Here is a 72,089-nt window from a genome sequence, read left to right on the forward strand (position 1 = left end):
CTTTTTTGCAAATTAAAACACAATGTCTGCCATATTTTAATGCAAAAGTAGTTGAGGAGACAACTTCATGCATGTATATGCCCATGTAAGGGTAAGGTTGAAGTATACATGCATCAGCGGTTTATGGTCTTTCAAGAGAGTCAAGAATGAGTTTAATAAAAATATGTATGTTGAAGAATATTTGTAAATTGAGAAGCGAAATGGTTCAACGCGGACGCATTGTTGAAGCTGAGTCATAGGAAAAAAGGTGGATGATTTTCCAAGCAAATCCAAAGTAATATTTTTTAAAATAGTACAGCCACGAATGTAGTGCATGGTTTTTAATGAGCTCAGCCAGCTAAAATAAGTCGACATTACGAAACACAATCTTTAGACTTTCAATGAAATTTTAGATCAACTAAGCCGTCTCAAGTTTTTTCTTTGTCTAAGATTGTGTAATGGCTAGAAGATATACTTGCATTTCAAGTAGCCAGTTTTGAGAACAATTTGTTATAAAATTACATTTGATCTGATTACAAAAAGATTACGTAAGAACTTCCATACTACGTCAAGTTGGTGCAAGTTTTCAAGATCGAGTTGAATAACAAGTCTCATGGTCAGCCTTAAGAATGTGGTTTAGTTTTTGCTGCACTCGGATAGGAAACAACGTATACGAGTATCTCTATTATGTATACTAAAACTGTGGCAGTTCGATGTGTCACAAAGGATCATCAGGCTTGGCAATAAGGTACAGAGAAAAAATATCTACACGATTATTCAGAAATAACTAAAGGGGATTAGTAGGTGCTGGTGCTAGAGTGTCGATCTACAAAGCTGAATGTCTGAAGCTGGAGTTTCGTTTAAAGCAATCATTAATTCAAACCTCTAACCCTGGTTTCTGATGAATAGGCAGGCAGACTTGGCTCTTGTTATAGTAAAGATATCACTTTATTTTTAATTTTTCTAAACATACACATTTGTTTTTTGTATTAGCAGCTTGAAACTTGTTGTAGAAATAAAAAAATGAAAATCCGATTTCAATTGACATTCAAGATGTGCATTTCCCTCAACTTAACATAAAGTTTTTGTAATCATCAATTACTGTAAACCAAATTTGAGTAATAAAAAGGAAAAGTTGTCGATACAAACCAATAATACCACAGTTGCTGTACAGTCATTAAATTAAAAAGTTAAGTGGGGCTTTTTTCCTGTTTCATAGACTTAAAGGGGTAGTTTGAAAAAATCTTGGAATGTATTGGGCAATTAAAATGTATTTTACACATTGTATAATGTAAAAGCCAAGTAACCTAAACATTTTCAGTATGAATTATTTATATTCTGAGGGCATATGCTGTGTATCAATGATATAACGTTGATTTGAAAAAAAACATGGTTGGTTAGATAGATCAGTATTGTAACACGCCATTTTGATGAGCTGTGAAACATAATACAGTAATACTTCAACTTACGAGTGCTCCAACGTACGAGAAACTTGAGATACGAGCCAGCTTTTAAGCAAGTTTTAGCACTAACATACGAGCTATGTTTGAGATACGATCACGTGAGTCAGTTGCCAAGTATGCCGGAGGTGTTTTATGAGAACAGCATCACTCTGTATTTTTCAACTGCTCAGGTTATACTTCTGTACCGTGTTGTTTGTGTGGGGTTTTCAGTGCAGAATTATGTAAATTAAAAGTACTCTGCGTTGACCAAACGTTTGCCAGTAAAATAAAAGATAATGCAAAAAAAAAGCAAACGATAACAGTTGATGTTAAATGGAAAATTATTGAAAAATATGCGAAATATGTATGCGTGATTGAGTTAGCTCAGCAATATGACAGAAATACATCCACAATTATCAAACAGGATTATCAAAGGATTATATTCAGGGCATTTAGTTCACAAAAGGACCAACCATAGTTTTTAAACGGCGCAGCGATCTTCACGACCGCTGATGGAGAGACTGCTCAGGCATTGGATAAAAGATAAGCAATTGGCCGGTGACAGCGCAACTGAAATGATGCTATGTGAAAAGGCCGGTGCGATCTATCAAAACTATAAAAATAGACATTCGGACAAGTTGAGTAGTGGTCGTGCATTAACCTTTTGTGACGACACCTGTGTTTGTCCTAATCGCAACATATTGAAAGGGCGACAAAGGCAAACATCCTTAAATAGGTTTGTTTTAAAACGGCCGGCTAGTCGCGAAAGCGAAACAAAGGAAAAATTAACTAACCAGCGAGAAACTTCAAACTACGAACACCGAAGAAATTTTAATTACGTTAAGTTAAAAATAAAAGTTTGCTTTTATGTTTGCCTCTAAGTTTGTCTTTTAAGACAATGATAAAATCCAAATTTATCAAAGTCAACTGTTGTAATGAAGGATAACTTATATCTCCCTCCCTGGCAAATGCTAGCGGTAGCTGCGATTGTATGTATTTAATTTTACATTTTAATTAATCACATCTCCTTGCATTAATTTTTAATTGTTGCTTTTTGAAAGCATGTGGGAAATTAGGACAATAACCAACATGTTCTTTCTGTTACAATATCTTGTTTTGAGTGTTTTATTTGCATTTTTAGAGTATGGAAACCAATCAGTTTAATGGTTCTATATATAATTAAATTGCACCAACATGCGAGTAAATTAACATACGAGCTCAGTTTTGGAACGCATTAAGCTCGTAAGTCGAAGTATGACTGTACAAGCTACTATTGATTTGAAAAGATAGAAGAGTCGTGCTTTAAAATTGACACATTATTAGACAGTTTCTGATGCCATAGATGCCATACTAAGTGATTTTGTTCAGCCAAGTTGTTCAGCCAAGTTTGCATTTGATTGAATTCTACGTTGATAGCGGGTGCAATCTTTTATAAATTGTTTTATAAATGCTTGAAGCGCAATGAATGTATCAAATAACCATGAAACAAAAAGAGCCAGAATGACAAGTTCTGTTCCTACAAACTTCTGTAGTTTCAGTTAGAGTATGATTGCTGCCATGTGGTCGACCGAACCCACTGTAGCTGACTCTTAGAACACCAAACTTACAAAATTAACCTGCATGCTACTGATTCCGCCAACTAGTGTTAGGGTAGTTGAAACTGGTAGTCCTGTATATAAGTGTGGTATTGTAGTACTGCATGTAAGTGTGGTCTTGTAGTACTGTATATAAGTGTGGTCTTGTACACATGTATGTAAGTGTGGTCTTGTACACATGTATGTAAGTGTGGTCTTGTACACATGTATATGAGTGTGGACTTGTAGTCCTGTATATAAGTGTGGTATCAGTAAACGTTGCCGAGTTTCACTGTTATAAAATCATCGCGGGGCTTTGAGTTACGCCCATCGCTAATGCATCACACTTCTTTACAAAATTATTTAAGGTGGTCACGAGTTATTTGGAATTCGGCATAGCATCATCATCGCAAAAATCTCTCCTGCAGTTCTTTACATTGAAAAAACTCATAAATGTAACTTACCGCAAGTTTTTGGTTTACCAAAAGCCTCCACATTGATAAATATTCATAAAAACCTCTGGATTCAGTCAAAAATTTATAGTTTCGCATGATCGAAATAAACTTCCTAGCTAAATAGAAACCAACCACAAGGTATATGCACAAAAGTTTTACACTATTGCTAGCTGCTTTCACGAATTATTTTATTTGCGAATGTGTTCATCCGCGAAAAAATTTAGTCCGCGAAGACGCCATGAAAAGACAATTCTCGCGAAAGTTGACTCCGCGAATAATTTCATCTTGTTGGGTATATATGTACATATATATATATATATATATATATATATATATATATATATATATATATATATATATATATATATATATATATATTTATATATGTATATATACATATGCATATGTATATATATGTAAATGTATATATATGAATGTATATATTTATATATGTATATAAAACTGTTATGCTTTGTTATGCTAGAACTCGAATTATTCTAATCCAAGGGCTTGTGCATCTAGTTTATGTCTTGATTGTCAAAAGTATATAATACCAAAACATCAATTATTACTCCAAATCCATTTTCTTATTTAAATGTTTACCACTGTATTATTTTAACAGATCATATGCCAAAAGGAAAGCAGCACATTTTAACTTCTTCTGGATCGGAGTTACCTTAATTATTTGTGGCAGCATTATTATCCTTCATCCGCAGGTGAAAGCAGTAAGACCCCGATATATTATTGCACCAGGTATGCCTCAATTGAACCCATTTGCGATCACTTTAAGCTTTGATTAAAACTGATTATCTGGCAGCTATTGTTACTTTGTTAGTTATTAGTAAAAAGGTCAAGTAAACACGTAAGTCGGTTTATGGACATTGTGGAGACACACATCAGTCTTATCATGAAGACTAAAATGTAGTAGGCTCAACTCATTTGTATTTGCAAAAATATTAATTATACTACCATTCAATTGGACAATAATTCTAATTTTGATTATTTAAACCCAGTTGCTATTACAAGACAATAAGAAATCATGAAATGGTTCTTTAAAGGTAGTAATGCGATAAATGTAAGCTTGCAAAGATTTTCTTATAATTTAATTTTAATGTATTTTTCATAGGTAAATTCTCTATACAGAATTATACTCTGCTTGAATCTACTGTCATGAGTTGTCTAAGTCATGAGCTTTAGTGGGTGTATCAAGTCAAAATTGAAAGAGTTCAGTATTCCAAAAGATGTTGTCTACAATTATGTAGGTAGGTTTTGCTTTGACAAAATATAGTAGTTTTTTCTGACAGTACCAAGGATATTTGTTTAACCTGACAACCAATAGCTATGCTGAATGTGTGATTTTTAGCATTGTGTAAAAATTGCTAAAAGATAATTGATGGAGCTTTGGCAAACATGGAAAAATTAACAAAAGGGTTGTTTTCTCATAAATATAGTCAAAAGTTTAGAAAAGAACACAACTCCATTGTAAAAATGACAAGTATTTAAAACAAACATTGAATAGCGCACACATTTGAAAAAAATTGCTAATTGCTAAAATACTATAAAATTTCCTAATCGTTCATTACGTTGAAAGGTGACATAATTACCAAAGGTACAACTACAAGTGGCAAACCGGCTCCCTTGGTAAATCCTAAAAACTCCTCTTACCAATCAGTGTGCTGGGTTGTACAGCTAGATGTATTAGCTTACACACCTTTCCTGTTAAATCTAACCAGTTGGTTTTTCGTAATTATTTTCACATTTTACAACAAACATTTGTAAGATTGCTGTAAGATTTATCGTGTAAGATTGCAAGTGTCAGTTATTCTCCACTATCTTATATTTACATACATTTACATATATAGTAGATATTTAAATTCTCTTATCTCCACTACTTAATAACGTTGGATTTGCCACTGTTCGTGATAGTGGGTCATGTTCATTTCCTTCAGCAGCCGAGTTACTAATTTTTTTCCAGCTACGAGTAGGCCTACTGTAACTTACTATTACAGAACCTTCACGAGTACTCCGAGCGTTGTGATATGCTATTGTGAAAAGAGAGCAGCTGCTATCGACTTACTGTCACCCTGCATCAGCCATGACCAGCTATACGTCGCCTGCTCAAAAGTAGGCACACGCCGAAAACTGTTTCTTAATATGTCCGACAGAAAAACAAAAAATGTTGTCTATCAGCATGTGTTGCGTTGAACTAAGGGAGAGAGAGAGGGAGAGAAAGAGAGAGAGAGGGAGAGCGAGGAGGGGAGGGGGGGAGAGAGAGGGGGGAGAGGGAGAGAAGGAGAGGGGGGGGGGGAGAGAGAGAGAGGGAGAGAGAAAGAGGGAGAGAGAGAGGGAGAGAGGGGAGGGAGAGACGGAGAGGAGAGAGAGAGGGGGGAGAGGGAGGGGGAGAGAGAGAGGGGAGAGAGAGAGAGGGAGAGAGAGGGGAGAGACGGAGAGAGGGAGAGAGAGGGGGAAGAGGGAGGGAGAGAGGGGAGAGACGGAGAGAGGGGAAAGAGGGAGAGAAGGAGAGAGAGAGGGAGAGCGAGGAGGAGAGAGGGGGGAGAGAGAGAGGGAGAGAGAGAGAGAGAGGAGAGAGAGGGAGAAGGAGAGAGGGGAAAGAGGGAGAGATGGAGATGTAACTGTATATTTGGAGTTGTTTTACAGTATGAAAGACAACTCTCAATAAACCTTATGCTGCGCGTGAATCTATTTCTGTAGACGGGTAATGCAACTAGTATACATATATATGGTTACAACACAAAACCATATAATTCTGTAGCTAGCTCTCTTTGCAAGACTTGAAATGACTCAACTTGGGAGCACCTGGATATCAACCTTAAAGGTTGACTTGCAACAAAATTCACGTTACAGTTATTTGATACGAAAAGATTCACCATGTCTTACTCTGTTGTGCTGTATGTACAAAATATGTGGAAATGTGATTACAAGCTCTTAAAAGCTCAAAAACGAAAAAAAAATCGCAGCCACACGAGACCGCCATAGTTTGAATTCCCTTTCCAAAATGGCTCAAATGTAACGTAGTTGTGGTAGATAGTTTCTGTTTACACTTTCATGCAACCTTATTCGTCAAAATATTTTCAAAAATATACTTCACGCATTCAATAAAACCATGTCTATTGTTCTTATGAGTTTGTTTTATCATCGTTGTAATGCTGTCACTTTTAGCAGTGATAACTTATAACTTACCGTAAAAATTCGTTTAATTTTATAGCCTTAGCTCGAAGGAGTACACATCATTGTCTGATAATCATGACGAGCCTGTTGGTCACTTGTGATAATCAAAAAATGCTGCAGAAATATATTTGTGAAGTATTGGGTCACATGATCAGATTACGACTTGCTAATTAGACTAAACCGAAACAAAACTGTAAAGTAGCGAGCATCTATATTTGATATGTGGTCTTCAGTAAACCCGAAGTGTTTGTCACAAACTAGTACTACGATACGTTTATATTGAGCTTTTTATTGGCCTTTCAATTCACGTAAGAACATCATGTGACAAGACAATAACAAACTGTAAAACAAACTTGACTACGTCAGAGAAATAAAGAGATTCCAATCTACGGCGGCTTTTCGTTTTTGAGCTTTTAAGAGCTTGTAATCACTTTTCCACATATTTGGAACCTACAACACAAGTAAGACATGGTGAATCTTTTGATACCAAATAACTGTAATGTGAATTTTGTCGCAAGTCAACTGTTAAATAATACAAGATACACTTTAAAATGCTCTAAATTTGCTCTTAACTCTCAAAATTTTATTGGGGGAGGGCCCCTGAACCCGCCTTCTCTGGGAGGGCGCTTCTGCTTCCCTCCCAGACCCTCCCTGCACGGCCAAGTCGGTCCTCGGCAACTACTAACAGACAGTCTCCTGACCACTTTTTCTTTGGACAATACAGCCCTGATATATATACATATACACACATATATATATATACACACATGTCTATGTATGTATATGTATATATATACATGTATACATATATATATATATATATATATATATACATATATATACAGGTATATATATATACAGGTATATATATAGGTTGCTATATACACATAGACTACACATATACATGTATATGTATATATATATATATATATATATATATATATATATATATATACATATACACATATACATATATATATATATATATATATATATATATACATATACACATATACATATATATATATATACATGTATATATATATATATATATATATATATATATATACATATACATGTATATGTGTAGTCTATGTGTATATAGCAACCTATGCGTGCATGTATCATTTTATAAGCCTATATCATTTACTTTAAATATATATATATATATATTAACTAAAAGCAAGTGCAAAAGCATATAAAAAGAGAACTCTACACTAAAAACCTAAAAGATTATTAGTGGAGTATGAAATATTTGAAAAATTATTGCGAAAAAAGTAAACTTTTAGTATTTGCGTTACAAATTTGTTTCGTGCGAAGCACTCCTCAGACGAAATTGTACTAAAATGAAAAGCTTTACCGAATGTGCCAAAATATCAGAAATGGGCTCGCTGTATTAATCATGTAATTTAGTCATTGAACTTAAAACCCCTTTTAAGTTCAATGAATTTTTAAGTTTTTGGGGTTTTAAGTTTTTGGGGTTTTAAGTTCAATGAATTTAGTGCTAAGTGTAACCGAGAAGATAACTCCTAGCTTGTCTGCAATTAGAAGTCAATTCATTTCTTTTATTTAATGCGCTTAAGTGTGGTTTGCATATTATGAAGTATTTTTCAAGTAAACATAATTTGCATCGTTTTGTTTGTATATGGTTGTGCTTGAGCTAATATTTTCCATGTTATGTTGTATGTTGAGTTGTTTTCTTTCAACTTCCAAATGTGCTTGCTCAATTCTGTGTGGTGTTGTTTGTTTTTGTTGTTAAACGAGGCTTTATGGTTGCTGTATCTAGTTTTAAATTCGGTTGAGCAAAGTCCTATGTAGGTCGCTACGTGGTTGTTTGTATTGTTGCTTACTGTTGCTTGATATATCACATTTTTGGCTCTGCATTTTCCTTCCAAAGGGCAGTTGTTTTTTTGTCTGCAATTGCAACTTTTTTCATTGTCTTCTTTTTGTAGTGTACTGGTTTTATTAAGGGTTTTGTTGCTTCCATCAATGATTGTTTTTATGTTTGGCATTACTGAGTAGCTCAGTTTTAAGGTTTGTCTATTAAATATTGCTTGAAGTGGGTGTTTCTTTGGGAAACATGTTGTAACTATGCTGAAGAATTTTTGTCCAATATTGGTTGCAACATTGGCGCTGAATGGTGGGTTGTACCATGTGATTTTTCTTTGTCTGTTACGTTTTTTAGGTTTTTTCATGTTGGTTTCATATTGTAGTTTGCTGTTGTATCCACTCTTGTGGAGTGCTTCTTGGTATGGTTGCATTGTGCTGTTAAATTGTTGTTCATCTGATGAAAGTGCGTTTAATCGTTTGTTTATGTTGTCTGGTAAGTTTTTCAATATGGAAGGTGGATGGTTGCTTTGTTTGTGCACATATAGTATTGTGTTGCCTGGTTTTTGGAAAGGCTTGAAGCTGCCATCTTGTAGATTTAAAGTTACGTCAAGAAAGTTCACTGATCGTTTGTTCGCCTCAATAGTAATTTTCAAGTTGTTCTTATTAAATATGTTGCATATTAGTTTCTTTGTTCTCTCTATAGCTTGTGGTGTACCCTTGCAAACCGCAAGTCAGTCATCTCTGTATAGTCCAATGCTGCAAGTCAATTCTTTGGGTATTTGGGTCAGTAAGTAAGTCCCTACTAATTCACAAGTCTCCGCTCCGTTGTAGCTACCCATAGTCAAGTCAAACAATTTATTAGAGTTCTTCTTTGCCCAGGCCGTGTCGTTGTGAAATACAAGCGAACTTTTTGCATGTAGTATGATTGCCTTTTCGTCTTCTGTGATATTTGTTATGTTGCTTGCAAAATCTAATGCTTTTTTTAATAGTGCCTCTGTTATTGAAGAGTAAAATTCACAAACGTCAAAAGTAATAAATGCTTGCTGTTGCTTTTCCTTTATTTCTCTAAACCAATTCAGTACATCACCCGTACTTTGCCATAATTTTACATTAGTTTCTCTTGTCACTTTTTTGTTGATACCTGTGAGCAGAGTTTTGCTTATTTTTCCTATTTCAGATTTTGTTGGATTGATTAGTCTACACGTGGGGTGGTTTGTGAAGTTATCTTTGTGGTCTTTTAACGTTATGAATGGCTGTTTCTCTGCTATTGTCTCAATTCTTTTCTCAAGTCCTAATTTGTGCGCTATTTCTTTGTCTTTTGATGTAATTTGGTTTACTGCTGTCTTGTCAGCTTTTTTGTAGGTTTTAGTCACATTATTTTGCAACATTTTGCTGTATTCATCATTTTCAAGTCTGTAAAAATTGGTTGTTTTGTCAGCTTTGACAAGTATTTTATTGTTTGCTTGTATTGTCTTAGTGTCTTGAAGTAGTTTTCGTTGAAGTTCATTGTTGTATGGCTTGAATTTGATGTTTTGTATCATTTCTGTTATCTTACTTTCAAAATCTGACATTTCTTTTATAAAAGATGGCAGTTGCTTTGTTTTGAATCCATAGGTTTCTTTTTGTTCTGATTGCTGATTTGGGTTTAAGAAAAAATGTGCTTTCCATCTCATTCGGTGAGTTAACTTCTCGGTCATTTCTATTAATCTTTGTAGGTAATTTGATTTTTTTGGTATTGGTATATTTTTCATAGAGTAACCAAAATATATATATAAGTAACCAGAGTAGAGTAACCAGTAGAGTAACCATATATATATATATATATATATATATATATATATATATATATATATATATATATATATATATATATATATATGTCAATACCGTATTTGTCAATAGGTGATCACGTCAGCCTCTTGCAGTTATTTCAAGTTAATATATACAGTATATATACTCAGTTTTGTTAGAATTCCATTTATTTTAATTCTCGGGCTTGTACATCTAGTTTGTGTCTTGATTGTCAAAAATATATAATACCAAAGCCATCATTTATTACTCCAAACCCACTTTTCTTATTTCAATATTTACCACCGTATTATTTTAACAGATCATATGTCAAAATGAAAGCAACACACTTTAACTTCTGCTGGATTGGAGTTGCCTTAATTGTTTATGGCAGCATTTGTATCTTTCGTCCGCAGGTGAAAGCAGTAAGACCAAAATATATCATCGCACCAGGTATGCTATAATTGAACTCTTTTGAGGTCACTTTACGCTTAGGATGCTATGAGTACTATAAAGTCTTTGTTTAGAAGTAGCATTTTGGCACCTCGCAACAGGAAGTAACTTTGTTATAGCTCCCAATGACGTCTCAAATTAAACTGTTTCACACTTGAAAAAGTCGATAGTATATTAAGGCAACAAGTTGTACGACTAGCAACATCTAACTATAGTACCAGTAGTACTAGAACTTACCCCAGCTCAATTTCAGAGTTAGTTTATGTTTTCTTTGTTTAAACTAATATATAAAACAGCTGCAGTAGTTTCAAATCAAAGCAGCTAGATAAAGAAACAAACTTTTGGTTAATCAAGAAACTATAACGGTGTTAATGTTAACAAAATTTTGGTGTCGGTACTTATTAAAACTAGTTATCTGGCAGCTATTGTTATTTTGTTAGTTATTATTAAAAAAGACAATAAACACGTAAGTCGGTCTATGTACACGATGGAGTCACTCATCACTCTTATTCTTATCATAAAGACTAGAAATATGATAGTTCAAACTCGCTTGTGACAAGAATAATAACAATACTACCATTTGATCGAACACTACTTTAAATTTGATTTATTGATATCGAGTTTCTATTGCAAAACAATAAAAAACCATAAAATGATTCTTTAAAGGTATTCTTGTGATAGAAGCACAATGGTAAATAACAAACTTGTCAATTTATATTAAGCTTAAAAATATTTTCTTATAATTTAATTTTATTATATTTTATAAGTAATTTTTTTTTGCAGATCGTACTCTGACTGCCTAATGCTAGCAGAAGTTATTTTTCAAAAATTTTAGTCATGAGTTTTGGTAGATAGGGCAGTTCCAAATTAAAAGGAATTCATTATGCCAAAAACGTGTCAACAATAATTGTATTAGTAGTTTTTGCTATGACAAAATGAAGAAGTTTTTTTCTAATAGCTCTAAAGATGTTTGCGTAACCTGAGAGTCAAAAAATGTGCTAAATATCTAGTTTATTAGCATTGTGTAAAAAATTCTTAAAAATACTTGCTGGAGCTTTTGCAAATATGAACAAGTTAACAAGAGAGTTGTTTTTTTATGAATATAGTCCAAAGTTTAGTAGAGAAAACAACTTTATTGTAAAAATGACAATTATTTAAAACAAACAGATTTAATAGCACACACACTTGAAAAATAAAGCTGGAAAGCTATAAAGATTCTCAATTGTTTGTTATGTTTAAAGATTACTTAGTTACCGAAGGTAGAACTACAAATGGCAACCCGGCCCCTTTGGTAAACCCTATAGAAACCTCTTACCAATCTGTGTGTTGGAACACCCAAGTGACAGATGAAGAATGCAAAGTACTTCAGGTGACAGAAAAAGAGGAAACACTGACATTTCCACATCAGGTTGTGTCTGGAGTTCCAGGAAGTGGGAATGATTGGATTTTGTGGTTGGGATCCATCACTCGTAAGTTTAGTGAAACACAAACATTGATAAATGTGACTAATAAATGGGAATGACAAAGTGATTGCTTGTCTGTAACAGCATGTAACGAAAAATTGATGATATATTGTTTCCTCACCCCAGATACCCCGTATGGGTGGTAAATTCTGCTCTAACTCGGGTCTCCTACCAGAGACCTGGGAGTTTGAGCACTCGCCTCAAGATCTTAGCTGTTCCCAATAGCGCACTTTTCTGCAACTCACCTGAGTTGATTGTTGTTGGTATTTGGGCAAGCCACATTTTATGCGCCGGTGTTATTGCGCCCAGTGCCCCAATGACTACTGGGATTACAGTTGTTCTTACATTCCAGCATTTTTCAATTTCTTCTCCAAGAGGGAGATATTTCTCTACCTTTTCTTTTTCTTTGCTGACTATATTGTAGTCATTGGGTACTGCTATATCTATTATAGTAGCCCTCTTGTTCTCCTTGTCTACCACCACAATATCTGGTTGGTTTGCTAGGACATACTAGCAAACCATATATATATATATATATATATATATATATATATATATATATATATATATATATATATATATATATATATATATACAGATAATGGTTGAGACTTCACTGATATAGTGCTCAAAGTTGTCCACCGAGCCTGTATAAGTACAAAGATGGAAAAAGTTTTTAGCAACAGTTTATGACTAAAAGTTTCATACTGCATGCAGTAATCATCAGATGCTAATGTGAAGTGCTTGTGTATAATACTTGGCCAAATCAAGTAAAAAAGCCTAACTATTAAATTGGTTAATTGGTGAGCTTAGCTTTAGATAAGTAAAATTTGGTGACGTGTCTACAGGATGTTACTATATCACTTTTCTGATTCAGGGTAGCCATGTGAGGTTGGAAAATTATAAAATACTTCTCAGTGAAGCATAGATTGCACTTAGAAACAGTGCATTCTATGTGTGTGTTCTTAGTGTATTCTTGGTTCTGTGTTTGTGTCATGCAATTTTTTATCTGACGATTGGTGTAAACTTAACATCATTTTGCATCATGAAACTTTAAGTAATAAACTGTTGCTAAAAACTTTTTCCATCTTTGTACTTATACAGGCTCGGTGGACAACTTTGAGCACTATATCAGTGAAGTCTCAACCATTATCTGTATATATATATATATAGTGTATATATAGTGTATATATATATATATATATAGTGTATATATATATATATAGTATATATATATATATATATATATAGTATATATATATATATATAGTATATATATATATTAGAGTTGCCCCGATTTTGGTATCGGAATCGGTATCGGTGCCGATATGAGTGTCAAGTATCTGAATCGGTATCGGCCGATCTTTTCTTAAAAAATCTGAACCTTCCGATACTGTTATATTGCTGGGGGAGCAATAAAGCACTCACCGTGAACTCCTGATCACAAGAGGCCGTCAGCTTGATCTCCAGTCACTATATAGCGATGGGGGTCACGTGTCTCCTAGACGTCTAAGCCGTAGCCTAATAGCCATCTAAGCCGTAGCTTCCAGTAGCTATAACTTCTAGTAGTCTATTTAGCCTGTGGTTCTTTATTCCTGAACGTGTTACAATATGAATATATAACATGCCCTTTTTTTTCAAGACTACACCGCTTAATCTAAAATCCAAATACGAACTCTAATTCCAATATACTCAAACTTGCCCAAGTGCAACCACTGTTAGCAGAACACATAATCTCTCAAGAGGAGCGTTAAATTCAATGAAGCAGGGTTATCAAGCCAAGCAGGTTAGATAATCACAAAAGCTTCAAATCATAGTTACCGTTTCGAAGATGAGTTAAATATCTCTCTACTCACCCAATATTCTGTTTACTTACTCGTCTTTCTTCAGTCATCAGTTATCGCAAATTTAACAGTTTTAATCGCACCCCAATCCATCTCAATCTAACTCATCTCCATTTAGCAAATCGCCTTCCTCCATACTGGCAGTATCCCCATACCAATCGGCCTTCTCATGTTCCTCCTCCATTGCCTCCAGGTTATCTGAAACTTTTGGCTCAGAACCAGCAAGCTGGTCGTCATTGCCACTCTGAACTTTTGGCTCAGAACCAGCAAGCTGGTCGTCATTGCCACTCTGAACTTTTGGCTCAGAACCAGCAAGCTGGTCGTCGTTGCCACTATGAACTTTTGGCTCAGAACCAGCAAGCTGGTCGTCATTGCCACTCTTTTCGGAACTTTCAGGTTGGACCTCCTCTTTGGGTTCCTCAACCTTACTCTCCTCACAACTAGCATCTCTACTAGGGACTACTCTCACAACGGAGGTTTCAGGTTGGATCTCCTCTTTGGATTCCTCAACCTTACTCTCCTTACTAGTAGTCGTTACGGAACTCGCGCTCCTTGCACCCCTCCTCTGAGCCCTCTTTTGCTTTACAGCAGCCAAGTGCAACAGAGCCTCTCTATACTCCTTCTCACTCTCAATCTCCTCCTCCAACTCTCTCTCGTCCTTCTCTATAGCAGACAATGCGCGCTTGTACTGCTCCTCTACTTGTCTCCTCCTATGCAAGAGCATAGCTTTCCTCTGCTCGATGGCAGCCTCGGTCGAAACAGACTCCGACTCCATCTCTTCTACAAAACTATCCATCTTAGCAACAAAGGGTAAACTTGAACTAGGCTTCTTCAACTTAGAATCCGGTCCCCTATTGTTACTCTCCTCTACCCTACGCTTAATACCCGCTGCAATATCTCTATAGGAAGACCCACCAAGAGTACATCCTTCAAGTCCATGGTCTAACTTCCCACAAAATCTACACAATGTCTTCTTGCAATCTACCGCAAAATGTCCTTGACCTTTACAATTATAACAAATAAATCCAGGACACTGAGCAGCATAATGGTCTCTAAAGCTTTTGCAGACAACACACTTAATGTTACCTGGCTTACCGTACACTTCTTTCTTACCTTCGCTCTGGTTCTTACCCGACTCACACCCCTTCTGCTTACTAAACACCGTGTTACCTTCTGAATCCCTCGTCACCTTCACACCTCCACCCCTGTTTCTACCTGCACCGCCGCTCTCGGCACCACCACCTCCCGGCGAATCGCCAGCACTCTTCATAAGTGATAGAGAAGTAAGATTGGTCTGATATCAATCTGAAACTATAAACAAGGTCATTTATAATATTCCATACCATATTTCTTAGGTGGTTTACTAACTCGACCTAAGCTAGTGACAACAGGTTCTTTACTAAGAGGCACAAATTTACTTCTAGAATTTCTTCTAGGCAAATCATTACTATTTCCTGGAACGAGTCTATTCTCAACAACAGAGGTTTCCTCCTCGTGTTCACTGATACCAGGAGTTTCCTCCACGTGCTCAGCCACACCAGGAGTTTCCGCCCCTTGTTCAAGGATCTCTAAATCAGGGATCATGTTCTCCTGACTTTCAGATAAACCGTTGGCATTTTTTACTATTTCAGAGTTGCCCTCTTTTGAGGAGTAGCTATCCAAGGAAAGACAATTTTCCTCAGAAGAGTCAGACGATGTGTTCTCGTCATCAGAATTCAACAAAAACAAATGTTTTCTATTTCTGCGTATTTCACTCATGCCTACATTGACCCAGTAACTTTCAGGGGATTTATCCTTTCTCAAAACTATACCTCTTGAACCTACATCTGTAGGAGCTTTTACATAAACCATTTGGCCAGGTTTTAACTCGTCTAACTTTGAAACTCTATACTTTTTATCCCACCGTTTCTTAATTTTCTTTTTACGTCTAATTTCATTTTCTTCAAATAGTTCATAGTCTACATCACTTTCATAAGGGAAGCCCAAGTTTGATCTAATAGCTCGACCAAAAATCAGATCACTTGGCGTATATCCTGAAGCCAAAGGTGTAGTCCTATACGCAGACAAAGCCACATCTTTATCTCGGCTTTTCTCCCATAATCCTTTTACAATTTTTACGGCGCTTTCTGCTAAACCATTAGAACAAGGATACCAGGGGCTACTAGTAGTTAGAATAAAGCCCATTTTCTCTCCAAAGTTTCTAAATTCTTTACTAGCATAACAAGTTCCATTATCAGACCTGATAACATTGGGTATACCAAATCGAGAAAACAGATACTTGAGCACTCGAATTATCTCTCTTGCAGTTTGAGATTCTATATGCAGACATTCTATCCACTTCGAATAATAGTCTATAGCTATCAGATAATATTCGTTATCAAACACAAGTATATCTGAACCTATCACCTCCCATGGTTTAGAAGGCATTTCTGCTTCATACATGGGCTGGTGTTTAACTTGACCATGCATAATGCAAACATTACATCTACTTATATAATCTGCAATCTCCTTACTATAACCAGGCCACCAAAAATGACGCTGGGCTCGTCTGCGACATTTCGTTATGCCTTGATGACCTTCATGACAAATTTCCAAATACTGCAGTCTTAATGACTTGGGAATATACAGCCTAGAGTCATATAACAATATATTATTATAAATACTTAATCTCTCTCTAGATCCATATAAACCTATCAGTTCTTTACTAGAACCATCCATTTCAGATGGCCAACCAGAATATAAATACTCTATACACTTGAGAGCATCTGAATCTTTACTAACCTCTTCTCTTAGTTTCTCTTCTTTAACGTCCCCATATGCAGAAGAGGAAACTATCGAGTTAACATAAGCTTCTACCTTATTACAAACAGCTTTACTTACCTCATCACAAACAGCACCACTGTTCGGACGGCTAAGCAAATCAGCAATGAACATATCTTTCCCAGGAGTGTGGAAAATATCATAATCATATCTCATTAGTCTTAACTTAAAACGTTGTACTCTTACAGGTAGTTTAGACAAATCCTTTTCACCTAAAATCGCAATTAAAGGCTTATGGTCCGTCTCTATTTCAAATTTTCTACCAACTAAATAGTAATCAAACTTCTCACATGCCCATGTCGTAGCTAAAGCTTCCTTTTCGACCATGGCATATCTACCTTCAGTTTCAGTCATTTTTCTAGAAGCGTATTCTACAGGTTGCCACGCACCTTCCTCGTTATACTGCAGCAAAACTGCACCTAGTGCATTTTTACTAGCATCAGCAGAAACTCTATGTTTAGCATTTATCTCAAAAGTACATAATACTGGACTATTAGAAATTTCTTTCTTGACAGTTTCAAAAGCTTCTTGTTGGTCAGGACCCCAATACCATTCCGATTTACTACCCGTTACTCCATAAATCGCAGTACATAAACCAGCTAACCTTTTATTAAACTTCATCAAATAATTAACCATTCCGGTAAATCTCCTGGCCTCCTTTTTGCTCCTCGGAGGCTTCATTTCAACTATAGCTTTTATCTTACCTGGGTCTGGTTTAATACCAGCACTGCTAACCAAATGTCCTAAAAACTTCACCTCGGTACATCCAAATTCACATTTTTCTTTCCTCAAAGTCATCCCAGACTTCTCAATTCTATTTAAAACTTTATGTAAACGTTGCCAATGTTCGGTTACAGTTTTACCGTAAACTAAAATGTCGTCCATCAAACACACAATTCCGTCTAAGCCTTTCAATATCTTTTCCATTTCCCTCTGAAAAAATTCAGGGGCTGAAGATATCCCAAAAGGCATTCTCTTAAAGCAAAATCTACCCAATGGGGTTACAAAAGTTGTCAATTCTTTGCATTTCTTATCAAGTCTAACTTGCCAAAATCCAGAGTTAGCATCAAGTTTGGAAAACATAACTCCTTTTGCCAGTTTACTCAACATGTCTGATATCCTAGGTAAAGGATATACTTCCCTTCTAACACATTTATTCAAATTGGTCAAATCTACACACATTATAATCTTACCACCTTGTTTTGGAGCGATGGTAAGACCAGAACACCAATCAGTTGCTTTTTCTATAGGTTCTATAACCTTACTTTCCAACATTTTATCAATTTCTTTTTTAGCTTTTTCACGCAAGCCTGCTGCAATAGGCCTAGGCGCGTACAATCTAACGGGTTCAGCATTCCTATTTATGTCAATACTAAAAATACCAGGCATTGTTCCTAGTCCCTCGAATGTCTTAGGAAATTCCTTCAAAGGGTCAAACTCATTAGCACACAAAGCATTAATAACTGCTAACAAATTCAACTTCTTAATCTCGGGCATACCTAAAAGATTTCTTCTAGAACCTTCAAGTATGTAAACAGAAGTATCAATAGCTCTGTAAGTACTTTTAATAGCTACATCAGCTACTCCTAAAACATTCAATCTATTTCTATCAGCTCTATTCAAAATTTGCTCGGGTTCTTTTAAATTCAAACCAAGCTTTCTACTAGCTTTCTCAGTCATAGTGGACACATCAGCTCCTGTGTCAAAAGTAAATTCCATATCCTTACCATTTACAGATAAATTTCTGACAAATTTCTCGTCTAGTCAGTTGCTATTACTAGACTCAGAAAACCTTACTCTGGGAGTAGGACTTCTTCTACCTTCACTACTTCCACTACTTTCGTACCTATCTCTCCTTTGACTCCTACGTACCTTGCAGTCCTTAATTGTGTGCCCTTTGGTAGCACAAAAAAAGCATCTTACCTCTGGACAAAATCTGATTTCATGTCCCCTTACCCCACAACCATAGCATTTATCTGCCCCTGGAGATGGATACCGTCTAGAATTTTTGCTAGATCTATCATCATATCTCCTCGGGGAATACCTGTCTCTACTTCTCCTACGCCATTCAAGTGGTCTCTCTCTAACAGAATCCCTAGATGAACTACTATAGTCTCTAGAGCTTCTAACTTTACTATAGTCTTTATCGTATTTACTTGACTTCCTATCCTTACCATACCCTCTAGATTTATATTTGTCTCTAGAAGATACTCTATTCATTTCTTTCTCATTATCTGAATCAGAGTCAAATTTAAACTGACTATCTTTGTCCTCTGATTTGTTTTCTACTGCGTCTACTTCCAATTTCACATTAAAATTGCCTGCTTTGACGGTTTCCATAGTTCTTTCTGAATCTCTAGCTATTTTTTTAGCTCTCAAGATACCTGAAAACTTAGTCCAATTCAAGTCATTTTGTTGCATCAGCTGGGATCGAAGAGAAGATTCTCTCAACCCATTAACTGCAATAGCTAAAGCAAATTCTTGTCTCAAAGCATCATGTTCAGTTCCAAAAGTCATTTTTCTACTTAAATCTTCAATTCGTAATAAATAGTCATTTTCATTTTCTCCTATAGCCTGACTAGCAGTTACAAACTTCATTGTTTTAACATAAACAGTTTCTTCAGATTCGTAAACAGTTTTCAAAAGTTCCATGGCACCCTCGTATGTAGAAGTTGCACTTTTTTGATCAAAACCTAAAGATGTCAAAGCTGCTCTACCTGCCTTACCCACGGCATTCAACAAAGATACTAATTTCATTCTACCTCTAAATACATCAACAGTTTCTTCCTCGCCATCTATTGTAACTTTTTCTTCCCCTAATCTCAGTGTGATCATTTCAACGCTTAGATCAAACTCATTTAACCAATTTTTCCATGATCCACCAACATCGTCGCTATTAATTACTAGTTTCGGAAAGTCATTAAAATTCAAATTTCTAGCCATATTCAAAAATAGCTTAAACTTACCTCCGAACACCCTTCGAAACCTCTATAACAATGTAATCACCACTCACCTTGTATAGTGTCTCCCACTTATCACAGAAAATACACCACGGAAAATCACTAACCACTGTATCACCACTATCGATGGCCGATATCACCAGTTATTCACCACTACACCACAATATAATAACGTATCACCGATCACAATTCTCCCCGAACAATCCTGCCTACGACGCCATGTTATATTGCTGGGGGAGCGATAAAGCACTCACCGTGAACTCCTGATCACAAGAGGCCGTCAGCTTGATCTCCAGTCACTATATAGCGATGGGGGTCACGTGTCTCCTAGACGTCTAAGCCGTAGCCTAATAGCCGTCTAAGCCGTAGCTTCCAGTAGCTATAACTTCTAGTAGTCTATTTAGCCTGTGGTTCTTTATTCCTGAACGTGTTACAATATGAATATATAACAGATACTTTTTACAGATCAACCATTTAGCAGAAAACTGTATTTTAGCCTGCTATACTAATAAAAAATCATCAGCTGTAAGCTTCTTACTTTTACTTAATGAATTTCAGGCCTGCCACACAATTTATTTCATGTCTATAGCCTGATCAACACAGCAAAGGAAACTTTTTAGCCAGAACGTAAACAAAAAGTGTGGTATTTCCCAATTACAGCGATAGGTTTTATTGCAAGCAATCACGAACAAGATAACAAAAGTGGGAAACAAGAACGCAGTGTAATATTTCTATTTACTAGCATTACGAAAGTAATTTTAACAGTCGACGCATAAAGTTATCCATCACTCTCTTGATCCTGACGATACAATGGATCGTTTGTATTGTACAAAAAACGGTAACCCCAGTGGCGTATCGGTATGTAGCCTGTCCTCCAACATCTGTTGCAAGGGAATCCCCCTTCAGAACGCTCGGCTACATTGATAATGATGGAAGAAAAGAGACGTCTTACTGAGATAATTGAATCACTAACGGTTTTTAAAAGAAACATTGATTTGCTCTAAACTTGTACAGACACAGCAGTTCATCCAACAATAGAAGAGGGACTTCGTTATTACAGATAGAACTGTACCACTAACAGTAATTACCTTTATTTACAAATTACAAGAAACATGGACTGTTTTGTTACTACATGCACGGTATATCAGTATGTGAATATGTATATATTTTTTTCCATAAATGCAAACAAATAAATACAATAATATTCATGTTTTCTTTGCATTATGTTTGTATTTGCATAATAAAATGAGCTACTATCTATGCAACACAAAAGATCTGAATCGGTATCTGAATCGGATTATTTTTCAATTAGGATCGGTATATCGGATCGGTATCTGAATCGGCTGGTGAATTTAGAATCGGGGCATCTCTAATATATATATATATAGTATATATATATATATATATATATATATATATATATATATATATATATATATATATATATATATATATATATAGTGTATATATATATAGTGTATATATATATACACTATATATATATATACACTATATATATATATAGTGTATATATATATAGTGTATATTATAGATATTTTATATATCTATATATATAAATCTCAAAGTATGACATCGTCGTTGTCTGTTGTTATCTGTCTGTCCTGCTATAGCTATTAAAATCTTGGTATAAAAATTAGTATAATATGTATATCATACATATCTAAATATATAATGTATACTTAGATATATAAAATATACGTACATATATACTATACATATATTACTAATGTAATATGTAGTATTACATTAGTAATACTGCCACTTGTAATATAAATATCATGTATGTTATTATGTATTCATATTATGTATTCATATTATGTATATTACATATATCTGAGTGTATATGTATACTAGCTGTACTACTCGGCATTGCTGGGTAATAAAAAAGTCTTTGGGCAAAAAATTTATTTGTGTTTAACATGTAACAATATTTGACATTTTAATTTTTAAACTACATCTCATGAGAAAATAAATGGAGTTGAAATAAATTAAAAGAAAAAATAAAAACAACTGTAAAGGTTTTTAAACTTTGTCAAACAACTGTAACTTTCAAACTTCAAAACTTGAAAAAAGTGTTTCGTTAAAATAAATTAAGAGGAAAAATAAAAATGTAAAGGTGTTTAAATGTAAATGTGAAATCATGAGCAAGTAATGGCTAAATATAGTCTGCTTTGCTACGATCACAATGAAAAATTATTTGGTATATTATATTAGTTCGTTTCAGTGTTGGCACGTAAAAATTGGCATGCCAATTTTTGCATGCTGTTGCTTGCATGAGAAAATATTGTAGGCCAAACACGTACATAGAGTGGTATAGAAGCCACTGGTAATTATTTAAAACAATCAACTCCTGGTAAAAATCATCGTCATTAAAAGTAGTAACAAAACAATATGTTAACCTTAGTAACTATAGGTACTTACAATGAATTTAACACATTTTGTGGTTATGATCAGCAAGATAATATTACATTACAATGTACTACGTGGAGAGTTCTTATCTTTAAGACAGATGTTTAACACAAACGCTGAAACTAACTCAAATTAATTTAGCTTACTTTAAGGATGTTTTAGTATGTATTTTAGCAAAACTCCAAACTAAGATTTTTTCATTTATCCATTTGCGAATTGGTTTGTACTATAACAGATAAGACTGAACTTGCCATAGCAAGCAACGTACATCTTTTAATAACGTATATAATCAGTACCCAAATCGCTAAAATTTAGGTTCGAGATAAATTAATTATTGTCGATATCGTGGGGCAGAACATATTAGCCCTAACAATAAAAGACGAAGAAGCATTGTGTTGCATATACTTAGACCCCAAAATATTTCTTAACAGAGACATCGTAACGCATTGGCGCAATGCTAAAATAATTAGCGTGTGCGTATGCTATACGGTATACGATAATGACTTACCTTATTACGCCTTGTATGGCTCAGTGGTAGAGTGCCTAGATTTTAAACTCACTGACTTTAGACTAGCTGTGATACTTGGCATTGCCCAGGCAATAAAAAAGTTTTTAGACAGAAAATCTATTTGTCTTTAACATATAACAACATTTGCCGTTTTAACTTTCAAGCTACATATCACGCGAAAAGTTGTTGTGTAGTTGAAATAAATTTAAAGAAAAAATGAAAACAACTGTAAAGGTTTTCAAACTTTGTCAAACAACTGCAACTTTCAAACTTCATATCATGAAAACAATGTTTTGTGCAGGTCAAATGAAATTAAAAAAAATGAAACAACTACAAAAGGGTTTAGATGTAAATGTGAAATAATTAACAAGTAATAGCTAAACTAAGTCTGTTTTGCTACAATTACAATAAAGATGATTCGGTAATGATACAATCCATACAAACTGAGAAAACAAAAAAAATTCTGAGTATGTTAAATTAATAATAATAATTCGTGCATAGAAGTGTGTGGGTATAAAAAAGTTACTGTTGCACCAGAATTTCAAGCTATATTCATTAAAACTTTGAATACGACAATATTGGTACTTCTCGATACTGGTACAAATGTAAAAATGAAATATAATACTGTTTTTGTTTGACCGAGCGGTGAGAGAATGTCGAGGCTTTTCCTACGGATATACTAAAATTGCATACGTGAAAAGGATTGGCCTTGACAGCGAATATAGCAATTGAACCTTACAAAAAAGCAGAAAATAGAAATTAAATTATATTAAATTACATTAATAATATAATATAATAATAATATTAATAATATTAAATTATAGAATTTCAAACAAGACATCGTTTAGCATGTGCATACGGTATGGTAGCGCCTTTGATCATTACGCCTTGTGTAGCTCAGTGGTAGAGTGCGTGGATTGAAATCTTGTGGTTGCATACTCCATGAGTTCAAATCAATCATAATGTGGAATTTAAAATTCTAAGATTTTAATAGCTATAGCTAGACATACGAAACGACAGATACACGAATACACAGACACACAAATTCTTGAAAATACGTACATAGAATATATGTATAAAACATATATCTAAGTATACATGTATATTATATATATCTAAGTGTATGTGCATATTATATATATCTAAGTATGCAGGGGGTGAACAGGAGGGTCTGAGATCTAAACCTCCGTGATACAGATTTTTTAATTCCAAGTTTGTAGTAGCTATAGTTAGAACTACATACACACCAACTTTGAGAAATAGATACATTAAGGAAGATAGTAATATTATTAATAGTAATATTGTTAGTAAATAATAATTAGTAAAAATTCAAACACACCAGTGTTTGATACTTTTATCCAAAAAATAGTTGAAAAAATCAACATGTTTTTATGATTTCAGATTACACAGGACAAACCCAATGTCGCTACGTCAAGGTTTACCCTGGGATAAACAAAAAGAGCTGCCTTTTTGAGAAGATGCATGGACCTTGGTTTAGGACCACCCCAAAAAAGGTCAATGAGTCTATCAGTAGAGCTACACTTTTGCTACGACATCCATTTGATTCTGCATTTGCTGAGTACAAGATGTAAGTAGCTGTCTAAAAGTATTTACAGGAAGTTCTGTTGGCTTGTACAGCTTTTTGAACCTTAAATACAGAAACAGAAATTTTTTTTTAAATGCATATAAGGATTAATGAGTAAACCCCAAAACTCTTGAAATATGATAGCACAAATACAATTAGGAATTCTCATGTTGCTGTGACATTTAATTTAATATTTGTAAAAATGAATGATAACTTAATTTAAATTAAGTTAAATTTATTTTAATTTAATGAATTAATTTAACTAAAAGCTAATGTAATCAACTTTAAAAATTTGCTCGTCACATAGCATGGATGTAATAGAATTTCAAGTCGTTGGATTAAATTATATTATATTGTTTTCTAACAAATTATTTTAAAATTCAAAGAATTATGATTTATAGACATCCAATTTTGTTCAACAAAAACTTGTTTACCGGTGTCTAGCCTAAATTTTAATATTTTCTGATTTACTATTCTAGGCAGGCTGTGAGCGGCTCTATCGGTGGCAGAGATTCATCAATAAAGAACTCAACAAAAGGTATTTCTCTGAGCAAGTTCATCACTCATCCAAAAAACACTACAAATTTTGGTAAGCTGAATGCGCACTAATCTTGCACATGTTACTGATATGTTTTATTACATTCTAAATGCCTGTACTATATTCACAAATATTTAAAATTTCTTTGTGTAATCTACAACGTTGAATTAGCCCATTAACTGTGCCAAAATTTGTAAAGATTCTGCCAGACACTTATAGATAGCGCAAAGAGCATAAAATTCTGTTGGATGAAGACCTGTGCCGCATAATGCTTTTCTTTTGCTATTGGTTCATTAAAGGTCACTTAAGGTCATCCAATCTGTAATTGTTGACCGTAAGTAATGAGCATAAAAATAATCACAACTTCAATAAAGATGACAGAAAGGGTCAGCCGCTCACCAGGTGTGATGGAAATATGCAGTACCATCTCCTTTTTGGTTATTATCATTAGAGTTGTGTCCTCTTGTGTTATTTTATATAGTCACACCCCTAGAGGAGGTTGGCCCTAGCCACCTCATTTGCATATCTGGTTATATTTAAGGCCGTGTTTCGGCCTAAGAAGTTGTTCAATACATGCTTTGCATTTGGACCCACACTCTTCTGTTACCTTGCGCAATAACAAAATCACACTGAGCACTTATTTACTCCAAGCCTCAGTCTACGGACTGTGCTTTGGGAGTAGAGTATAGAAACACTGTTGACCCCGGTCGACCTCAGGTCGACCTTGTCGAACGAGCATAATATCACTCAGGGGGCAATTCCCCGTATAAGGTGGTTGTAGTAGACCGGTGGTGTAAGCCGACCTAGTCGCCTCCGCGTGTTGGTCAACAGGCAACACTTACACGGCCCCTGTGGAGAGTGAATGCAGACCGGTAGAGTAAGCCGACCCAGGTCGCCTCTACGTGTTGGTCGCAGGATCCAATACACTGGTGGCAGCAGTGGGATAAGACTGCGGTAATTAGGAATTATAAGACGAATCTAGTAACCATGCCAAACAGCCGACGGAATGCTACCAGAGATCTGGCTGAGGCAGAGTTACAGCAGGTCGACCAAATTGGTCAACTGACAGAGGCTATCACTAGAGCCTTACAGATACCCAGAGGGGGAGCCAGCTTCAAGCCTCCGAAGTTCGATGGGAGTGAGGATGTGGAGCTATTCATCTCCCAGTTCAAAGAGAATGCGGAAGCAAATGAGTGGAGTGAGAAGGCCACGCTCCTCCACCTGCGGGAGACCCTGAAGGAGGGAGCCAGAGGTTGCAGTCGAGGGGACTCACCTGCCTCCATCTTCTCGGCTTTACGCATGAAGTACGGGCTCTCCCCGAGAGAGGCGAGGAGTAGACTCCACCTAAAAAGGGAACCCAAAACAAGCCTCCAAGAACATGCCACAGAGATGGAGCGTCTGGTGAAAATAGCATACGCTGACCTCCCAGAATCCTACCAGTCCAGTATGGCCATGGATGCGTTTTCTCTGACACTGGGAAATACGCCCCTCCAACGCCACTTGTTAGCGATGAAGGCACAGAGCTTGGAGGAAGCAGTGCAGGCGGGGAACGAGTTCCTGCAAATCCAGCCCACTCTTCCTCGACCTGGTGCCCGACCCCTAATAATGACGGTGGAGGAGGAAGAAGTTACCCCCGCTACAGTCGCCCCCGTCCATTCGGACCCCCCATCAGCCACCTTGAACGACGTCCTGATGGCTATAAAGGGGTTAGCAGATGGACTGAGGGAAGGAAAGCTGTTGGGACAACGAGGAGTGGACAAAAGGGGACCAAATTGTTGGGGTTGCGGCCAGGCAGGGCACACCCAACGCCGGTGCCCCCAAGCCTCCCAAGGACTACAGCCTCAAGTCACGAGGCCGGGAAACGGTTACCATCCACAGCAGTAGGGGGAAGTACTGACTGTGGATCAAATATACCCTTGCAAGAACAGTGGCAACAGCCACGACGGACTAGGCGAGGCAGGCTCCCCCCCTACTCGCCACCGGTCCCCTTGCATAACCAGTATCAACCCTTACCTGAGTGTGCAGGTCTCCCACTCTCAGAAGCCAAGGACGAAACATACGTCTGGCCAAAGCCGTCTCGGCCTTCCAAGAAGGGCCCCCAGAGGACTAGCAAAGCCAAACGGACCCACGGAGACGAGTCATGGAAGCCACATAATAGCAGCTATTTCTTGCCAGGTCGCATCGGAGGTCAGCCCGTCCAATTCTTCGTGGACACCGGATGTACCTCTAATTTGTTGGGACGACATGTCTTTGAGCGGTTACCTAAAGATGTCAAAAGCAAATTGGAGGTCCGGGAGGACTATGGACAAATGGCAGATGGTACCCGGCTGCAGTTCCACGGACTCATCACTCTTCCGGTCAGAGTCAGGAGTGTCCAGGTTACTGTGTCTCTCGTGGTGTGTGCCCTGAAGGAAGATGCCATCCTGGGCATGCCTTTCCTGGTCGACCACCACTGCGAGATGAACTTTCAGCAACCCACGCTGGTGTTAAATGGACAGAAGTTGACTTGCACTGACCGAGAGGGTTGACCTCTGACAAGCAGCGTGCAGATAATGCGAGCCACAACGCTTCCCCCTCGAACCGAGGTCCTGGTTGCCGGACGTCTCACGTCCTCCTCCTATCAGCCAGTCGGGTTAATTGAGGGAACGAAGAACGGATATATGGTGGCCGCCAGCCTACACCAACCCGGTGAGAAGGGGAGAGTGGCCATCCGTTGTATGAACCCCACCGACCATCCCGTCAGCGTGACGGCAGGAACGGTCGTGGGGCAATACACTGGGGTCGGGCCGGACGAAATAGGGGCCCCCTGGACAGCGAAGGGAGAAGCCGAGGTTTCCAAAGAAACTCCCCCTCCTGTCTCCAACGTACCTCTCCACATGCTGGACCTGCTCCGACAGGCGGCGCCACATTGCTCGTCCCCTACCGAGCACCGAAGAATGGAAGACCTTTTGACCCGTTATGCGGATGTATTCAGCCAAGGGAGTGAAGACATGGGACGTACCACCCTGGTACAACACGAGATCCCCCTCCTCCCAGAGGCACAACCCATCCGTCAACACCCGTACCGTGTAGGACACGAGAAGGAAGCCGAGATCGAACGACAGGTTTCGGCCCTGGAAAAGCAAGGCATGATTGAGCCCGCTCACGGGGCCTGGAGCTCTCCGGTGGTCTTGGTGAGGAAGAAGGACGGGGCGTGGCGATTGTGTGTAGACTATAGGAAACTTAATAGTGTCACTCGCCAGGACGCCTACCCCCTCCCCCGGATTGATGAGAGCTTGGACGCCTTGTCTGGCAGTAGGTTCTTCAGTACCTTGGACATGATGAGCGGATACTGGCAGGTACCCCTCTCCGCCGAGGCCCAGGAGCGATCGGCGTTCGCCACACGCAGTGGGTTGTGGAGGTGGAAGGTGCTTCCCTTTGGACTGACCTCCGCCCCAGCTACCTTCCAGCGGCTGATGGAACGTGTCCTCCAAGGGCTACACTGGAAAACCCTGCTGCTGTACCTCGATGACATCATCGTCATGTCAGCCGACTTCTCCAGTCATGTCACTAGGCTTGCCGAGGTGTTGGAGCGATTGAGGCAGGCCGGGCTGAAGTTAAAGCCCTCCAAATGCAGCTTGTTCCAGACCCAGGTCAAGTACCTGGGCCACATAGTCAGCAACACGGGGGTGGCTACCGACCCTGAGAAGATTCAGGCCATAAGTGGATGGGCAGCACCCCAAGACGTGACGCAGCTAAGGTCATACTTGGGTACCACTGGGTACTATCACAGATACGTGCCGGACTATGCCTCGATCGCCAAACCTCTCACCTTGTTGACCAGCGAAGGGGTCCCCTGGAAATGGGGAGAAGAGGAACAGGAAGCTTTTCTTAGGCTCAAATGGTCGCTGACCCACGCTCCAGTACTGGCATATCCCGACCCCTCCTTGCCCTACGTGCTAGATACCGATGCTAGTAACGTAGGGACTGGGGCTGTGTTATCCCAGGTCCAGCAGGGCACGGAGCGACCCATAGCCTACTATAGCAAGACCCTCTCCTCCGCCGAACGCAATTACTGCGTAACCAGAAGGGAGCTACTGGCAGTGGTACAGGCTGTCCGGCACTTCCGGCCCTACCTATATGGCAGAGAGTTTACCATCCGAACCGACCATGCCTCCTTGGTTTGGTTGCACAGGAGGAAGGAACCCTCTTGCCAGGTGGCCCGGTGGCTGGAGAGTCTGGCCGAGCACAAGTACCGAATTATCCATCGAAAAGGCGATAAACATGGGAACGCCGATGGATTGAGTCGACGACAGTGCGTCGACTGCCGGCAGTGTGCTGCTATTGAGAGGCGGGATCAAGGGCCAACGAGGTCGCAAGTATGCGACTCTCTAGTAACCCCAGGAACGAATTGGGAAACTGCTGTGCCAGTGGACCAAGTTCCGGTACAGCCGCCAAGAGGCACCGGAACATCCAGTCCCAACCCCCGCCAGTTGGATGAGGATGAATGGCCTCGACTACCTGGCAACAGACCTGTTTTAGGGCACGGCCTCCCGACTCCCACGCCAACCAGTCCCGTCCCAGTACGGCTGCCGGGCGGGGCAGGAACATCCAGAGTGTTGGACCACCCTCCCAGAAGGCCTCAGGATCCTCAGTTACAAGCCGTCAAGGTAACTGGCGAAACCAACATTTTTGATGGAACTGGTGAAAGTGTAGTCCAAAAGGGTCCAGAACAACTGACGGTTGTACAAACCCCGCTGGATGAAGTACGGGCACTACAACAGAGAGCCGCTACCGACCTAGGGGTCATTTACCAGGCCGTCAGGAACCGGAGAGGAGTGGAAGAGGCCGTGCTACGAGTGGGCAGCCCCGAGCTGCAGCGATTGGCCCGGATGTTTCACCAGCTCCAGCTCGACGAGTCGGGCGTGTTGACCCTCCATCTCACCCAGAATGGGCGAGAAAAGGTGGTGGTGGTATGCCCGAAAACATTGAGACAGGAAATCCTGTGGAAAGTCCACGAGCAAACACACTGCGGTGTGGAGAAGACCTTGAAACGCGTCCAATTGGACTGGTATTGGCCGGGTATGGCCGGAGATATCCGGAGAGCAGTCCTCTCTTGCGAAGTTTGCCAGAGGGCCAAAACAGGAAAGGGGCGGACCTCCGGGAATAGACAACGGCTGTACGCCGGGAGGCCGTGGCAACGCCTAGCCGTAGACTTGGTGGGACCCCTGCCTCCGACCCCTCGAGGAAATAGTTGGGTGTTGGTGCTCACTGATCACTTCACTAGGTGGTCAGATGCTTTAGCCATCCCCGACGCTACAGCCCCAACGGTAGCCCAGATCCTAGACGAGAGGATATTTAGTTACTTCGGGCTACCCGAGATCATCCATACCGACCAGGGGAGCCAATTCGAGTCCTCATTATTCCAGGAGCTATGCGACTTGTGGGGAGTCGATAAATCTCGGACCACCCCGTACCACCCCGAAGGGAATGGGGTGGTTGAGAGAAACAATCGTGTGTTGGGTGACTCCCTACGAGCTCTCTTGCTGGGCAGAGGACAGGAAGATTGGGACCAACTACTGCCACAAATCATGCGGACGCTGCGAGGGTTACCACACTCCGCCACTAAAGAAACACCCAACTATTTGATGTTGGGTCGGGAACTACGTCTTCCTGACCAGTTGCTGTATGGGAATAGACTAGAATCATTCGCAAGCATACATGAGTATGTGCAGACTGTCCACGACCGATTGATACAAGCCCATACTCTCCTCCGAGATAGGCAAAAAGAAATTGTGTCAACTGACGTGAGAGAGCCTCCGTTATTCAATGAGGGTGACCTCGTGTGGTTGCTAAGCAAGCGGCGGAGAAGAGGGGAAAACCCGAAGCTAGCGGCCAAGTACTTGGGGCCCTATCGCGTGTTAAGGAGTCACGAAAACCACACTTATGAGATAGAGAAGTATGGACAGCGATCTATCCAAGCAGAGGGAAGGTTACGACTCTGTCGCCCCAGTCCGGTGCAACAAGGACGAGCCCCGGTTGAGGTCGAGCCTGCTCGCCGTCCCAACATGAGGGGCCGACCCAGAAGGCAAATCGCACGAGGAAACGATAACCCAGAAGTAGTTATTCCAGAGTTGCCCCTGCCTAGCCAACTAACGGAGTTGCGACTACCTCAGTCGCCAGGAAGGTCAGAAGCACTTCGATTTCCCAGGGGAGATCCCTTGGTTCCCCCAGGGGAACACAATCCTACCTCGATGATTGACCCCGACCCTGGCGGCGAGTTGATACCCGAGGAGGAAAGAGCCACGGAAAATACGGGAGCCCAGGCTAGTGATACCGGGGCTGGAGATGCACCACGGCCCCAACGAATCAGGAGGCCTCCCGCGTACTTGGCCGATTACGACACTAGCACCGTCCAATCGGGAGAAGCCCTCGGAGTTCAAGGTCAGAAGGCGGCCATTTTGGGTCCCAGACAGAACGCGCTCATTACTTGTTACCAACTCGAGGCGCACACACCTATATCTTTTCTCAACATGGAAGTCACTAAGGAAACCGTAAAGAAGGCTGCACCGATCATCGGAGCTTTACCCCTGTGGCCCGAAGTAAAGATCATGCCACTGGAGCTCCACCCGGCGCCGGGTAAAACCCTGGACGACTCAGAAACGGATCCTTTAGATAATCACGTTCCACACTCCCCACTACCGACCAAATGGATCGCGGCGGAGACAGCTAAAACGATCTCGAAACTATGTCGAGAGAAAGGTACTAACTGTCCATTGTGCCAACAACTACTCTCTACCCCTCGACGGCGCAGAATCCACATCGCCCAACATTTTACACGCTTCTTCTGCAAATGTGGGAGGAACTCCACATCTCGAGATACTATTGCAAAACATCAGGCTCGGATCAAGGATGCCGAAGTACGGAAGGCGCACGGTGGAAAGGGAGTTACTATATACGAGGTCGACCGAGATAGCTACCCGGCCTGGAGCAAAAAGGTACAATTAAATAATCCTCCGGCCTTTGAAAAGCCTACACCCTACGGGCCGATTAAAACCAAGCCACCTACGCGAAGAGGACCCCAGGCACCTCTCCCCTCTCCCCCGAAGAAGAAGTGGTACAGTCCGCCCAAGCTGGAACGACCGGTCCCAGCTCCTAGAAGATTGACGACAATAGGCAGCATCCAGAGCCGGCTGGGGGACGTACGACCCCGGGTCACAGTGGACGCTTTGCGAGAGGAGGCCTCCAACCTCCGACGGGCGGCTCGTCGCCTGGAGGACCTGGCAAATCGCATGTCGACCTCCTAGATGACACGGTCGACCTGATTTATCAGTATTTCCCTTGGTATTTAGTAATTGCGATCTCTCATATTATTATACTCCCTTTTCTTTGTTTGTTTTGTTGTAGCTAGTTGGTGTGTCCCTATATTCTTGTATTTTTTTTCTTTTCTTGTGATTTTTATATATAGCCGGTAGTCGTCTATAGGGGCGGCGTGTGTGATGGAAATATGCAGTACCATCTCCTTTTTGGTTATTATCATTAGAGTTGTGTCCTCTTGTGTTATTTTATATAGTCACACCCCTAGAGGAGGTTGGCCCTAGCCACCTCATTTGCATATCTGGTTATATTTAAGGCCGTGTTTCGGCCTAAGAAGTTGTTCAATACATGCTTTGCATTTGGACCCACACTCTTCTGTTACCTTGCGCAATAACAAAATCACACTGAGCACTTATTTACTCCAAGCCTCAGTCTACGGACTGTGCTTTGGGAGTAGAGTATAGAAACACTGTTGACCCCGGTCGACCTCAGGTCGACCTTGTCGAACGAGCATAATATCACTCAGGGGGCAATTCCCCGTATAAGGTGGTTGTAGTAGACCGGTGGTGTAAGCCGACCTAGTCGCCTCCGCGTGTTGGTCAACAGGCAACACTTACACGGCCCCTGTGGAGAGTGAATGCAGACCGGTAGAGTAAGCCGACCCAGGTCGCCTCTACGTGTTGGTCGCAGGATCCAATACACAGGTCCGTATTCCCTAGGGCGGCTTTTAGTAATTTTAGTAATTTTCGGCGGCTATGTACTAAGAATTGCGATCTAAGCTCATCCACTTGGAATTTCCAATTTGGAAATTCCAAGAACTATTGGAAATTCCAAGAACGGTTGGAAATTCCGCCAACTAATCTATTAGCTACTAGCGTTCTATATTGTCTCCGTGGTGATCTCGCCAAATGAGTGAGTGAGTCTTTGTTAAGACGTCCAAACTGAACTTTATTGCTTATAGTGGGAGTGAAAAGAAGACTCCCAAATTTGCCCTTTCACTAATTTTCAGGCTCACTAATCTAATATTGATTTTCCCTGCCACTAATGCAGTGAGTGAGAGATCCTTTTCTGTATTGAAGGGAACCAATACATTGACAAGGAACACTATGGAGCAGGCTCCGTTAAATAACCTTCTAATATTACACATATAGAAAGATGTTGAAACAGATACAGAATCAGTTGTGAAAGATTTCTGTCATGGACACATTGACAGAACTAGAGCTATTGCAATAAAGAAGTGATAGCTCTTGTTCTGTCAATGACCTTTACAGGAATCTGTAGTATCACGAGTTTTATATTTTTCGTTGAATAAAGAAAAAGTTTTGCCTACTATGAACCATAAAGAATATATTTATGTAGATTTTGATGCTTATAGTTGATTGCATTTAGGCACACTTTGAGGTTTGTTGATGCTCAAAGGTTGACTTGCAACAAAATTCACATTACAGTTATTTGGTATCAAAAGATTTACCATGTCTTACTCTGTTGTGTTGTAGGTGCCAAATATGTGGAAATGTGATTACAAGCTCTTAAAAACTCAAAACCGAACAGTTAATCGCAGCCAATTGAGACAGCCGTAGTTTGGATTCTCTTTCCAAAACGGCTCAAATGGGACGTAGTTGTGAGAGATGCAACTTTATTCGTCAAAATATTTTCACAAATATACTTTACGCATTCAACAAAACCATGTCTATTGTTCTTACGCGTCTGTTTTATCGTCATTGTAATGCTGTCACTTTTAGAAGTGATATCTTATAACTTACCGTAAAAAACCATTTAATTTTTTAATCTTACCTCAAAGGAGTACATATCATTGTCTGATAATCATGACGAGCCTGTTGGTCACCTGTGATAATCAAAAATTGCTGCAAAAACTATTTGCGAAGTATTAGGTCACACGACCAGATTACGACTTGCTGATTAGACCAGGCCGAAACAAAACTTTAAAGTAGCAAGCATCTATATTTGATACGGATCTTTGGTAAAACCCAAAGTGTTTGTCATGAACTAGTGCTACGATAAGCTTTATATTGAGCTTTTTATTGGCCTTTCAATTCACGTGAAAGCATACGTGACAAGACAATAACCAAATTTCATGGCTGCGTCATCGAAATAAAGAGATTCCAATCTACGGCGTCTTTTCGTTTTTGAGCTTTTAAGAGCTTGTTATAGCATTTCCACATATTTGGCACTTACAACACAACAGAGTAAGACATGGTGAATCTTTTGATACCAAATAACTGTAATGGGAATTTTGTTGCAAGCCAACCTTTAAAAGGTCTAGAGCTCCGGGGCGCTGCCCCGAACCCCGTTGGGGACTTACACCGCCCCCAAACCACAAGTGCTCATAACTAGTTGCCTAACATTTGCAGCTCCAACTTGCAACCAGGGAATACAGGCCTGCTGCTCACTTAAAGATAAACTTACCCAAAATTAGTAAATTTTATCAGAGAATATGTATCGCTATTTTTTATTATTTGCGATTGTTTTTGATATTTGAAATGATCTTATTCAAGGGATGTTTCAGTATTAAAATCGATAAAAGTTAATCATGATTAAACGGCTTAGATCAAGCAAAGTGTGATTATGGTGTCTATAATTGCATATATACTGACAGAATAGAGACGTGTAACACTTCAACTTGAACTCACTAGCCGATATCAACCATAACAACGATAACCACTAGTGACATCAGTTCACATGTATATTTTCCTTTCAAGTATTTTAATCATGATGAAGTTCTATCAATTTTAATCTTGAAACATTCTGGCGATCCGATCACCTCAAACATCAAAAACAATTGCTAATGATAAAAGAAGTACCCATACTTTCTGACAGAATCGACTAAACTTTTGTGTAAGTTCATTTTTAAGGCTTGCTCTGCTGCCATAGCTCTATAGTGCAACACTGAAGTGAAAAAAGCTTCCAATTTTAAGTTACTTTTTTTTACCTTTTGTTATAATGCTTTTTGCAATTCATATCCGCATGATATTTTTTCAATTTGCTGACATGTTTTATTGCCAACTACATGCTTGTACCGAGTTGGCAATGACTAAAATTTAGTGTTGGAATACAAGAAAAATTTGATAACTATTTTCTGTTCAAAACTGTTCAAGTTTGAAGATTATGATATCTATAATTGCATATATACAGACAAAATAAAGACTTGTAACACTTCTACTTCAACACAATACAATAACAATAGCCGATATCAACCATAGCAACGATAGCAACTAGTGACATCCTTTCACATGTACTTTTCTTCCAAATACTGTAATCATGATCAAGTTTTGTCGATCGTAATTTTGAAACATCCTGGCAGTCATCAAAAAAAATTGCACATGATGAAAAATTACTCACACTTTCTCTGATAGAATCAACTAAGCTTTTGTGTAAGTTCATTTTTAAGGCTTGCTCTGCTGCCATAGCTCTATAGTGCAACACTGAAGTGAAAACAGCTTCCAATTTTGAATTGCTTTTAGTGTTTGTTATAAATTGTTTTGCATTTTTGTTGTTGTATGTGTATTCGTTTATTCGCTGTTTGGATTGTTCAGCTATGGCTATTATTTTAGCATTGTGCCCACGCTTTACGATGTCCCTGTTTTTAGAAACTCCAAAAATGTTGGGTAAAAAATATTTTGGGACTAAAGTGTATGCAACACGATGTTTCTTCGTCTTTTTTTCGTTAAAGCTAATTTATTCTGTCCCACAATATCGACAAAAAATCATTTACGAACTTAAAATTTAGCGATTTGTGTACTGATTATATATCTTATTAAAAGATATACGTCGCTGAACTTGCCATGGGGAGTTATCCGTATCCGATATCAAATATATCCAATATTCGTTATAATTAAAACGATTCGTGAAATTTCTGTTAAAAGTTTGAAGTTTACTAAAATACAGACTAAAACTTCCTTCAAGTATGCATTTAGTTAACTAAATTCGTTTAAGTTAGTTTCAGCGTTTATGTTATACATCTGTCTTGAAGGTAAGAACTCTGCGTGTAGTTAGCCATAGTACACTGTAATGTTACATTTTCTTGCAGATCATAACCATGAACTGCACTAAAGTTATTGTAGGTAACTAGTTACTAAAGTTAATATATTGTTTTCTTACTATTTTTTAATGATTATGATTTTTACCAGGAGGTGATTGCATTAGATAATGGGTTTCGATAATGGGTTTCTATGGGTTTCTATACCACTCTATGTACGTCTATAGCCCACAATGTTTTTGCATGCCAACACTGGCATGCGAAAGTTGGTATGCCAATTTTTGCATGCCAACACTGAAATGAACTGAAATCATATAATTAAATACCAAATAATTTTTTATTGTAATCGCTGTGAATTAGACTATATTAAGTCATTACTTGCTAATGATTTCACATTTAGATTTAAATATAAAATATTGATTTGTACTTAACATATATAACAACATTTACCATTCTAACTTTCAAACTACATATCATGAGAGAAGTGTTTTCTGTAATTGAAATAAATTAGGAGAGAAAATAAAAGCAACTGTAAAATTTTCAAACTTTGTCAAGCAACTGTAACTTTCAAACTTTATATCAGGAAGAAATGATTTTGTGCAGAACAGGTTCTCCTCTTTGGAGGTATTAGACAAGGTGTAACTTCTGAGAATACATGTATTTAACAGATTATTAAAAATATGACAGAATATGGTAGTATTTTGGGGTTGAAATTTTATTAAAACAATGTCTGCCAAAAATGGTTGAATGAAAGAATAATAGGCCCCTGCTAATAATAAAGGTTAGAAACTAAATAATAATAACAGTGATAAGAAAATGAATAATGGTTAAACTTCAAACAGATATTATACTCAAATTATGTTTAAAAAATGCAAGTTGCAATAAAAATGATAACGTAACCAACTTTAAAAACATATTATAAACTTCAAAAGTTATACAAAGTTTATAAATGTAATAAGAGAATGTAAATCTACCTACATCTATATTTCTCAAAGTATGTAAATGTATGTAAATATAAGAGAGTGAGGAATAATTGATACTAATAATAAATCTTACAGATAATCTTACATTAATCTTACAAATGTTTGTTGTAAAATGTGAAAATAGTTACGAATTACTAATTGGTTAGGTTTAGAAGGAAAGATGTATAAGCTAATACACAAAGCAAGCACTGATAGGAAATTTTTTGAAACACATTTAACGAACGAAACATTCGGCTGTTGAGAAAAGGAAATAGCGCTTGTTACTATACTATATCGCTATTAAAATAAACGATAATTAACAAAATGAATAACATTTAACAAAATAAAAACAACTGTAAAAGTTTTCAAAGTTTTTCAAACAACTGTAACTTTTAAACTTCATATCACAAGGAAAAGGTTTTCAAACCACAGTAAATTTTAAAAAGTTAATAGCTTTCAGCAACATACATGTATAGCTTCTAATAACGTACAGGGGAACATATTCTAGCGGAACTGTTCTAGCGTTGCTAACCGAGTTTTTCATGATCCGAAACAATTTTTCCCCTTAAAATAAAATTATGCAGATTTTAATCCATTCCAAGATGAGAAAAACTTGGGTAAATTCGAAGATATAATTCGGTAAAGTATTTTTTTCCTAGACAACGCCGGTCAGCAAACCCAGGCAACGCCGGGTAGCACAGCTATTATATATATATACTGGCTGTGCAACCCAGCGTTGCCCAGTAATAAAAAAGTCTTTGGACCGAAAATTTACTTGTATTTAACATATAATAGCATTCACCATTTTAACTTTCAAAGTACATATAAGAAGATAAGTGTTTTGTGCAGTTAAAATAAATTCTGAAAGAAAATGAAAACAAATGTAAAGGTTTTTAAACATTGTCAAACAACTTTAATTTTACAACTTCATAACTTGAAAGCAGTGCTTCGTTGAAATAAATTTGGAGAAAAAATAAAAATGTAATGGTTTTTAAATGAAAATGTGAAATCATTAGCAAGTAATGGTTAAATATAGTCTGTTTTGCAACAATTACAATGGAAAATTATTTGATTTACAACTATATGATCTTAGTTCGTTTCAGTGTTGGCAAGCAAAAATTGGCAATTACCAAATATTGCCAATTTTCAATGTCGTAGGCTATAGACGTACATAGAGTGGTATAAAAACCCATAGTAATTATCTAATGCAATCACCCCCTGGTAAAAATAATCAAAATCATAAAAAATAGTAACAAAACATTATGCTAACCTTAGTAACCATAAGTACCTACAATGACTTTAGTGGATTTTGTGGTTATGATCTGCAAGATAATATAACATAACAATGTACTACTTGGAGAGTTCTTACCTTTGAGGCATACATGTAACATAAGCACTGGAACTAACTTACATGTAAATAAATTTAGCTTACTTAGCACATTCTTTAATGCACATCAATTATATCAGTACTTTTACTATACATTTCAGTACTTCAAAGTCTTGGCTTTTGAATGAGCCTATATTCAATACACAAATGAAATGAATATATATACACGAATAATGAAACTATAAAAAACAGGGTGTCAAAAGTATGTCCTGCAATAAAAAAAATTTGGTTCCGGTACTCAAAATGTGATGTCATGATTAGCATTTAACCTGAGGTCATCGATCCCTTTCGCTGCCATTGGGGCTGCCCTTTTTTGTGACAATCGGTGCTTTTAAACCCAGAGAGCGCTAATAATAATTTAGGATTCTAGATAATCAACAATGACTGGGGATCGCGCTAACACCCGACCAATACAAACCCATGTTCTGGGTTAATAGATTTCGGGTGGTTTTTAGAGTTTGGTTTTTTCATCCTTTCGTTCATTTTAAACATTTATAGTAATTATTATCACATTGTTTTATAGAACTTGTATCGCTTTCCAAATATGATTATGCCTCAATAAATATTCTGTTGTTGGTAAAGATAATGAAATCACATCAATTAAATTGTGACCTGCAGTGGAGTGGCCCTAGGACTATATATAAATTGCGAGATCATGCAATGCTTGAAATTAATTAACCTCAATCGCACCCTCAACATCACGACAAAAAGAGAGGGCGAGTGCATAATATCATCTGGAAAACATAGTATGGTGCTTGGAATCTGAGTTATTTATCATAGGAATAATCTGTACATGGAAAGCTAATGACACTGATTCCTTTGTCATCTTCATTGGTTCTCTGGAGTTGTCCTACCTTCGCCTGCCACCAGCGTCATTATCGCAATTGATAAATATAAGCGGTAAGCAATAAAATAAGCATTAAGAGCACACAACACCGAATATGAAAACTGTGACGTCACAATTTTCAATCCTATACCATTGAAGATTTCTGCGGTAAAGCTCTGGGAAATCCTATAAGCACCAACCAATGTCTGTCTCACCATGTCAAACAATGGCTCATTTGAAGGCCAAGATATTACAGAACTTGAATGAGCTGAAACAGTACTGATATAATTGATGTGCTTTAAGGAGGTTTTAGTACATATTTTATTTAACCTCCAACTATTAACTAAAATTTTATTATTTATCTGTTTGCGATTGGTTTTTACTATAACGAATAATTCTGAACTTGCCATGGCGAGCAACGTATATTTTTAACAACGTTTATAATCAGTATACAAATCGCTGAACATTAAGTTAAAGATAAATTATTGTTGATACCATAGGCGGAGCAAATTAGCCCTAACGAAAACAAACGAAGAAGCATCGTGTGCATATACTTGGATCACAAAATATTTTTTAACAGGGACATCATAGCGCGTGGGCGCAATGCTAAAATAAGTAGCGTGCACATACTAATAGCTGCAGCTGGACGCACACAACTACTACAGATACGAATACACATACGAAAAACATTGAGAAACATTGAGAAATACATATATATATATAGATGAACACGCATTGCCAACTCTTATTGGTAATAGGATTTATCTCCCTTGACAAACTAATGGCTGTTATAACTTCCTTATTAGTAGTGAAGATTTGTTTAGAATCATGATAGTCTGTAAACATGTGATAATATTATTAGTAGAAATGCAAGTTCAGAGTATTCTGTATACAATGATTACTTGTAGTTATATCAAATTGTAAAGATTTAGAATAGATTGCATAAATTGTTAAGTTCATCAGGTAACTTGTATGTTAGTAAGTGAGAATATAGGCTGGTCAATGTTTGCTTATCTTTTATCGCGAAAGACATGTGAGCTCTGAGCAATAAGTCTAGAGTCGCTATTTTATCTTGACATAAAACAAATAAAAACATTTTCGCTTTTTAAACGCTTTTACACTGTCAACCTTATCTCTATTACATGGTTTTGAAATTATTCTATTAGCTTTTCAAATTATGATTTGAATGAAATTTGATTAAATTTTTTAATGCACAATCTTTCAGGTTTAAAAGCTTTTCTTGAGAAGATGAGGGTGAAATGGCTACGACATGCTCAATACTGGCTGCAAGAATACCCAAAGCCAGTTCATGTGCTCATCTATACCTCTGTGAAGAGTCAAACCAGCAAAGAAATTGAAGAAATGCAACAATTCTTTGGTTATAGATTTAATGGTGTCAACTTCAGGTTTGTTTAAATTTTATAAAAAGCGTATAAATATGACTGCTTGGAAAATATACTGTGTTACTCTATGATGCAGCATTGCACTGTAACAAATATTTTTTCATAGTTCAATATTTGAGCCAAGTTACAAATTTTCTGCGGAGCATGAATCAGCATCTGAAAGATAAGTGTAATGTAAAATTATTGTAAAAATAGTTAGAATTCTGGCAAACTGTAAAATTTTTTGCTGTCAATGAAAATTTTATATTCCAGTGCTGAATGTATTTTATAAAATATTTTACAGAAGACACTGCTGCATCATGCAAAATACACTCAATCCAACCTTGAAGAGACAAAAAAGTGAAGTGGATGAATACAAGGTAAATATCTCAAGAACTAAGGCTACAGAAGCTCCCTCTGGTTATTAACGCCTGGTTAAACTGTAAATGTTGTAAGGGAGGTGATTGTTGACCAAGTATAGCTGTTTATTATTCAAGCTCTATAAGCATGAAAAGACCAAAACATTAAAGTACAACTGAATACAATCGAGCGTAATGCAGAAATGGGTTTATAAATAATACATACTCAAGCAGTTGCCCTTGAAAGTGCAAGATTGTCAAGATCTGTATCTATACACAAAGCTGCACAGAGGTAAATTGATATTACCACGCTGTTCTCAATGATGATTATGAACGTAGTTCTCAGTCTTGCAGTTCTTGGCTTTGCAGCTGGTAGTTCATATTCCTTCCTATGCGCTCTTTGTTCTTTTTCTCACAAGGTTATCTTCTCTTGTTCCACCTTCTTCCTCCTGTTGAACACTGGCTTACGGCTCCTTAAATATGAAGATGTGTGTTAGTTCATTGGCTTTCCGTGAAAGCTAACTTGTGTATTACTAGGCCGACTCCTGGATAGTTCGATGCATTTTACTATTAGGATGGCTGAGCATAGCAAGTCCATAGCAATATGTAACATGACAAATTAGCACTATACTATATAGGTATTTGTGTGTGTGCGTGCGTGTGTGCGTGTGTATGCGTGTGTATGCGTGTGAGTGTGCGTGTGTGCATGCATGTGTGTGCGTGTATGTGCATGTGTGCGCATGGGTGTGCGTGCGTGCGTTTGTGTGCGTGTGCGCGTGTGTGTGTGTATGTATGTTTGTGCATGTATTTATATATGCAATATGATAAGATATCCCTATAAGATATGTGATATGATAAGATCGTGCTCTAATATATATGCAACTAGCTGTGCTACCCGGCGTTGTTTGAGTAACAAAAAAAGTCTTCGGACATAAAATTTATTTGTATTTAATGCATAACAACTTTACCATTCTAACTTTCAAACTAAATATCATGGAGAGAAGTGTTTTGTGTAATTGAAATAAATTAAGAGAGAAAATAGAAACAACTGTAAAGGTTTTTAAACTTTGTCAAACAACTGCAACTTTCAAACTTTACATCATAAGGAAAAGGTTTTGTGCAGGTCAAAAAAATTAAAAATAAATAAAACAACTGTAAAAGTTTTTAGACAACTGTAAATTTAAAACTTCCTTACTTGAAAGAAGTGTTTCGTTGAAAAAAATCAGAAAGAAAAATAAAAATGCAATAGTGTTTAAACGTAAACATGAACTCATTAGAGAGTAAATATAGCCTATTTAGCTACGGTTACAATCAAAAGTTATTTGGTATACAATGATATGATTTCAGTTTGTTTCACTGCTGGCACTCAAAAATTTGTGCACATTGAACTAACAAAAAATAATGAAAAAATATTTTTTTAAACGAACGAAACCTTTGTTTGTATTTATTGATTGTGGAATGCAAGGTATCAAATCAGAATCCAAAGAACATAATGAAGCTGGGAAAAAGTTTTCTGAGCAGCTGGAGTAAATTAGTAGCGAACTAAATGTAGATGTAAAATAAATAGCAAGTATGTAAACTATGAAATGTCACTGCAACATATATATTTTGGTAACACATATAATCAGTGCAAAACCGCCAAATTTTGAGTTCGAGATAAATTATTAGTTTTAACAAAAAAAGACAAAGAAGTTTTGCAATTGCATATAATTAGGTTCCGAAATGTTTTTGAACAGGAGCATCGCAACTCGCGAATGCAAGGCTAAAGTAATTAGCACGCGCATGGTGTATCCGGCATCTGAAAACATATGTGATTTCTATGCCGTTCTAGCTCAGTGGTAGAGCGTCCGGATAAGAAACATGTCAATGCATTCGCCGTGAGTTCAAATCCATAAGAATGCTGAATTTCAATATCAAAATTCTAATAGCTATAGCCAGAATGCAGACATATATATATACTAAGATGTCTCTATAAATGTACAAATAATATGACAAGATAGCACTATAATATATATGTAATGTAATAAAATTATTATTATTTTAATAGATTTTTTACATACAGTAATACATATTAGTATTACTATTATTATTTGAACTGTCAGATTATTGAGACATGGTAGTGATTTTATCTGTGTTATTTCCCTGTAATGTTCAATAAATTTGTAGGAGGTTATATATGGCAATGAACAGGAGCTGCAGATACGAACAAATGACACTATTAGAAAAGTTCACGCTATGCTAGATGAAAGATTTCCAAATAAACATTATAGAGTGAGGCGTGGCTAAATATGGCGGAAGTCTAATACAAGAGCATTTTTGCTTATGTAATCCTAAGGAATTTTCTAAGAAAACCTTGGATAAACATGTATGTACACGCCTTTCTATGTGCAGAGTAAATTGTTGCAAGATGGTGAGCCATTTACAAAGTTGGTAACACTTAACTAAGTTTGTATGTAGGGCTGCCACACTTATGAGATTACGATATTTAATTGTAAGTTTGAATATTCTTCTTGATACTTCTTGATATTGTTAGCTATGACGTTTTGAAATGTAAACAAAATTGTGCATTGGTTTTCTATTATTACTGTATTACTATTACTAAGTGTGGATATTCTTTTTGATACTTCTTGATATTGTTAGATATGACGTTTGTAAATGTAAACAAAATTGTTCATTGGTTTTTTATTATTACTGTATTACTATATTAATAATATTGGTTATAATATTTCAGAATATTTCAGAATAATATTGGTTATGATATTTCTAATAATATCAGTGCATTTTACTTCTAATATTTCTTCTATTGCAGGGGGAAAGATATAAACATATAATCTTTTCCTTTCAATATTGCTGTTTGTCATGACAAAACACTTTTTTAAATAGATTTTTTAAAATCTATATACATATCACTTCTTGATATTGTTAGCTATGATGCTTTGAAATGTAAACAAAATTGTGTATTGGTTTTATATTATTACTATATTAATAATATCGGTTATTCTAATAATATCAGTGCATTTTACTTCTAATATTGGCCAATATTGCATTTCTCCTATTGCAGGGGGAGAGATATAAACATTTAATCTTTTATTTCATTATTATTGTTAGTTGTATATAATAACACCCACACCCAGTACATTACAGCTACCATTGCAGTTTTCCCTTTACACTGCAGTGCCATTTGACTGCTAATATTGCACTTCTCAACCATCAGTACCCTTTCTTTTTTCCAATATCACTTTGGTCGTGGGCTGTATGACAGGGAAATTTCTAGTTATTTTTATGTTGTTTCTTTCAAAGTATTAACAAAGAAAGCTTCAGACGTGGACAATGAGAGAATTAATTGTTATTAACTTAGACTATTCATTATTAATACAATTTTATAGACACTTTTCTACTAATCACTTGCTATTATAGTTTCGTAAAAATCAAAAAAACCGTCAAACCGGTGGTCAAATGGAGTTGCCGTTGAATTAAAGGATGACGATCTATTTTTCAACCCTTTTCTCATAGTGGTGGTCCAATAGAAATGGTGTTCAAATAGAAACGGCATTCAATTCGAGGTTTTATGGTATATATCATGCATTGCAAAGGTTTGAACTGTGTCTCATGCTTTCAAATATGGTTTTAAATATACAAGTTCCCATGGGCCTTTCAGCTGGCAGTTTGATTTCAGACTTCCCAAACTCGAGTGAATTTACGAATGTTGTAAAACATTGTTCTGGTTTGCTTGCTTCAACAGAAAAGTTGTTGAATATACACACAGCAAAGGTAGAGTTTTTCAACTGGTCTCTGGCTAGAATCAGTCAACGTTTGGCAGCTGAAACTGTCATACTGATCCTGGTTAGTAGTCAAATGGCTTACAGACTACGGCAGACGCAAGTTATACATGTAATTGCTATGAGCGATTTATGGTTTCTCAACAGAGTCAAGAATGAATTTAATAAAAGGATGTATGTTGAAGAATATATGTAAATCGAGAAGCGAAATAGTTCAACGCAGACGCGTTGTTGACACTGATTCATACAAAAAGGGTTGTGCGGTTTTCTAAGCAAATCATAAGTAACCTTTTTTAAAATAGTACAGCCAAGAATGCCCTGCATGGTTTCTGATGAGCTTAGCCAGCTAAAATAAGTCGACATTACGAAACACAAACTTTAAGACTTCTAATGAAATGATAGATCAACTAAGCCGTCTCAAATTTTTCCTTGTCTGATATTGTGTAATGGCTACAAGGGATACTTGTATTTCAAGTAGACAGTTTTGAGAACAATTTGTTTTAAAACTTATGATGATCCGATTACACATATAACGTTACTAAATTTACAAGATCAAATTAAAATTTACAGAAAGTTGTCTCACCAAGACATAAAGTTTCTCCAGTACGATCTTTACCGTAGCAAAGCTATCTAATGTTTATACAGTAGAGGCTCCTACAACGTAAACCTCCTTTGACACAAATTCCACCTTATGTGAATACCACCTACCGCTTAAAAGTGACTTCATCCTGGACAAGATGTATGACAGCTGATTAGATTTAATTACTCTACTTGTTTCTTCTTTAGAAGTCTGACTGTCAAGTTTGTCTATCTGCCCTTCTTTATTAGTGTCAGAAGATGATTTTTCCTCTTTTTTGACTTATTACCCATTGCTTTACAGAATGTTTGCAAATTTAAAAAAAGCAACAGACAGAGCACAAATGTTGCAGTCTGTTGTGATGTTGCAACACAACGCAACACAAACAACCAAAACTTACATGAACTGATGCAAGGAAAGAAAAGAAGAGAATCCATTTTTTGTTCCACGCCCTTATATACTCCCAATACTGCCTAATACCGCCCAATATACTAGCTTTACCCACCAGCTTTATCCACTAGCTTTATTCACTCACCGTAATTACCAAGACTACCTGTACTGCTTGTGAGCCAAGACCACCTGTACTGCTTTAAGCTCAGACACCAATATAGCCTGAGCATAACAAATCCCATAATACAACAGAGTACACTCGATATAAACATTAAAGTCATTATGGAGTCTATAAAATCAGTGTGTGTAATAAAGCTTTCTTTTGATGAAGACATTATGAAAGATAGTTATATTAAGATTTAACAAGAAAAAAGATAACAGGCTTAGGAATTACAGAAAACAGAGTTTAATTACTAATAAAGCGCATTTGCTATAATACTGCAAAGCTCCAATTCAGTTTTGACCAAAGAGAATAATCTCTACATAAAAGTACAATTAAATGTAATAAAGTTCGGTGTAAACAAATATTTTTTATTTTCAAATATTAAATACAGTGAACAATAAATTGTCAATGACTGAATCTTTGCGATAAACACAAAAAAGTACCTTGTTTATTTAAGTTTCAATAAAGCTGTATTTTTTATGTTTGATAGATTTAAAAAATATAAAATGTTTATTGGTTTGTAGGCTATACTGAAACCGATAAATTTGGTAGAACTTTGGTATCAAAAATTTCAGTTTTTGACATCCCAATTTTTCACTTGCATGTATGCGTAATAAATGCAATAAATAAACCGACAACAAACCTAGCTAATAGAAATACAAACATTAAGCTAATAGATTCATTTTTTTATTTGAAAAGTCAATTATAAACTTTAAAAATACTTAAACATGCAATATGCCAATTTCTCCATAGGCCCAAAGACTTACAGATATTGTAAGACACAGATTTACTTGTAGATCTGAGTACTGACTAGGTCTATTGACACTCTTTCGTTTCTTATACACTTCATTCAAAACTACTCTTTAGTAGGCATTTGAGATTCTAGTACAAAGGGGCAAATGAAATCACTAGCTACGTACAAAGAGTGTAAGAGACGGCTGGAGAACAAAGTTATGTAATGAAATGTATGTATTTACGTATTACCGTATTACCGGTAGCAATGCCTAGGTTACAGTGTTACTACTACAGCATAGCTTTACTTAAGCTAAACAGGGCGCCTACAGCAAGGGTATGTGTTAGGGCTTAAAATAATCATGCCACTATTGCACTTTTAGCAATGAGTAAGCACAATAATTTTATTTTTGTCCTATTTGTTAGCTTTTTTACAGGTTCCGTGGTGTTAAAACTTAATGTATTCTTTAGGGCAGTCAAAGGCTGCAAAGCTGTAATATTTATAGCTTAGAGAAAAAGAGAGGAGAGATTGTATCAGTGCTGAAACTGAAACGATGACTGTTTCAACGCTGACGTAAAGACACATTTTAAATACTAGTTTACTATTACTTTTTTTGAACTGAACATACTGGCTGCTTGAAAGAGTTTAGAATATTTATAGAGCTGAATGTCTGTTTGCTGTCGAAGTCAAATGTATGTATGTATGCGTGTAAGTGTGTATGTATGGGTGTATGTATGCGTGTATGTATGTATGTGTGTATGTATGCGTGTAAGTGTGTATGTATGCGTGCATGTATGTGTGTATGTATGTGTGTATGTGTGTATGTATGTGTGTATGTATGTGTGCATGTATGTGCATATGTATGTGTGTATGTATGTGTGTATGTATGTATGTGTGTGTGTATGTATGTATGTGTGTGTGTGTGTGTGTGTGTGTGTGTGTGTGTATGTATGTGTGTATGTATGCATGTTTGTGTATGTATGTGGGTATGTGTGTGCGGTTATATATATATAACCACACACATACATGTGCATATATATATATATATATATATATATATATATATATATATATATATATATATATATATATGTATATATATATGTATACATATATATATGTATACATATATATATGTATACATATATATATGTATACATATATATATATATATATATATATATGTATCTATATATATATATGTATCTATATATATATGTATCTATATATATATATATATATATATATGTCAATAAGTGGCCAGCTGTATTTGTGATACTGTCATACCGCATTTGTCAATAGGTGATCGTGTCAGTCTCTTGCAGCCATTTTAGGGTTATTTTAAGCTAATATGAGTATATACAGTATATATACTCAATTATGCTAAAATTCCATTTATTTTAATTCTCGGGCTTGTGCATCTAATTAGTGTCCTGATTGTCAAAAATATATTATACCAAAGACATCATTTATTACTCCAAATCCATTTTTCCTATTTTAATATTTACCACCGTATTATTTTAACAGATCATATGTCAAAATGAAAGCAACACACTTTAAATTCTGCTGGATCGGAGTTGCCTTAATTATTTATGGCAGCATTCGTATCTTTCGTCCGCAGGTGAAAGCAGTAAGACCAAAATATATCATCGCACCAGGTATGCTATAATTGAAAATTTTTGAGTTCACTTTACACTTAGGATGCCATGAGTACTATAAAGTCTTTGTTTAGAAGTAGCCTTTTGGCACTTTGCAACAGGAAAAAAACTGCGTTATAGCTCCCAGTGACTCATGACGTCTCAAATTAAACTGTTTCACGCTTGTAAAAGTCGATACTATATAAAGGCAACAAGTTGTACGACTAGCAACATCTAACCACAGTACCAGTAGTACTAGAACTTACCCCAACTCAATTTCAGAGTTAGTTTATGGTTTTCCTTATTTAAACTAATATATAAAACAGATGCAGTAGTTTCAAATCAAGGTAGCTAGATAAAAAAACAAACTTTTGTTTAATCAAAAAGCTATAACGGTGTTAATGTAAACAACATTTTGGTGTTGTTACTTATTAAAACTAGTTATCTGGCAGCTATTGTTATTTTGTTAGTTATTATTAAAAAGACAATAAACACGTAAGTCGGTATAGGTACATGATGGAGTCACTCATCACTTTTATCATGAAGACTAGAAATATGATAGTCCAAACCCTCTTGGGACAAAAATAATAACAATAGTACCATTCGATGAGAAAACACTTCAAATTTGATTTATTGATATCGAGTTGCTATTGCAAAACAATAAAAAATCATAAAATGATTCTTTAAAGATATTCTTGCAACAGATGCACAATGGTAAATAACAAACTTGTCAATTTATATTAAGCTTACAAATATTTTCTTATAATTTAATTTTATTATATTTTTTATAAGTAATTTTTCTATACAGATCATACCTTGACTGCCTAATGCTAGCAGAAATTATCTTTCAAAACCTTTAGTCATGAGTTTTGGTAGGTAGGGCAATTCCAAATTAAAAGGAATTCATTATGCCAAAAACGTGTCAACAATAATTGTTTTAGTAGTTTTTGCTATGACAAAATAAAGAAGTTTTTTTTCTGATAGCTCTAAAGGTGTTTGCGTAACCTGAGAGTCAACAAATGTGCTAAATGTCTAGTTTATTAGCATTGCGTAAAAAATGCTAAAAGATAAATGCTGGAACTTTTGCAAACATGAACTAGTTAACAAAAGAGTTGTTTTCTTTTGAATATAGTCCAAAGCTTAGTAGAGGAAACAACTCCGTTGTAAAAATGACAATTATTTAAAACAACAGATTTAATAGCACACACACTTGAAAAAAAAAATAAATAAAGAAAAAAAAGAAAAAAAAGCTAGAAAACTATAAAAGTTCTCAATTGTTTTTTATGTTTAAAGATTACATAGTTACAGGAGGTAAAACTACAAGTGGCAACCCGCTTCCTTGGTAAATCCTATAGAAACCTCTTACCAATCTGTGTGTTGGAACACCCAAATGACAGATGAAGAATGCAAAGTACTTCAGGAGACAGAAAAAGAGGAAACACTGACATTTCCACCTCAGGTTGTGTCTGGAGTTCCAGGAAGTGGAAATGATTGAATTTTGTGGTTGGGATCCATCAACCGTGAGTTATGTGAAACACAAATATTGATAAATGTGACTAATAAATGGGAATGACAAAGTGATTGCTTGTCTGTAACAGCATATAGTGAAAAATTGATGATTTATATATATATTATAATTATGTTATATATATCTATATAATATAACAGATATATATATTATAGAAATATTATTTATATATATATATATAAATCTCAAAGTATGACATTGCTGTTGTCTGTTGTTATCTGTCTGTCCTGCTATAGCTATTAAAATCTTGGTATAAAAATTAGTATACTATGTATATCATATATACATAGTCTAAATATGTAATGCAAACTTAGATATATGTAATATACATACATATATACTATACATATATTGCTAATGTAATATGTAGCATTACATTGGTAATATTGCCACTTGTAATATACATATTATGTATATTAATATGTATACATATTATGTATATTACATATATCTGAGTGTATATGTATACTAGCTGTACTACTTGGCGTTGCTAAGTAATAAAAAATCTTTGGGCAGAAAATTGATTTATGTTTAGCATATAACATCATTTGCCTTTCTAACTTTCAAGCTGCATATCATGAGAAAATAAATGGAGTTGAAATAAATTGAAAGAAAAAATAAAAAAACTGTAAAGGTTTTTAAACTTTGTCAAACAACTGTAACTTTCAAACTTCAAAACTTGAAAAAAGTGTTTCGTTAAAATAAATTAAGAGGAAAAATAAAAATGTAAAGGTGTTTAAATGTGAAATCATGAGCAAGTGATGGCTATATATAGTCTGCTTTGCTATGATCACAATGAAAAATTATTTGGTATATTATATTAGTTTGTTTCAGTGTTGGCATGCAAAAATTGGCATGCTAATTTTTGCATGCTATTGCTTGCGTGAGAAAATATCGTAGGCTAAACACGTACATGGAGTGGTATAGAAACCACTGGTAATTATTTAAAACAATGGTAAAAAACAACTTCTGGTAAAAATCATCATCATTAAAAGTAGTAACAAAACAATATGCTAACCTTAATAACCATAAGTACTTACAACGAATTTAGCACATCTTGAGGGTATGATCTGGAAGATAATATAAAATTGCAATGTACTAAGTAGAGATTTCTTACCTTCGAGACAGATTTTTAACAAAAACGCTGAAACTAACTCAGATTAATTTAGCTTACTTAACACATACTTCAAAAAGTTTTAGTATGTATTTTAGTAAAACTCGAAACTAAGATTTTCTCATTTAACCATTTGCGAATTGGTTTGTACTATAACAGATAAGACTGAACTCGCCATGGCAAGCAGTGTACATATTTTAATAACGCATATAATCAGTACCCAAATCGCTAAAATTTAGGTTCGAGATAAATTAATTATTGTTGATATCATGGGGCGGAACAAATTAGCCCTAATGAAAAAACAAAGATGCATCGTGTTGCATATACTTAAGATCCAAAATATTTTTTAACAGAGGCATCGTAACGCATTGGCGCAGTGCTAAAATAATTAGCGTGTGCGTACGCTATATGGTATACGATAATGACTTACCTTATTACGCCTTGTATGGCTTAGTGGTAAAGTGCCTAGATTTTAAACTCACTGACTTTAGACTAGCTGTGATACTTGGCGGTGCCTAGGTAATAAAAAAGATTTTAGACAGAAAATTGATTTGTATTTAACATATAACAACATTTGCCATTCTAACTTTCAAACTAAATATCATGTGAAAAGTCTTTTGTGAAAAATGCTTTGTGCAGGTCAAATGAAATTAAAAAAAATAAAACAACTACAAAAGGGTTTAGATGTAAATGTGAAATAATTAACAAGTAATAGCTAAATTAAGTCTGTTTTGCTACGATTACAATAAAAGATGATTCGGTAATGATTCAATTAATACAAAATGAGAAAACAAAAAAATTCTGAGTATGTTAAATTAATAATAATAATTCGTGCATAGAAGTATGTGGGTATAAAAAAGTTACTGTTGCCCCAGAATTTCAAGCTATTCATTAAAACTTTGAATACGACAATATTGGTACTTCTCGATACTAATACAAATGTAAAAATGAAACATAATACTGTTTCTGTTTGACCAAACGGTGAGAGAATGTTGAGGCTTTCCCTACGGATATAATACACTTGCGCCAGTGAAAAGGATTGGTTTTGACAGCGAATATAGCAATTGAACCTTACGAAAAACCGAAAATAAAAGTTTAAGTAAACACGAAAAAGCATTGCGTTTTATAGAATTAATAGAATTTTTAACAATACGTCATTTTGCGTGTGCATACGGTATGGTAGTGCCTTTGATCATTACGTCTTGTGTAGCTCAGTGGTAGAGCGCGTGGATTGAAATCTTGCAGTTGCATTCTCCATGAGTTTAAATCAATCATAATGCGGAATTTAACATTCTAAGATTTTAATAGCTATTATAGCTATACATTCATAACAACAGATACCCGAATACACAAACAGACACACAAATTCTTAGAAATACATACATAGAATATATGTATATTACATATATTTAAGTATACATGTAATGTATACTTAGATATATTATATATATCTAAGTAGATATGCATATTATATATATCTATGTATACAAGCTGTGCTGCTCGCCGTTGTCCAGGTATTAAAAATCAGCTTATAAACAATGAGAGGTAATGAGAGTTGCCTGCCACTTGCTATTAGCATGGCACATTGCCAATAGATAATTTGAGTAAGCTTATTAATAAAAGCTACCGCCCTCTCATGATGTTACGCCATCACTCTGCGTCGAGACTATAACGTATTTGTCCCCGAATAGTGACATATATTGTCAATTGAATCCATCAAGCTCGTGTGGCTGAATTGGTAAGGCCTTGGATGGGTGAACCAGAGGGCCTGAGATCAAAACTTTTGTGATACGGAATCTTTATTCCGAGTTTGTAGTAACTATATCTAGAACTACATACGAGTATACACACCACCTTTGAGAAATAGATAGATTAGGAATATGATAATATTATTATTAGTATTATTGTTAGTAAATAATAATTAGTAAATATTCTGTCTTTTCATACTGAATATTTTATCCAAAAAATAGTTTAAAAAAATCAACATGTTTTTATGATTTCAGATTACACAGGACAAACCCGATGTCGCTACGTCAAGTTTTACCCTGAGATAAACAAAAAAGCTGCCTTTTTGAGAAGATGCGTGGACCTTGGTTTAGGACCACCCCAAAAAAGGTCAATGAGTCTATCAGTAGAGCTACACTTTTGCTACGACATCCATTTGATTCTGCATTTGCTGAGTACAAGATGTAAGTAGCTGTCTAAAAGTATTTACAGGAAGTTCTGTTGGCTGGTACAGCTTTTTGAACCTAAAATACAGAAACAGAAAATTTTTTTTTAAATGCATTCAAGGATTAATGAGTAAACTCCAAAACTCTTGAAATATGATAGCACAAATACAATTAGGAATTCTCATGTTGCTGTGACATTTAATTTAATATTTGTAAAAATGAATGATAATATTAATTTAAATAAAAGCTAATGTAATCAACTTTAAAAATTTGCTCGTCACATAGCATGGATGTAATAGAATTTCAATTCATTGGAGTAAGTTATATTATATTGTTTTCTCACCAATTATTTTAAAGTTCAACGAATTATGATTTATAGACATCCAATTTTGTTCAACAAAACCTTTTTACTTAAGTTTACCGGTGTCTAGACAAAATTTTAACATTTTTTGATTGACTAACCTAGGCTGGCTGTGAGCGGCTCTGTCGGTGGCAGAGATTCATCAATAAAAAACTCAACGAAAGGTATCTTTCTGAGCAAGTTCATCACTCATCCAAAAAACACTACAAACTTTGGTAAGCTGAATGCGCATTAAATTTGTGCATGTTATTGATATGTTTTATTACATTCTACATGACTGTACTATATTCACAAATATTTAAAATTTATTTCTGTAAACTAAAACATTGGATTAGCCCATGAACTGCGACAAAGTTTGTCAAGATTCTGCCAGACACTTGTAGAAAGTTCAAAGAGCAAAAAATTCTATCAGATAAAGATCTGCAATACGTAATGCTTTTCTTTTGCTATTGGTTCATTCAATCACTAAAGGTCATCCAATCTGTGATTGTTGACCGTAAGTAATGAGCATAAAAATAATCACAACTTGAATAAAGATGATCCAAAAGGTCAGTCGTTCATTTAAAGATAAACCTACACAAAATCAGTAGATTTTATCAGAAAATACGTATTTTTGTATAATTTGCGGTTGTTTTTAATATTTGAAGTGATCTGATTACAAGGATGTTTCAATATTAAAATTAATTAAATTAAAATTAAAATCAATAAATTTTAATCATGATTAAAAGGCTCAGATTAAGCAAAGTGTGATTTTGATGTCTATAAGTGCATATATAAGTCTATGTAAGTCTATGTAATTGCATAAATACTGACAGAATAGAGACGCTCAATGCTTCAAATTGAACTCAATAGCCGATATCAACTATAGCAACGACAGCAACTAGTGACAGCATTTCACATGTGCTTTTCTTTCAAGTATTTTAATGATGATCAAGTTTTGTTGATTTTCATCTTGAAAAATTTTGACGATCAGATGACCTCAAACAGCAAAAACAATTGCTAATGATAAAAAAGTACCCATACTTTTTTGATAAAATCGACTAAAATTTTGTGTAAGTTCATTTTTAAAGCTTGATCTGCCAGCATAGGCCTATTTAGTGACACGGTGAAGTGAAAACAGCTTCCAATTTTGAGTAACTTTTACCTTTTGTTCTAAAATTTTTCTGCAATTTATATCTGTATGAGATTTTTTTAAATTTGTTGACATGTCTTAATGCACTCTGCATGCCTGTATCGAGGTGGCAATTATTAAAGTTTAGCGTTGGAGTACAAGACAAATTTTATAACTATTTTTTGTTCAAAACTGTTCAAGTTTACATCACCGGAGCATGCGCCCAGATAGTCCAGCAAAATCTAGTAAAAGCATGATAGAAATGAAAGTTACCGTAAAATAAAGCTGGAGTTTTTATGAATTAAAAAAAAACAGCTTGTATAATAATGGAAACAATGATATACTCAAGTATCACTTAGCACTTGTGTGGATAGGCTTTTAATTTTGGACACTTATGATGTTCTCTGACAGGAGTAGACAAATGATTAGACATTTTAGGGAGAAAAAAGGGGGCCAAAAGGAAAAAAACTGTTATTCGATTTTTTTATCATTGTAAATATCCATGTAATGCCCACAGGCGTAATGGATCATTATCTACTATGTGTACACTAGCTGTGCTACCTGGCGTTGCCCGAGTAATAAAAAAGTTTTTGGACAGAAAATTGATTTGTATTTAACATATAACAACATTTGCCAATCTAACTTTCAAACTACATATCATGAGAGAAATGTTTTGTGTAGTTGAAATAAATTAGGAGAAAAATGAAAACAACTGTAAAGGTTTTAAAACTTTGTCAAACAACTGTAACTTTCAAACTTCATATCATGAAGAAATGATTTTGTGCAGGACAAGTTCTTTTCTTTGGAGGCATTAGACACTGTCTAACTTCTGAGAATACATGTATTTAACAGATTAATAGAAAATATGACAGAATATGGTAGTATTTGTGGTTGAAATTTTATTAGAACAATGTCTGCCAAAAATGGTTGAATGAAAAATAAATATTAATGATAAAGATTGAAGGCTAACTAAGTAATAATAACAGTGATAGGAAAATGAATAATGTTTAAACTTCAAACACGATACTCAAATTGTTTGAAAAATGCAGGTTGAAAAAAAAAACGATAATGCAACAAACTGTAAAAACTTATATTATAAACTCCTAAAGTTATAAGAAGTTTATGAATGTAATTAGAGAATGTAAATATCTATCTATAAATGTAAATAAAAGAGAGCAAGGAATAACTGATACTTGTTATATTACACAATAGTGAGAGTAAATCGCGCAGATAATCTAACAGATAATCTTACTATTACAGTAATCTTAGAAACCTTTGTTTTAAAATGTGAAATTAATCACCAAATGCTAATTTGTTAGGTTTTAAAAATAAAACACAATATTCAAATTATGTTTAAAAGACGCAAATCTGAAATAATAATGATACAAACTTTAAAAAACTTATATTATAAACTTAAAAAGTTATAAGAAAGTTTGTAAACGTAATAAGGGAATGTAAATCTATATATATAAACACAAATAAAAGAGAGCAAGAAACAACTAACACTTGTAACATTACACGATAATAGGCCTAAAGTAAGTCTCACAGATAATCTAACAGCTAATCTTACTCTTACAATAATCTTCGAGACGCTTGTTATAAAATGTGAAATTAATCACAAATTACTAGTTTGTTAGGTTTGGAAGAAATGATGTGTAAGCTAATACACAGAGGGAGCACTGTAATGAGCTTTTGTGGTTAAAAAACAGAATATTCGTCTATTGAGAAAAGGAAATTGCGCAGATTAATATACTATATCGATATTAAAACAAACGTTAAATTAAAACTAAAAAATGTTCATACTGTAAAGGAATTTGCCGGCCTTTTCTTGGCACGATCTAGATTATTGCATAAAGAGAAGAGAATGCGTATGGTTTTGTTCAGTTTTTATTACAAAAGGAAATTCCACTAGCTGAGGACCGTACGGCTATCTGCTCTGCCCAACTGAGTGAGAGCGGTCCTTTTTATACAATGAACTTACCCGTTCCGGCTACCGGAACTGAGTAAAAACCGTATAACATTAGAAATAAACAGAACCGCTAATCCGTTGGCATGGTTATAATACAGCGGTAAACAAAGACATAATAGCGGTATAGTATATGGACAAATTAATAACGGTATAATAAAAGGAACAACACAGCATGCAAGATATAACATATACAAATATTTACACGAATTACGGAGCCATGGCTCGGCGTCCACTACACACTCTCCTTCATTAGAAACCTGTCTAACTAATACAAAAAGGGTGGAGCAACTAGCCGGGCCCACGTCTCAAGCTGCTTAACATGGAGTTCAAGGCGGCTAATTTCTTGATCGATCAAATGTTTGTTGTCAGTAGCTGGTGTATCCTGGTTCTGGTACTGCGGGCTGCCTTTCTGAACTGTCCCTTTTTTCCTGAAGTTATCGCTGCGTGGCCTGAACACGGCGACCAGCTTGATGCGGTCTTAATAAAGTTGCCCGACAATGTGTACTAGGTTCCCAGGTCGTCTGGTCAATGGCTAGGTCTTTGTATCCTCTCGATGTCTGATAGACCCAATCACCATACCGTTCGGGTTTTTTTTAGTACGGGACGAATGATGATTTAGATCTTCTGTAGCAGGGATGGGGTTTTCCACGGCCTGAAGAAAAATTGCTAGGTGTCCGGAGTCCAGGTTTGCATCTAACTCTCCGGTGATTTTTAGAGGGGAAGGGTTTATCTCCTCTCTATATTTGATACGAGGATGTGCTGCAGGAGGTTCAGTGTTCGAACCCTTGTTCAAGTTTTCGTCATTGGCCTGTAGAGTTGCCTTTCCCATTTCGTCGTTCAGAGTTCGAACCCTTGTTCAAGTTTTTGTCATTGGCCTGTAGAGTTGCCTTTCCCATTTCGTCGAGCTTATCTGCTGGAATCATTTGGGATGGGAACTCCAATAATTCTTCATCAGGTTGCAGGCAGTTTCTTCGTGAGGACCGAGCCCTCCTAGCCCCTTTCATACTTAGCCCTCTTCGGAGCTCAAGCATTGCCGGAGCACGGCTAGGGCTTCCTGGGCAGGCGTGATAAGGTTTTAACCGGAACTCGTGTTGAGTCAAGGTTTGGCCCTGTCTTTCCACCTCATAGGTGTGGTTAGGCCAGGCAGTCATGACTTGGTAGGAGCCCACGAACTTAGCTGGTAGTTTAGTGTTTGCTCCCCTTTGACGCCGCCTGTTTACCAACCACACCCAATCCTCATTTGCGAAGAGTAGTGGCCTACCTAGTCTCTACCTGCGCCTCCCTAAGGGCCTCATGCCCTTTTTCCAGCCTCTGCTGCCTTCGCAGCATATAGTCGCTAGCACATTGCATCTCTGTGAGAGGAGGGTGACATTCCAACTGATTAGGCAAACGCAGCTCCCTGCCAAACATCATTAAATTGGGCGTCTCGCCTGTCACTGTGGAAGAGGGGGGTTGCCCCGGTACGCTCACATGAGCTGAGGCAGAAACTCATCCCATTCCTCCTGGCCTCGTTTTAACATCATGGACTGCAGAGAGTCGCCCAGGCCTTGATTGTTCCTCTCCACAATCTCATTTGCTTGGTGGTGGTAGGGAGTAGTCAGTGTCTTGCTCACCTTGCAGAGCTGGCAGAGCTCCTCCATAAGTTGGCTTTCAAGTTGAGCACCTTGGTCTGTATAGATTTGCTCTGGAAGCCCCAGGTAGCAGAACACTCTTTCATTGAGGGCATTGGCCACCACTGGAACCGTGGCCTCTGGAATAGCAATGGCATCCTGCCAACGGGTAAAGTGGTCCCAGAGCACTAGGATCCACTTATTGCTCTTCAGGGTGGTGGGGAAGGGGCCTACCAGGTCAACGGCAACCTTCTGCCAGGGTCGGCCAGCGTATAACCGCTGCCGGCTTCCTGCAGGCTTAGTTCTTCTGTGTTTGGTGGCCTAGCACACCTCACAGCTTTGTACTAACCTGTGAACAGCAGCTGTCAGTCCGAGCCAGTACCAAGTAAGCTGGAGGCGGCTTACCATCCTCCCCACTCCAGAATGGGTCATGGCATGTGTCTGCCAGTTAACTGGCTTTCCCATAGCTGGAAGGCACATGACAAACCACCAAGTTTGACCATGAGGGAATACTCTAGCTTCTAGCACGCCTTCCTGCTTGATTCTCAGGGATTCCTTCCTGCGATGCAGAACCCTGAGCTCCTGGCTCCACTACTTCAACTGTTCCGAGGCACTTTGGTGTGGTTCCGAAGTGCTCAGTTCATTATGGCTACAGCACTCTTGCCCTCGCTCTGCAGTCGAGCCAACTGGTTAGTTTGCTGAACCGATGCCTTGGGTCCTAGGTTTGCCTTGACCGACCTCGAGTCGGCCCATGCCCCTGTGGGAGCAGGGTGCCAGCCATATAACCGGTCATCTTGCGTGCAGTCCTGGTGACCTCTGCCCAGCTCTTATGTGGTTCCTGGTAGTGACTAGTAGTGCCTCGGGTCATTGCCCGCTCAATGTCAGGAAATCCCTGGATGGCCTGACCGGTATCGGGTTGACTTTGGCTGTTTCAGTGGAAACAGGGGGTTGCACCCATTGACTAGTCGCCTCGCGCGCGAGTCTGGCAATCCCTGACAGAGCATGGTTTCTCCCGATCACCCTAGCCTCTTCCTGGTTTTTTTGGTCCAACTCGAGCTGAGTTGGACTCCCATCACGGTACTCTATCTGGTCACACTGTCGACAATCTTTACAGGTCTGTATGCTTAAGCCAACAGCGCTGCCGTGCTTTAATCCTGCCCGGTGTTCCAGCTGGTATTTGAACTCAGCTAGCACCTTCAGCCAACGCGCCACCTGGTGGGAGGGCTCCTTCTTGTGGCAGAGCCATTGCAAAGAGGCATGGTCCGTGCGAAGCCAAAATTCCTGTCTGTATAAGTATGAGCAAAAGTGTTTTACCGCTTTGACCACTGCCAACAGCTCTCTACATGTCACACAGTAATTTGGCTCCGAGGGAGTGAGTGTTTTGCTATATTAAGCAATCACTCGTTCCTGGTCGCATTGCTGCTGTAACAGCACAGCTCCTACTCCGCACCAGCTGGCATCCATGTCCAGGATAAAGGTATTCCCCGGATCCGGATACCCCAGCACAGGCACTGTGGTAAGACTGTGGCGCAGAGTGTCAAATGCTGCCTGCTCCTCACCTGTCTATTGCCACGGCTCCTTCTTCTCCACCAGCCGGTGGAAAGGTTTCGCAATGGTGGCAAACCTTGGGATGTACTGCTGGTAGTACCTGACAGTACCCAAGAACCCTTGCAGTTCCCAGACTCCATGCGGGATTGGCCACCACTCCACCACCTCCACCTTGGCTGGGTCTGTGGCAACCCTTTCGCTCCTTACTATGTGGCCCAGGTACCGCACTTGGGACTGTAGCAGTTCACACTTTGTTGGTTTGAGCTTGAGTCCGGCTTGCCATAGTTGCTGGAACACTTCTTCCAGCCACTGGAAGTGGGTTTCAAAATCAGATGCAATAACAATCATACCATCCAGGTACAATAGTAACATCTGCCAGTGGAGCTCGTGCAACACTCTCTCCATCAATCGCTGAAAGGTGGCTGGGGCGGAAGTCAGTCCGAAAGGAAGGACTCTCCATTTTCACAGTCTCGAGTGAGTGATGAAGTCTGATTTTTTCTGGCATCTTCGTTTAGTGGAACCTGCCAGTATCCGCTGATGAGATCAAGGCTACTAAAATATCGGCTTCCAGCCAAAGCATCCAGACTTTTGTTTATTTGGGTAATGGGGATAGGTGTCTTGTTCTGTTACCGCATTGATCCTTTGGTAATCCACAAAGAACCGCCATTTTCCATCCTTCTTCTTCACTAATACAATAGGTGAGCTCTATGCTCCTCCAGCCAGCTCAATCAACCCTCTGGCCAACAGGTCCTGTCTGACTGTACCTGTCTCTTGGCCTCTGCTTCTTTTTCAGTCCCTCGGCAGTGAGGGGGTTGACGAATAGGTCGGGTCCTGTCTTTCACGAGTATAGAGTGCTCCACAAGCAAAGTTTTACCCATATCATCATCTTTAGTGCTAAAAACTGACCCATACTTGGTCAGTAGGGTTGCCAGCTTTCTAGCCTGCTCTGCATTCTGGCACGGGGGTCTGGCAGCCTGATACAGTTCCTGGAAAAACTGGGGAATCCGTGGCTCGACCTTGACTTGGGTGATTGGCACAGCAGGGTTTTCCTTGAGGGAAGGAGTGCCAGTGATATCATGAGGCGCTTCCACACTAGTGTAAGTGCTTATGGTAGTTCCTGAATGAATGGTCAGAAGTTGGAGGTTCGAGTTGAGACACCTAACCAACACTTTTCCATCTGCTCCAGGCTTGGTCAGGCTGGTAGCTAGAGACGGGCCTTCAGGGTACTCTTCTATTATCTCAAGTGGACAGAAATTTTGTGTGGTCAACCTACAACTGACCGCAACCTCTCTCCTAGCTGGCACAACCAAGTCCCTAATTACCTGGACTTTGTTCTGGAGAAGCTTCCTGGTTCAGTCGGTACAAGCCAATGGCTTCCCATTACCTTCACCACGAGTCATTCAAACTGCATTGAGCATTGGTGTGTCATAAAGAAAGGCATGCCAAGAATAGTGTCTTCACTAATCTGACTGAATATGAAGACTTTTTCAGTCTTCACTTCTCGGAGCCTTACCGGGAGCCGGATTACATCGTAAAAGCGTAACCTGGTCCCATCAGCAAGCATGCCATGGGTGTCACTCTCATCCAATAGTTCTCTTATACCCCAAGAAAGTCGGTCGGACACCTGTTTTTACAGCAGGTTAGTGGTGCATCTGGTATCCAACAGGAAGTGCACTGCTCGACCTCTAATTTTACCCAGGAGGAAGTAACTGGTAGAGTGTGGGCGTTCCAGCAGGTGTGCTTGAGCAGGCTTCCTGTGCTCAAAGGAGACTGCCTGAAGCTGCTCCGTTTGTGCAGGTAGAGAATGTGCCTGGGCGAGTCTCTTTTGATGGCGGGGAGCTGTCCTCTGCGAGACAGGGCGCCAAGGTACCTGAGAGGAAGACATAGTGATTACTTCGGGAGACTCATGCCTAACTCTTTTAGGTGTAGTGGTTGGAACATGGTCTGGGTAGCTGTGACGGTTGCTTGAGGTGGAGTTTTGGGTTGGCCCAACTTTCTCGGATATGTCCATTCGGGTAAGGCCTTGGCTGAATCGGTACTTCGTTTTTTTCTAGTTTCCACAGGGGCCTTATTGCAGCTAATAGTGTGTGCTACTGCTGCGATCTTCTTCCGTTTCCCGACTCCTTTTTCTTTTGACTGGGGCACTCCTTTCCAAGATGTCCCATACCTCTACATCACCAAAAAATGGCAGGCATACTTTTTGGAGGCTTTGTTGGCTTGTTTGCAGTTGCTTGACCTTTCCGCTAGCTGTTTTACTTATGGATAGCAGTACATTCAAGGTGTTCTGGTCGACTCGGCGTACTGCACCATGTCCCACATTGGCCTTTGAGTCTTTCATTTCTTCTATCACAATTCAGATGGCTCTGCCCAGAGTTGGTTTTTCTCCAGATTTGATTTGGAGAAATTCTCCTCTAGCGCGTACTGCGTCCGCGAGAGTCTCCGCGGGTACCGCTAGGAGATGCCGCTGTAGGGCGGGGTGGTTTAGAGAATTTGAGAAGTACTAATTTGCCATTTTGTTTCTAAACGGTTCGAGCAGTTCCGCATAAGCTAATTAGACTAGCCATTCAATTTCTATTGTGTGTTTCTGCAGGGAGGTTTGGGTTCCTTTTTTTGAAATGTTCAACTCTGCTCGGGCTTGTTGGAGAGATAGTCTAAATCGGGCTCGGATGGCTTCAAAGGTAGCCGCCACCCCGACTGCCTTTCCGCAGGACTCTGCCTCTCTCTTCAAAGCCTCTCTCAGGTGCAGTGTGCTGGCCCCCTCGGCCCACCTATTTGCAGCTGCAATTTCTCTAAATCTGGTAATAAAGTATTTTGGGTCTATGACGCCATTATACTTGGGCGTTTTGAACTGGGAGGCCGGTTCTAGGTTCCGACTTAATCTGACAAGTTGCCTAATGGCGTCAGCTAGTCAGCTCGTGTCCCGGTCTACACTCCTTGTCTTCCTTGGAGACATGACTTGAGCTTCTCTCCGAGTGAGGGGGGCCGTTATAGACGATCGTGTCCTGACTTGGATTGCTTAAGCCTTTTTGGCAGTATAAAGCGCTTTACAGAGTGGGGGGTGGTTGGCGTAGTGCCAGTCATCAACCCTTTTCTGCAGTGCTGGATAACTTGCTTATTCTGAAACACCGCGTTTCTCTACGAATGTGGGGGTAGCCGTACAGCTATCTTGGTCTGATTCGGAACCCCCGATGTTTGCCGTACTACTCCGGTTTTCCTCTACTGAAGTCTGCCGGAGTTTGATTTCTAAATTCCTAGATAGTGCCTGCCAGGTTCGACACAATTCCACTGTTGCCACCAGTGTAAAGAATGTGCCAGCCTTTACTTGGCATGATCTAGATTATTACATAAAGAGAAGAGAATGCGTGTAGTTTTGTTCAGTTTTTATTACAAAAGGAAATTCCACTAGCTGAGGACCGTACGGCTATCTGCTCTGCCCAACTGAGTGAGAGCGGTCCTTTTCATACAATGAACTGACTCATTCCGGCTAACGGAACCGAGTAAAAACCGTATAACATTAGAAATAAACAAAATCGCTATTCCGTTGGCATGCTTATAATACAGCGATAAACAAAGACATAATAGCGATATAGTATATGAACAAACTAATAAAGATATAATAAAAAGAACAACACAGCATGCAAGATATAACATATAAAAATATTCACACGAATTATGGAGTCATGGCCCAGTGTCCACCACAATACAAACAAAGATGTTTTAAATAGAACTGATTAAATAAGTTATTTTTATTTAAAAAAGTAAAATAAGTAACTAAATAAAGGAAAAGAGTTAGTTTGTATTTAATGATTGTGAATCGCAATGTGAGCGTCAAGAAATACCTATAAATTAATGAGCTATCATCATAATTAAGGAAATGCAGTGCGGCTAGAAAAAGTCTTCATAGCAGCTGAAATAAATTAGAAAAGCAACAAAATGTAAATGTGAAATAAATAGCAAATATGTAAACTACCAAACTTCTGATTTGATAATGATACAAAAACACAGCCTGAGAAAACCCAATAAAAATCTATATTGCATAGTGATCAGTACAACAATCGCCAAATTTTAATTTCGAGCGAAGTTATTCTTGATATAGTTTTGCAGAAAACAAATTAGTCCTGGTACGGCAAAGACGAAAAACATTGTGTTTCATAGAACTAATAGAATTCATAGACTTTTGATTAACACGGTAATTATCATGGAAATACATATAAATTATTGCGCTATTACCAGAATTAGGAAAACGTAGTGTGGCTGGCAAAAGGTTTTGGGGCAGCTGGAATAAATTAGGAGATCAAAGAAATGTAGATGTGTAATAAATAGCAAGTATTTAAACTACCAAACAGATGATTTTGAAATGATACAACTAATACAAACTGGGAAAACCCAATAAAAATCGCAATCTTGTCTTAATCAGTTTTAATTTTGAGAGAATCTATTGTTGATATCGCTTTGCCGAAAACAAATTAGTCTTAATACGACGAGGACAAAAAAGCAGGAGAACTTGGAGAAATATATATATATATATATATAAATGTATATATATATATGTATATATATATATATGTATGTATATATATATTATATATATATGTATATATATATATATATATATATTGTGATGGAACGCTAGGTTGCTATCCTTCTTGTATAAATTCTAACTGGAGTTATATTCCCTTTTTTTATCCTTTTGTAACCACGCCCCTAAAGGAGGCTGGTCCTTGCATCTCATTTGCATAATCCAATGTACTTAAGGCAGGGCCTCGGCTCTTTATGTTCGTTCAAATATATGCAGTGCAGTTGGAACCATACTCTTTCTGTTACCTTGCGCGATATCAGAACCACCCCAAGCATATAGCTACCTCCAAAGACCTAGTCTATGGACTGTGCTGTGGGGATAAATTCGTAGAAACACTGTCGACCTCGTCGACCTCCGGTCGACCTTGTCGACCTAGTATAAAACCCCTCTGGGAGCAATCCCTTGTGTAAGGTGGTTGATGTTGACCGGTGGAGTAAGCCGACCTAGTCGCCTCCGCGTGTTGGTCACGGGCAACCAGTACACAGCCCCTGTGAAGGGTGAATGCAGACCGGTAGAGTAAGCCGACCTAGTCGCCTCTACGTGTTGGTCGCAAGAACCAACACACTGGTGGCAGCAGTGGGATCTGACTGCGGTAACTCGGACTTCTAAGACAACCTTTGTAACCATGCCAAACAGCCGACGGAGTGCTACCAGACATCTGGCTGAGGCAGAGCTACAACAGGTCGACCAGATTGGTCAGCTGACAGAGGCTATTACTAGAGCCTTACAAATGCCTAAGAGGGAGGCTAGCTTCAAGCCACCGAAGTTCGATGGGAGTGAAGATGTGGAACTATTCATCTCCCAGTTCGAAGAGGTTGCAGAAGCTAATGAGTGGAATGAGAAGGCCACTCTCCTCCACCTGCGTGAGACATTGAAGGAGGGAGCCAGAGGTTGTAGTCGAGGAGATTCACCTGCCTCCATCTTCTCGGCCTTACGCACCAAGTACGGGCTCTCCCCGAGAGAGGCTAAGAGTAGGCTCCACCTCAAGAGGGAACCAAAGACTAGCCTCCAAGAACACGCAACGGAGATGGAGCGTCTAGTGAAGATAGCATACGCTGACCTTCCGGACTCCTACCAAGCTAATATGGCCATGGATGCGTTTTCCCTGACTCTAGGAAACACGCACCTCCAACGCCATCTTTTGGCAATAAGAGCCCAGAGCTTAGAGGAAGCAGTGCAGGCAGGGAATGAGTTCCTGCAAATTCAGCCCACTCTTCCTCGGCTTGGTGCTCGACCCATAGTAATGACAGTGGAGGAGGAGGAGACTACCCCTGCTACAGTCACCCCCGTCCACTCGGATCCTCCATCAGCCACCCTGAATGACGTCCTAGTGGCTATAAAAGGGTTAACAGATGGACTAAAAGAAGGAAACCGATTGGGACGACGGAGAGCGGAGAAAAGGGAACCTAACTGTTGGGGTTGCGGCCAGACAGGGCATGTACAACGCCGGTGCCCTCAAGTTATCCAAAGACAACCACCTCAAGTCACGAGGTCGGGAAACGGTTCCCATCCACAGCAGTAGGGGGAAGTGCTGACTGTGGATCTACCATACCAATGCAAGGCCAGTGGCAACGGCCACGACGGACTAGGCGACACAGGCTCCCCCCCTGCTCGCCACCGGTCCCCTTGCATAACCAGTATCAGCCCTTACCTGAGTGTGCAGGTCTCCCACCCTCAGAAACCAAGGAAGAAACATACGTCTGGCCAAAGCCGTCTCGGCCTTCCAAAAAAGGCCCCCAGAGAATAAGCAAAGCCAGACGAACTCATGGAGATGAATTGTGGAAGCCACATAATAGCAGCTATTTCTTGCCAGGTCGCATCGGAGGGCAGCCCGTCCAGTTTCTCGTGGACACCGGATGCACATCTAATCTGTTGGGACGACATGTTTTTGAGCGCTTACCCAAGGATGTCAAAAGCCAATTAGAGGTTCGAGAAGACTATGGGCGGATGGCAGATGGTACACGGCTGCAATTTCACGGACTCATCACTCTCCCAGTCAGAGTCAGGAGTGTCCAAGTCACTGTATCTCTAGTGGTGTGTGCCCTGAAGGAGGATGCCATCCTGGGCATGCCATTCTTGGTCGACCACCACTGTGAAATGAATTTTCAGCAACCCACGTTGGTGTTAAATGGGCAGAAATTGACTTGCACTGACAGAGAGGGTCGACCCCTGACAAGTGGAGTTCAGATAATGCGAGCCACAACGCTTCCCCCTCGAGCCGAGGTCCTAGTTGCTGGGCGTCTCACGTCCTCATCCTATCAGCCAGTCGGGTTAATCGAGGGAGTAAGAAGCAGTTATATGGTGGCCGCCAGCCTACATCAACCCGGTAAAAAGGGGAGAGTGGCCATCCGCTGCATGAATCCTACCGACCATCCAGTCAGCGTGACGGCAGGGACGATTGTGGGACAATACACTGGAGTAGGGCCGGACGAAATAGGGGTTCCCTGGACAGCAAAGGAGGATGTCGAGACCCCTAAGGAACCTCCCCCTTCTCCTTCAAGCGTGCCCCCCACATGCAGGACTTGCTCCAACAAGCGGCGCCACATTGCTCATCTCCTACCGAGCACCGAAGGATGGAAGACCTTTTGGTCCGTTATGCGGATGTGTTCAGCCAAGGAAGCGAAGACGTGGGGCGTACCACCCTAGTACAACATGAAATCCCCCTTCTCCCAGAGGCACAACCCATCCGTCAACACCCATATCGAGTAGGACATGAGAAAGAAGCCGAAATCGAGCGACAGGTTTCGGCCCTTGAGAAACAAGGCATGATTGAGCCCGCTCACGGGGCCTGGAGCTCTCCGGTGGTTTTGGTGAGGAAGAAGGACGGGGCGTGGCGATTATGTGTGGACTATAGAAAGCTCAATAGTGTCACTCGCCAGGACGCCTACCCCCTTCCCCGGATTGACGAGAGTTTAGATGCCTTGTCCGGCAGCAAATTTTTCAGTACCCTGTATATGATGAGCGGGTATTGGCAGGCACCTCTCTCTGCCGAGGCCCAGGAACGGTCAGCATTCACCACACGCAGTGGATTATGGAGATGGAAGGTGCTCCCCTTTGGGCTGACCTCCGCTCCGGCTACCTTCCAGCGGCTAATGGAACGCGTCCTCCAAGGGCTACACTGGAAAACCTTGCTGTTATACCTAGACGACATCATCGTCATGTCGGCAGACTTCTCTAGTCATGTAACTAGGCTGGCAGAGGTGTTGGAACGATTGAGGCAGGCCGGGTTAAAATTAAAGCCCTCTAAATGCAGTCTGTTCCAGACCCAAGTTAAGTACCTGGGCCACATAGTCAGCGACACTGGAGTGGCTACCGACCCTGAGAAGATTCAGGCCATCAGTGAATGGGCAGCACCACAAGATGTGACTCAGTTAAGATCGTATTTGGGTACCACTGGGTACTACCACCGATACGTACCTGACTACGCCTCGATCGCCAAACCTCTCACCTTGTTGACAAGCGAGGGGGTCCCCTGGAAGTGGGAGGAAGATGAACAGGAAGCTTTCCTTAAGCTCAAGTGGTCACTGACGCACGCTCCAGTACTGGCATATCCTGACCCCTCTTTACCCTACGTACTCGATACCGATGCTAGTAACGTAGGGACCGGGGCTGTGTTATCCCAGGTCCAGCAAGGCAAGGAGCGACCTATAGCCTACTATAGCAAGACCCTCTCCCCCGCCGAACGCAACTACTGCGTGACTAGAAGAGAGCTGCTGGCAGTCGTGCTAGCTGTCCGACATTTCCGGCCATATCTATATGGCAGAGAGTTTACTATCCGGACAGATCATGCCTCCTTGGTTTGGCTGCACCGGAGAAAGGAACCCTCTTGCCAGGTGGCCCGGTGGTTGGAGAACCTAGCCGAGCACAAGTATCGAATCATCCATCGAACAGGCGTTAAGCACGGTAACGCCGATGGGTTGAGTCGACAACGGTGCATCGACTGCCGACAGTGTGCTGCCATTGAGAAGCGGGATCGAGGGCCAACTAGGTCACAAGTGTGTGACTCACTAGTACCCCCAGGGACAAATCGGGAAACTACCGTACCGGTGGACCAAGTTCCAGTACAACCACCAAGAGGTACGGGAGGACCCAGTCCTAGCGCCCACCAGTTGGATGAAGACGAATGGCCTCGACTACCCAGCAGCAGACATACATCAGGGCCCGGCCTCCCGACTCCCACACCAGCCAGCCTAGTCCCAGTACGGCTGCCATGCCGTGCGGGGTCACCGAGAGTGTTGGACAACCCCCTCAGAAAGTCTCAAAACCCTCGGTTACGGGCCGTCAAGGTGGCAGGTGAGCCAGGACTCGTTGTAGAGACTGATAAAGTTGCGGTACAAGCAGACGCTAAAGCCACGAGTTTAGATCTCTCACCGCCAGCTGCCCCAAAAGTCCCGGAATTGTTGACAGTGGTGCAAACTTCGCTAGATGAAGTACGAGCATTGCAACAGAGACCCGCTACCGACCTAGGGATAATTTACCAGGCCATCAGGAACCGGAAAAGAATCGAAGAGGCCGTACTACAAGTAGGCAGCCCCGAGTTGCAGCAACGGCCCGGATGTTCCATCAACTCCAGATTGACGAATCAGGTGTATTGACCCTTCATCTCATTCAGAATGGGCGAGAAAGGGTGGTGGTGGTATGCCCCCAAACACTGAAACAGGAGATCCTGTGGAAGGCCAACGAACAAACTCACTGCGGTGTGGAAAGGACCCTGAAGCGCGTCCAGCTGGATTGGTACTGGCCGGGCATGACTGGAGATATCAGGAGGGCAGTTCTCTCTTGCGAAGTTTGCCAGCGGGCTAAGACGGGAAAGGCCCGGACCTCCGGGAACCGACAACGACTGTACGCCGGGAGGCCATGGCAGCGTCTAGCCGTAGATTTGGTGGGACCCCTACCTCAGACACCTCGAGGAAATAGCTGGGTGTTGGTACTCACTGACCATTTCACTCGGTGGTCGGATGCCTTAGCTATCCCTGACGCTACAGCCCCAACGGTGGCCCAGGTCTTGGATGAGAGAGTATTCAGTTACTTCGGTCTGCCCGAAATTATCCACACCGACCAGGGGAGCCAATTCGAGTCCTCTTTGTTTCAAGAGCTATGTGACTTGTGGGGGGTTGACAAATCTAGGACCACTCCGTACCACCCCGAAGGGAATGGTGTGGTTGAAAGAAACAATCGAGTATTGGGTGACTCCCTACGAGCCCTTTTACTGGGCAGAGGACAAGAGGACTGGGATCAATTATTGCCACAGATCATGCGGATGCTGCGAGGGCTACCGCACTCTGCCACTAAGGAAACACTAAATTATTTGATGTTGGGTCGGGAGCTTCGTCTTCCTGACCAATTGCTGCATGGAAATAGGTTGGAATCATTTACGAGCACACACGAGTATGCCCAGACTGTTCACGACCGGTTGATGCAAGCCCATACTCTCCTCCGAGATAGACAGAAGGAAATTGTATCAACCGATGTGAGAGAGCCTCCGCTATTCAATGAGGGTGACCTCGTATGGTTGCTAAGCAAGCGGCGAAGAAAAGGGGAAAATCCGAAATTAGCGGCCAAGTATGTGGGGCCCTATCGCGTACTAAGGAGTCACGAAAATCATACTTACGAAATAGAAAGATATGGACAGCGATCCACTCAGGCTGAAGGAAGATTAAGGCTCTGTCACCCTAGCCCAGTGCAACAAGGACGAGCCCCAGCTGAAGTCGAACCTGCCCGACGTCCCAACATGAGAGGTTACCCCCGGAGACGAGTACCACGAGAAAACGGTAATCCAGATGCCGTTATCTCAGAATCACTTCTGCCTAGTCGATTAATAGATTTACCAATACAACAATCGCCGGGAAGATTGGAACCACTTCAGCTTCCCAGCGAAGATTTTTTGGTTTCTCCAGGGGAACACAACCCTAACTCGAGGGCTGGCCTCGACCCTGGCTGCGAATTGGCGACCGAGGAAGCAAGAACTACGGGGAATGTAGGAGTTCAGGCTAGTACCACTGGGGCTGGAAACACCACACGACCCCAACGAATAAGAAAGCCCCCTGCGTATTTAGCAGATTACAACACCAGTACTGTCCAATCAGGAGAAGCCAGAAGGGGTCAAGGTCAGAGGGCGGCCATTTTGGAAACCAAAGAAAGCGCGCTCATTGCTTGCTATCAGCTCGACACACACACATATGTACATCCTCCAACCATGGAAGTGACCAAGGAGACCATTAAAGAAGCTTCTCCAATTATCGGAGCCTTGCCTCTACTATCGGAGTTGGTGATTCCACTGGAACTACACCCGGCTCCCAATGAAACGTTAGATGATATGGAGTCCGACTCGATGAAGGAAGATTCCTCCCCAAACTCTCGCCTGCCGACCAAGTGGGTCTCAGAAAAAACGACCAGGAAAATAATGAAGTTATGTCAGGAAGACGGTATCAACTGTCCGTTGTGCCAACAATCATTATCCACCCCCCGACGGCGCCGGATTCACATTGCGCAACATTTTACCAGGTTCTTTTGCAAATGCGGGAGAAATTCGACCTCGAGGGACACAATCGCCAAGCATCAATCCAGGATAAAGGATGTGGAGATCCGGAAAGCCCACGGTGGAACGGGCGTTAAGATCTACGAGGTCGACCGCGCCAGCTACCCCACATGGAGCAAGAGGGTCCAATTGGTCAACCCCCCGGCCTTCGAGAAACTTATGCCCTATGGTCCGGTTAAGATGAAGCCACCTGTGAGGAGAGGACCACAGGCACCCTTTCCCTCTCCCCCGAAGAAAAAGCGGATAGCTCAGAAATGTAGTCCGCTCAAAACGGGGAGACCCATACCGGCTCCCAGGAAGACACTAACGACGGTCGGGAGCATCCAGAGCCGACTGGGAGACGTTCGACCCCGAGTCACGGTGGACGCCCTTCGGGAGGAGGCCTCTAGCCTCAGACGGACGGCCCGTCGCCTAGGAGAGTTGGCCAATCGGATGTCGACCCAATGAAAGATTGCGACCCGAATCCCGTTAAAGACATTGACTATCTCTATTTTGTGGTGTGTTCTAGTTTGTTTGTGTTTTCTTATATTATTTTATTCTTTTTTTGGTTTGGTTTTTTTTTTTTTATAGCCGATTGTCGTCTATAGGGGCGGCGTGTGTGATGGAACGCTAGGTTGCTATCCTTCTTGTATAAATTCTAACTGGAGTTATATTCCCTTTTTTTATCCTTTTGTAACCACGCCCCTAAAGGAGGCTGGTCCTTGCATCTCATTTGCATAATCTAATGTACTTAAGGCAGGGCCTCGGCTCTTTATGTTCGTTCAAATATATGCAGTGCAGTTGGAACCATACTCTTTCTGTTACCTTGCGCGATATCAGAACCACCCCAAGCATATAGCTACCTTCAAAGACCTAGTCTATGGACTGTGCTGTGGGGATAAATTCGTAGAAACACTGTCGACCTCGTCGACCTCCGGTCGACCTTGTCGACCTAGTATAAAACCCCTCTGGGAGCAATCCCTTGTGTAAGGTGGTTGATGTTGACCGGTGGAGTAAGCCGACCTAGTCGCCTCCGCGTGTTGGTCACGGGCAACCAGTACACAGCCCCTGTGAAGGGTGAATGCAGACCGGTAGAGTAAGCCGACCTAGTCGCCTCTACGTGTTGGTCGCAGGAACCAACACAATATATATATATATAGACTAGTTGTGCTACCCAGCGTTGCTCGGGTAATAAAATTCAGCTTATAAACCATGAGAGGTAATAAAAGTTGCCT

At 39.0% G+C, this 72,089-nt stretch overlaps 1 protein-coding gene across 1 annotated transcript; it reads left to right on the forward strand.

The window, feature by feature from the left end:
* The first annotated feature begins 10,584 nt into the window (after positions 1–10,584).
* On the forward strand, positions 10,585–43,700 carry LOC137408694 (uncharacterized). Its single transcript, XM_068095272.1, has 7 exons — positions 10,585–10,710; positions 11,952–12,179; positions 24,137–24,323; positions 24,800–24,909; positions 40,552–40,732; positions 41,013–41,088; positions 43,234–43,700. Exons 1-7 carry the CDS (start codon positions 10,593–10,595, stop codon positions 43,351–43,353), a joined length of 1,020 nt encoding a protein of 339 aa, XP_067951373.1. The 5' UTR covers positions 10,585–10,592; the 3' UTR covers positions 43,354–43,700.
* Positions 43,701–72,089: the final 28,389 nt, after the last annotated feature.

Source organism: Watersipora subatra, chromosome 11 (genome assembly GCF_963576615.1).
Source record: "Watersipora subatra chromosome 11, tzWatSuba1.1, whole genome shotgun sequence".
Taxonomy (NCBI): domain Eukaryota; kingdom Metazoa; phylum Bryozoa; class Gymnolaemata; order Cheilostomatida; family Watersiporidae; genus Watersipora; species Watersipora subatra.

Coding starts and splice junctions, on each gene's coding strand:
- LOC137408694 (XM_068095272.1), top strand. CDS start 10,593: ATGAAAGCAACACACTTTAACTTCTGCTGGATTGGAGTTGCCTTAATT. Junction 12,180..24,136: donor GTGGTTGGGATCCATCACTC/GTAAGTTTAGTG, acceptor TTATGATTTCAG/ATTACACAGGACAAACCCAA. Junction 41,089..43,233: donor GTGAAGTGGATGAATACAAG/GTAAATATCTCA, acceptor ATAAATTTGTAG/GAGGTTATATATGGCAATGA.